General features: G+C 48.4%; 1 protein-coding gene across 1 annotated transcript; it reads right to left on the reverse strand.

Moving 5' to 3' along the window:
* Positions 1–5,436: 5,436 nt before the first annotated feature.
* LOC144497681 (netrin-G1-like) lies at positions 5,437–58,519 on the reverse strand. Its single transcript, XM_078219122.1, has 5 exons — positions 58,277–58,519; positions 31,630–32,273; positions 11,880–12,052; positions 7,869–7,895; positions 5,437–5,666 (listed from the first exon to the last, which is right to left on the reverse strand). The coding sequence occupies exons 1-5, from the start codon at positions 58,517–58,519 to the stop codon at positions 5,437–5,439; spliced, it is 1,317 nt and encodes a 438-aa protein (XP_078075248.1).
* Between the last annotated feature and the right edge of the window lie 13,570 nt (positions 58,520–72,089).

Consider the following 72,089-nt stretch of genomic DNA (forward strand, 5'->3'; position numbering starts at 1 on the left):
CCCTACCCTTCTGGGAACCATATCCCTCTATTCCCATCCTATTCATGTATTTGTCACTATCGGATCTGTTTCCACTACCTTCCCCAGCAGCAAGTTCCAGGCACCCACCACCCTCTGTGTAAAAAGACTTGCCTCGTACATCTCCTTTAAACCTTGCCCCTCGCACCTTAACCCTATGCCCCTGAGTAGTTGACTCTCCCACCTGGGAAAAAGCTTCTGACTATCCACTCTGTCCATGCCCCTCATAATCTTGTAGACTTCTATCAGGTCACCCCTCAACCTCTGTCGTTCCAGTGAGAACAAACCAAGTTTAGAAAAACTACAGCACAAACAGGTCCTTCGGCCCACAAGTTGTGCCGAACACATCCCTACCTTCTAGACCTACCTATAACCCTCCATCCTATTAAGCTCCATGTACTCATCCAGGAGTCTCTTAAAAGACCCTATCGAGTTCGCCTCGACCACCACTGACGGCAGCCGATTCCACTCGCCCACCACCCTCTGTGTGAAAAACTTACCCCTAACATTTCCCCTGTACCTACCCCCCAGCACCTTAAACCTGTGTCCTCTCGTAGCAGACATTTCCTCCCTGTGAAAAAGCCTCTGAGAGTCCACCCGATCTATGCCTCTCAACATCTTATACACCTCTATTAGGTCTCCTCTCATCCTTCATCTCTCCAAGGAGAAAAGACCGAGCTCCCTCAGCCTATCCTCATAAGGCATGCCACTCAATCCAGGCAACATCCTTGTAAATCTCCTTTGCACCCTTTCAATCTTTTCCACATTCTTCCTATAGTGAGGTGACCAGAACTCAGCACAGTACTCCAAGTGGGGTCTGACGAGGGTCTTATATAGCTGCATCATTATCCCCAGACTCCTAAACTCAATCCCTCGATTGATAAAGGCCAGCACACCATACGCCTTCTTAACCACCTCCTCCACCTGCGGGGCCAATTTCAGAGTCCTATGGACCCGGACCCCAAGGTCCTTCTGATCCTCTACAGTACTCTAAACGTTTACTATTATTTTTTGTTACTTGGCAGGAGGGATCGCGTTTACTTTGATGTGAGCTTTTTGGCTTTTTAAGAGTGTACAGTCTGTAATTGTGCTTTAAGCTAAACCCTCCTGTACACATCTTGCTGGTGCCAGTACAGAGTGAGACTGCGGATAGTTGGGAACCTGTCTCGGGGGCAGGGAATTCATATGGTGTTCGTGGAAGTGGAAATGACTAGGGTTGGGAAGCATTTTCCGATCGGGGCCATTGTGATCTCCTGGACTCGTTTCGATCGCCTCAGGGGGTCGGAGAGGAATTTCCCAGATTTTTTTTCCCCATATTGGCCCTGGGGTTTTTCACTCTGGGTTTTCGCCTCTCCCTGGAGATCACATGGTCTGGAATGGGGGGGTGGGGGTAAGTTAATAGGCTGTAATGAACAAAGCATCGTAGCTGTGAGGGACAGCTCGGTGGATAGGATATTGGTATGTAGATAGGCTGGAAAATTGGGCGGGGATCCTGGATTCAGGATTCAATCCTGGACCGGGGAGCGGCGCGGGCTTGGAGGGCCGAAGGGCCTGTTCCTGTGCTGTATTGTTCTTTGTTCTTTGTTCTTTGTACTAAGAGTCTTTCCCTTTATATTGTACTCCTTCATCCCATTTGACCTACCAAAATGGACCATGACGCATTTATCTGGGTTGAAGTCCATCTGCCACTTGTCCGCCCAGTCTTGCATCCTATCTATGTCCCTCTGTAACTTCTGACATCCCTCCAGACTATCCACAACCTCACCAACCTTCGTGTCGTCGGCAAACTTACCAACCCATCCCTCCGCTTCCTCATCCAAGTTTCTCCAATCTCCCCTCATAGCAAATGCCCTCTATACCAGGCAACATCCTCGTAAATCTTTTCTGTACCCTCTCCAAAGCCTCCACATCCTTCTGGTAGTGTGGCAACCAGAATTGAACACTATATTCCTAGTGTGGCCTAACTAAGGTTCTATAAAGCTGCAACATGACTTGCCAATTTTTAAACTCAATGTCCCGGCCAGGCGGAACGTGCAAACTCCACACTGACAAACATTTATGGCTGGAATTGAACCCGGATCCCTGGAGCTGTGAGGCAGCAGTGCTAACCACTCTGCCACCTTCCAACTTACATAAACTCCAGCCATCCCAAACACTACTGACCATAAATAAACCAAGTCTTATTCCCCTCCGCCCACTGCGATGACCAGTCCGGAACCATTCCAGATGTACCAGTTCCAGAGGGCAATCAGTTCCCAATTCCAGGGCAGCAGGCTGGGAGCAGAGTCTCAGGAAAATGGTGTGGGAGTCACGTCGGGTCAGTTACCCGACACAGTGACACCACTGGGGAGGATTCCCAGGGGTGAGAATGGATGCACATTTTCTGCGCATGAATGGTGGCAAACAATTAAAATTCAGGTGCCATTAAGGGTTCGGTACCTTGGGGCCACTCTGATATTTTGCCATGAGCAGAGTGGTTCCAATGTCCTGTAGCTAGGCCGCGTGTTTCATCGAGGTAGTGCATTTGTGTCCATCCAGAGGCACTACTGCACTGGAAGCTCCATAGCCCAAAGAGGGGGGCTAAGGGCAGGGCCCACACTTAGCAATGAGCCATCTGATCTGCTGAAACATCCCAGAACTGCAATTTAAGTTCTCCCTCTGAATCACCCACCACCCCGGGTGATGTTGCCGAGCTTCCAGAACGACTGACCCACTGATTGGGCCACAGCGCCCAGTACCCTTCCGCCATGAGTAATTGAGTGGTGATCTCAGATGCAGACAGTGAAGAGGCAGCCTTCAGTATAATTGATGAGCTGTTCCAGTTTCTAACAAGTTCTGTCTCGAGATTTACATTTCACCCCCAACAAGGGGGTCCTGAATCCCACCCAATGTCTCAGTGGGCCGCTCCTTCACCAACTCCACCCAAACTTGCCACCCCCAACCAGTTGGCCGGACAAGAGCCAGAAACAACAGGGAAATAAAGTCCCCAAAACACCGGGTGGAATTCTCTGCACGCCGTTCCCTCTCCACCCTCCAGCAGTGGGTTTTCCCATGGTGGAGGCAGCTCCCCATTGCCCACCGATGGGATCCTCCAGTCATTCCTCACACTTGCCTCGGTTGGGAAGCACTAAGTGGGAGTCAACTTCGGCTGGACTGGAAGATCCCATTTGTGAGAAGGGCTGGAGAATTCCGCCCACTGGGCCAATCAAAGTACAAGATCCCAATCAACAAATATTGACAGATCGTAAACAGCAATGATGTAAAGTAATATGAGGCAAGTCTGTGAAAAAGGCATCAGAATCATAGAATCCCTACAGTGATTTGGCCCATCAAGTCTGCACTGACCCTTTGAAAGAGCATCTTACACAGGCCCATCCCCCTGCCCTATCCCCATGCATTTATCACCTAATCCACCTAACCTGCACATCGTTGCACACTGAGGGGTAATTTACCATGACCAATCCATCTAAACTGCAGATCTTTGGATTATGGGAGGAAACCGGAACACCCAGCTGAGACCCACGCAGACACGGGGAGAATGTGCAAACTCCACACACTCACCCAATTTTGGAATTGAACCCGGGTCCCTGGCACTGTGAGGCAGCGGTGCTAACCGTTATGCCATCTCGTCACCCTAAGTGAATGACCAGCTATGATGAAACTGAATGATGGACCAGGTTGAATGGGCTGAATGGCCTACTCCTGCCACAATTATCCTATGAAAGTGAAAATAATTTTTTTATTATTACCAGCAACACGCAAATGTTAATTCTGTCCATAAATCTTTAAACAATCTGTTGACTAAGTGTGGAGTGTTCAACTGTGGTAAGGTGCCCAGTGGAGACATTCAGAACCTGTTCACTGGTTTTACAAAATGTAATTATCTGAAATGTCAGATCAAGGAGCTGTGATGGTAATTCTTCCAAACCAGAAATATTCCACAGGAGTTCCCGATACAGATTAGGAAGTGATTCCGCTGAACAAGAAATCAATGATGACTAATGCCCCCGTCTGGTACACAATCGACTGAAATTTTTGCAGGGCACAATATCTCTTCCATTTTATTGCAGCTAAAGCTTTGACTCCTCTGTGTAAAATAAACTCAGGACAAAGTAATGCAGACAGATGGAAAACTGCCTCACCAGCAATAAAACACTTCACAAGTGCAGTCCCTGTTGTCACGTAGGAGACACAGTGGCTAATTTATGGACAGCAGGATCTCACAGACAATAATGATTTGTCAACATTGCTGTCCCTTCCCCGTCTTGTCCGGGTTCTGAGCCTTTTCTCCTCCGCATTGAATTGTGGAGTGGATGTCTCTGTCCAGTTGGCTCCCAGAGTACAAAAAATACAGGGAAAACTCTCCTGGAAGAGTTCCATGTCACAGAGGACCCATAATGGCAAGCACCCTTGTTCCACCTCATCCCTATGGTGCCCAATCATTCACAGGGAGGCAAAGAGGGAGAAATAGGGGGAAGGGGGAGAGGGAAGTGTGGGCTGGAGAAGGGAAAGAGGGGGAGAGCTATGAAGACAGGGAGGGGAAGAGAATGGGAAAATAGAAAGAGGGACAAGAGTTGGGGGTATGTGTTGCAATATAGGACCTCTCGGTTTTTAGAAGAAATATTAACACTCTGCCCTCTCAGTTGGGTTGTTAGGAACCTGGTGTTGTTAAACTTCTTACTGTGTTCTCAGTTGAGTGTCAGATCCCAGTGTCACTAATGGAAGAAGAGAAAAATGTGAGGGAGGAAGAGAGGAAGTGAAGGAGACAGCTGGGAGGAGGGAGAGCAAGAGGGAAGGAGGGAAAGATGGATAGGCGATGGAGGAGGGGAAGGAAGAGAGAGAAAGTAAGGGCCATGTTACAAGAGATACAGTCTATCAATGAGACCTTAAACTGAAGCTCCTGTCAAATGGGGGTAAGGTCCCACAGTCACTAATTGAAAAGAAACAGAGGAGTCCTTCCAATGTGAATATTGATCCCTCCATCTCTATCACTGAAACAGATTATCTGGTTATTAACCCATTGCTGTTGATTGAACAAGTCCCTCATTGGCTGGAAGAGAGCTGTCCTGAGGCGGTGAAAGGTTCAGTAGAAATCCAAATCCTTTCTTTGTCCCAAAGCTGGACATGGATTGAGTGAGTGGCGATTGGAGAATAAAGATGAGCAGTTGCCTGGGTCCCGCCGGGGAGGAGATTCAGAGAGTCCAGTTCCCCTGCACTGTCTGTCCATTCCTTCCAGTCTCTGAAATCCAGCCACCCTGGGTGGACTCGGGCCTCGGTTCCAGTTTATCATTCCCGGGAATGCGTGGGGAGCAGGAGGGGAGAGTGTTTTTTATTTTTTCAAACAGTGATTCAGTCAACGCCGGATTATCCTTCTGCTCCTCGCACCTTCCAGCGAGCGGCCAGTGCGCTGGGAGTGGATCAGAGCCGGGGGTGGCTGTTAGCAGCAGTGAGCAGCACAGTCAGTGACAGCAGCGCCCGGTGTAAGGTGGGGAGCGGAGGGGATTGAGATGCACATCCTGCCACTCCCTTCGCGCACTGGACTTTCTCACACAGGAGGCCGGTGTAGGGAGCAGGGCAGAGACACCTCCCGTTGTCCTCACACACTCCTCCATTCTCACACCGTGTCAGCAGGTTATCACACACGCCCACTGTGAGAGAGCAGAGAAATAGAAAGGTCAGCTCATTAAATAAACTCCCCACTTCACAGATTGTTTCAACTGCCCCACTCTCAGTTTTACAACAAGATTTTAAACAGAGGAAAAAAAATCAGAAACCAAGAATATTGTAATGATTAATCAGTTCAGATTCCCAAGGGAATACCACAGAACCATAAAAAAGAGGCCATTCAGTCCATCATGTCTGCACTGGAAGAAAAATAAATATAAATTAATACTTGCTGCTCATTCTAATCCTGCCTCCCAGTGGTAGCCTTGAAGGTTACTGCAGTCTAAGTGCGGATCCAGGTACATTTTTAAATGAGTTTGAGGGTATCTGTCTTCACTAACAAACCAGGCATAAGGAGCAGAATAGGCCATTCATCCCATCGAGTCTGCTCTGCCATTCAATCATGGCTGATATGATTCTCTTCCCCATTCTCCTGCTTTCTCCTCATAACCCTTCATCTCCTTATTCATCAAAAACCCATCTATCTCTGTCTTAAAGACACTCAATGACCTGGCCTCCACAGCCTTCTGTGGCAATGAGTTCCACAGATTCACCACCCTCTGGCTGAAGAAATTCCTTCACATCTCAGTTTTAAAGGAATGTCCCTTCACTCTGAGGTTATGCCCTCGAGTTCTAGTCTCTCTCACTGGTGGAAATACCCTCTCCACGTCGATTCCACCTGGACCTCTCAGTATTCTCTAAGTTTCAATTAGATCTTCCCTCATCCTTCTAAACTCCAATGAGTATAGACCCAGACTCCTCAACTGCTCCTCATATGACAAACCCTTCATTCCAGGCAGCGAATCCCAAATACCCCACCACCCTCTGGGTGAAGAAATTGTATGAAAAATAGTTCAGGAAAAAATGAATAAACAATGAGGAGAATGCAGCGATACCGTGGGAAATAAATAAACACAGGAAGTAAAATTGAGACCTAAAATATTCAACAAGAAATTTAATTAACCCTTGGCTGATCAGGGCAGGGAAAGTGTCGCGAAGAGGAGGTGGTAGAGAAGTGGCAGAAATATTAAATTACTTTGTCTCAGCAATTCCCAGGAAGAATAACAAGAAGGAGGTGACAATAGGAGAATAGATCAAAAACAGACATGAATTAAGGGAAGATATCATTGATAAATGAATCAAACTTAGAGAGGATAACACCCCTGGTCTAGATGGATTGTATGTATGGATATTTAAAGTTGTTAGGAAAAGGTAGCAGAGGCATTAGCACAGAGATAGCAAGATTAAGTAGGAAAGGGAATATTGCCAGAGGACAGATGGACAGTTGATGTGATTCCAAGGTTACTGCAGTCTAAGTGCAGATCCAGGTACCTTTTAAATGAGTTTGAGGGTATCTGTCTTCACTAACAAACCAGGCATAAGGAGTAGAATAGGCCATGGTGGCACAGTGGTTAGCACTGCTGTCTCACAGCGCCAGGGACCCGGGTTCAATTCCGGCCTCGGGTGACTATCTGTGTGGAGTCTGCACATTCTTCCTGTGTCAGCGTGGGTTTCCTCTGGGTGCTCCAGTTTTCGCCCACAGTCCAAAGATGTGTGGGTTAGGTTGATTGGCCATGTTAAATTGCCCCTTAGTGTCAGGGGGATTAGAAGGGTAAATATTTGGGGTTACAGGGAAAGGACTTGAGTGGGATTGTTGTTGATGTAGGCTCGATAGGCCAAATGGCCTCATTCTGCACTCCTACACCTGTTCCTCACTCACTCCCTGCTCACTCCTACACCTGTTCCACACTCACTCCCTGCTCACTCCTACACCTGTTCCACACTCATTCCCTGCTCACTCCTACACCTGTTCCACACTCACTCCCTGCTCACTCCTACACCTGTTCCACACTCACTCCCTGCTCACTCCTACACCTGTTCCACACTCATTCCCTGCTCACTCCTACACCTGTTCCACACTCACTCCCTGCTCACTCCTACACCTGTTCCACACTCACTCCCTGCTCACTCCTACACCTGTTCCACACTCACTCCCTGCTCACTCCTACACCTGTTCCACACTCATTCCCTGCTCACTCCGACACCTGTTCCACACTCACTACCTGCTCACTCCTACACCTGTTCCTCAGTCAGTTAGGAATGAGGGAGGTTTGAGTGGAGCGTTTTTTTCAGAAATGCACTCTGTGTTAGTAGATCTTAGATCAGGGAGCATTGGTCATACTTACAGCCCCTGGTGACAATGTCCGGGAGGCCTGGAGAGGGAAAGAGAAACACAAAGTTAGAGAGAAGTGTGATGAACGGTCTTTATCAATAAACATACCAATACAACTCCACTCAATCAGTGATAATGAGGCCGACCTCACTATAACTCAGCAACATAGGTCTCTCAATGAACTATGGATAACATGCTGCATCATCTGACTGCTCACAGCAGCCCTGAGCGAGATGAGGTTGAGTTGCTCAATAAGGTGCGTCTGAGGTTAATGGATAAATTGATTTCCACAATGTGTGGCTCACGTGTAAGGAGGCAGGGTTAACATACTGACAGGGGGTCAGTAATCACATCAAACTTGTGACCATTCAGCTCACTATCTGCTCACTAATCTGGAGACATTTCACACACAATGACCGCAGATATCCCTCCCAAAATTCACCTGCTGTTCTGTTTCACCATCTTCCAGCAGTTCCCCAGATGTTCATCCAGGTATTAACATTCCACTTGTGCATCAGTCTTCACCTCACAGCTGCCTGTGTGTGCTTCTTTGAGTAACCAAATAAACTAAGTCAACAAATCGAGGGATCAATTAAAATGCAGCTCGATCAAAGGAAACCGCATCAAAGGGAACAGAATCTCAAAGTAAACTTTAAAGAAATCAAAACAAAGTGTGATTAAAGGGTTGATAAATAAACTTGTCTCCCGTCTTGCCGAGATTAAGTTTTTTTTCACTTGAGTTCAGACGAATGAGGGGGAATCTCTTAGAGACTTATAAAAGGGCGGGTGTGAAGGGCGGCACGGTAGTACAGTGGTTAGCACTGCTGCTTCACAGCTCCAGGGTCCCGGGTTCGATTCCCGGCTCGGGTCACTGTCTGTGTGGAGTTTGCACATTCTCCTCGTGTCTGCGTGGGTTTCCTCCGGGTGCTCCGGTTTCCTCCCACAGTCCAAAGATGTGCGGGTTAGGTTGATTGGCCAGGTTAAAAATTGCCCCTTAGAGTCCTGAGATGCGTAGGTTAGAGGGATTAGCGGGTAAATATGTGGGGGTAGGGCATGGGTGGGATTGTGGTCGGTGCAGACTCGATGGGCCGAATGGCCTCCTTCTGCACTGTAGGGTTTCTATGATTTCTATGATTTCTATGAAAATTCTAACAGGACTGGACAGGGTAGATGCAGTAAGGATGTTCCCGATGGTGGGGAGTCCAGAACCAGGGGTCGCAGTCTAAGGAATCTGGGTGGACCATTTAGGACGGAGGTGAGGAGACATTTCTTCACCCAAAGGGTGGTGAGTCTGTGGAATTCATTACCACAGGAAGTAGTTGATGTCAAAACATTGAATGTATTCAAGAGGCGGCTGGATATAGCACTTGGGGCGAATGGGATCAAAGGTTATGGGGAAAAAGCAGGATTAGGCTATTGAGTTGGATGATCAGCCATGATCATAATGAATGGTGGAGCAGGTTTGAAGGGCCAAATGGCCTCCTCCTGCCCTCTTTTTTTTTACATATCATCAATGTTTCTATATCCACCAGACATGATTATGCTGGTGGGCACTTCGTGCCTTCCTAGTGACACCCAACAATGAACATAGCCATATGGTGGGGCTGACAGACTAGATGGGCTAAGTGGCTTTTTCCTGTGCTGTATACCTTGTTAGGGACAAGTTCAGAAACTCCAAAGTATATTATGAAGTTAGTTCTTTTTTTTTTTATTTTGACATTAGTGCGAGCAGAAGGTGATTTGCCCCAAGTAAGATTCACTTGATCCACCCAGAAGCTGTTGTTAAAACAAATTTTATTTAATACAATTCGAATATAGCAAAAAGAATTAATAAAACTTTTTACCAATTAAAATGCTGAAACATCACAGAGTATCATTCTTAACAGCTAGCTATTTCTATTGTTCCAATTTAATCAGAATCTCCGTGGACATAAATTGTTTCATTGACTCAGCACAAGAACAGTTATATCCGCATGGATGCTAGATTTCCAGCCTTTTAACACCTCTGGACAGAGATCCAGACAGACACTTGCCTTCTGACCTCCAGAGAAAGATCCATGCCCAAACAGCAGAATCTCAGAGAAACAGGTATATTTCTTGGAAGGTCCCAGTCTCAAAATTTTCCACAGAGGAAAAAGGAGACACTGCGCTCGAACAACTCCAAGCAGCATCTTAATTTGATTTCTCTCTGTAAGCCTTATCTCCACCCAGTCACATGATTTTCTGTCAATCAATCTAATCAAGTCCTACTCTGCAAAACCCCAGGGCAACACTAAAATAACCGAACAGAATTCGTCCAGATTAAAATAAAAATTCTAGCATTTAGAAGCAATCATGAAGCTGCAGTAACAACAGAGGCTGCCAGTTACAGAGCCAGCGGCACCTGTGTTAGAACAGTGGCACGGTTGCACAGTGGTTAGCACTGCTGCCTCACAACACCAGAGACTCAGATTCGATTCCCGGCTTGGGTGACTTTGTGTGGAGTTTGCACGTTCACCCCGTGTCTGCCTGGGTTTCCTCTGGGTGCTCCGGTTTCCTCACACAGTCCAAAGATGTGCAGGCTACGTTGATTGGCCATGCTAAATTGACCCTAGTTTTGGGGGGGATTAGCAGGGTAAATATGTGGCGTTACGGGGATAGGGTGGGATTGTTGTCAGTGCAGACTAAATGGGCAGAATGGCCTCCTTCTGTACTTTAGGGATTCTATGAACACTGTTTATATATGACTCAAGTATATTTCTTGAAGGCACAATATCAGCACAAATTCTATGTCTCTACAAGAAGAGGGTGGAGCCCCCACCTCGATCACCCACTGCCTGGACATGTTAATGGACAGCTTGGCCCATGAATAGATTGTGTGTGTGTATGTGTGCGCGTACTGAGATTTCCTCACATTTATTCTAACAGACTATTAAAACCTCACCCTCTACAGAATGCCATTAATTCCACCTTGCCCATTGAGTCTGTCCTTCCACTCACAGAGGGGTTCAAAAATCAGGGAAGGTTTCTGATAGAGAAAATAAGGAGAAAGTGTTTTCAAGTGGCAGGAGGCTAGGTAACCAGAGGAGACATAGAACATAGAAAAAATACAGCACAAACAGGCCCTTTGGCCCACAAGTTGCGCCGGTCATGTCCCTACCTACTTAGGCTTATATATAGGCTTACCTATAACCCTCAATCCTATTAAGTCCCATGTACTCATCCAGAAGTCTCTTCAAAGACCCTATCGAGTTTGCCTCCACCACCACTGACGGCAGCCGATTCCACTCACCCACCACCCTCTGAGTGAAAAACGTACCCTTGACATCTCCTCTGTACCTACTCCCCACCCCTTAAACCTGTGTCCTCTCGTAGCAGCCATTTCAGCCCAGGGAAAAAGCCTCCGAGAATCCACCCGATCTATACCTCTCAACATCTTGTACACCTCTATCAGGTCACCTCTCATCCTTCGTCTCTCCAAGGAGAAAAGACCGAGCTCCCTCAACCTATCCTCATAAGGTATGCCAACCAATCCAGGTAACATCCTTGTAAATCTTCTCTGCACCCTTTCAATAATTTCCACATCCTTCCTGTAATGAGGCGACCAGAACTGAGCACAGCACTGAGACAGACTGAAGATAACTGGGACATGAGCCAGAGAGGGAGATGGGGAAATATCTTTAACTTCACAGGTTGTTGTGACTGGAAATTTGGGGAGTGCAAGATCAGTTGGAGCAATTTCATCAGTCACTTTCAACAGGAAACTGGAGCAATGTTTGATAAAGGAGAGATTTGCAGGGCTATGGGGTACGGGCAGGGGGTGTGGGACTATTGTCTTTGTTCTTGTTTGAAAGAGCTAGCACGGGAAGGTCGGCCCGAAGGGCAGCCTCTCCCCATGCTGTTTGTTTCTCCGTCTCATCGCCAGTTGTGTGCGTCTCAGTTTGCAATGAAGAAAGTCACAGACATCCACAGAGTTGGACAATGGAGAAGCTGATGGGAGTGGAAGATGAAATCTGGGGGTGAATCTCTCCGCCCGTTTACTCACAGATATTGGCCGTCCCTTTGGGGATTGGGAGGTAGGAGCCAGCTCTCCACCGCCGCCCTTGAAAGCCTTTCCGGCATCTCCCGCAGTCCGGCCCCGTCGTGTTGTGCTCACACACGCAGCTCAGCCTGTCCCGCTTCATGATGCAGTTGTTGGCGTGAAGATTGCACTTACACCTGGAAAAGAAAGGAGAGCGGGAGATTGCTCAGCACGGATTAGAACCCAGGATTCTCCACTTCCCCCTCTCACCCTTCATCAAGCTTCACCCTGGAGGGACACAGCCACATTTCTCAATGCAGGGGCAGCAGGACAGTTCTACTGATGTTTCTGCCCATTGATTCCGAGCAGCAGCAAGTTAGGGGGGAGTTTGTAATCAACTCACCTAAACCCTGCAAAGAAAAAACTTGGATTCTTATAGCACCTGTCCCCTCCTCAAGACCTCCACTGATTGTAAAACTCTCACAATCTGAGGTTGTGAAAATGTACTGGCGAAATTGCAGAATCTTCCTTTCTTAATAACAACAATATGACCAGTACAATTTCATTTCTCTAGCGCCTTTCAACGTAGCTTAACAAAACCCATCCCAAACTGTTTAGACAGGAGTTTTATTTTTAAATCAGTATGCATTGTCCCTAATGTGCTGCACGATGGCACAGTGGTTAGCACTGCTGCCTTACAGCACGAGGGAGTTTGTACATTCTCCATGTGTCTGCATGGATTTCTCCGTGTGCTCCGGTTTCCTCCCACACTCCAAAGATGTACAGGTTAGATTGGTGGGCAATGGTAAAATGCCCCTTAGTGTCAGGGGGATCAACAGGGTAAATCCGTGAGGTTACAGGGATAGGACCTGGTGGGATTGTTGTCAGTGCAGGTGCGATGGGCCGAATGGTCTCCATTCTGCACTGCAGGGATTTTATGATTCTATGAATTCTGAGAATCAGCCACATTGCTGTGGATCTGGAGTCACATTTCGGTCAGAACTTGCCAGTGGGTCTCTGGATTTCTAGTCCAGTGGAAATACAACTGCCTGAGTGTTATCAAATCAAATATGACCATTGGTGTCCGTGCCCTCAGCGGCCTGGGCCCTCAGCCCTGGAATTCACTACCTTAAACCTTTCCCAATCTATCCTCCTCTAACAGTTAAACCTCCCTCTTCACCCGTTCTAATATCTCCTCATGCGACTTGATGTTCCACTCTGTATGATTTACTCTCCTGTGAAGCATTTTGGGACATTTACCTATTTCTAAGGCGCCATATAAATGCAAGTTGTTGTTGTTCAGTGAAGACAATTTGGAAAAGTCCAAGCACAAAGGGTCACCCTGACCCGAAACGTTGGCTCTATTCCCTCTCCACAGAAGCTATCAGACCTGCTGAGATTTTCCAGCATTTTCTGTTGTTGTTGTGTTGGGACCGCTCAGATTGGAGGAGGAGGGTGTCAGTCTCTGCAGTGAATTTTGAGAACGTGGCTCTCGGTGACTCTGTGTTAGCAGCTTTGAGCCGCTGTTTCACTCTCTGCTGAAGAAAAGCTTCAAAATCTGCAGTTTGCTCATTTTGCACAAATCCCCAGTCCTGCCAACTTTTTATTTTATTAAATTCAGCAAAACCCAGATTGTTCCTGGGAGACGGCTGAAAGGCAGCGTAAACATTTTCCAGCTCCTGTTCTTTAATTAGTGTCTGAAAATTCTCCAGGATTAAGAACTCTGGTGAGTCTCCCGGAAGCCTGAGTGAAGGGGAATGAAGCCCAGAATCCCGGAGATTGTGCGATGGGCAAATGGGAACACGCTGATACAGACTGAATGGACATTGGACAGGAAGGAAATCTTCAGTCAGAATCATTCATTAAATCATGGACAGCTTTGATTTGATCTGATTTGATTTATTATTGTCACATGTATTAACATACAGTGAACAGTATTGTTTCTTGCCCGCTATACAGACAAAACATACCATTCATAGAGAAGGAAACAAGAGAGTGCAGAATGTAGTGTTACAGTCATAGTTAGAGTGTAGAGAAAGATCAACTTAATGCAAGGTCGGTCCATTCAAAAGTCTGACAGCAGCAGAGAAGAAGCTGTTCTTGAGTCGGTTGGTACATGACCTCAGACTTTTGTATCTTCTTCCCGACGGAAGAAGGTGGAAGAGAGAATGTCCGGGGTGTGTGGGGTCCTTAATTATGCTGGCTGCTTTGCTAAGGCAGCGGGAAGTGTAGACAGAGTCAATGGATGGGAGGCTGGTTTGCGTGATGGATTGGGCTACATTCACGACCCTTTGTAGTTCCTTGCGGTCTTAGGCAGAGCAGGAGCCATACCAAGCTGTGATACAACCAGAAAGAATGCTTTCTATGGTGCATCTGTAAAAGCTGGTGAGAATCTTAGCTGACATGCCAAATTTCTTTAGTCTTCTGAGATAGTAGAGGTGTTGGTTGGCTTTCTTAACTATAGTGTCAGCTTAGAGGAACCAGGACAGGTTGTTGGTGATCTGGACACCTAAAAGCTTGAAGCTTTCAACCATTTCTACTTCGTCCCCGTTGATGTAGACAGGGGCATGTTCTCCTCTACGCTTTCTGAAGTCGATGACGATCTCCTTCGTTTTGTTGACATTGAGGGAGAGATTATTGTTGCCGCACCAGTTCACCAGATTCTCTATCTCATTCCTGTACTCTGTCTCGTCATTGTTTGAGATCCGACCCACTACGGTGGTGTCGTCAGCAAACTTGAAAATTGAATTGGAGTTTTGATAGAGTTGTTGTGAAGTTGCATCTGTAAAGTTAAAAATGTGGTGTCTGACAAATGTGAATAGTGAAAAGAAGTGCTAAAACAAAAAGAAATCATATAGCACTGTCTCTTATAAAGCAGTGTGCATGGATTTTAAGTTGCAGGCTGCAGAAGCAGGTCTTTGCAATATTGTATCAAAGCCTAGGAGTCAGTGCTCCAACCTAACCAAAAACAGGCTTTTGAATTGGACCAATAAATTTAAAGCAAGCTTGCAAAAACATAGAACCAATGGTTGTTGACAGCCTCGAGCCAAGCAGATCACAGGAATACTGTGAGGTAATTCCAGGGATATAAACTCGGACAAGAGGGGGTGACTGTTAGAGTATGCTTGCCATCTCTTGAGTCAGGAGGAGGGAAGGTGAGGCTCTCATGTAAATCCTGCAGTTTCATAAAATGTCTTCATAAAATCACTATCTAAATAGAGAGTGAGAGACCAACTCAGGAAGCATTCCAGATGGGAGCATCATCGGAGAAAGTTCATACTTCCAAAAGATGCCTGCTTGTATAATAGTTGGGAGTGACTGAATTCTGTAATGATTTATTTCATTATTCCTGAAGGAGTTTTGTAATATTTGAACAGCATTCTACTCTGATTTTATTCAGTTTGTTAACTGTATTAATAAGGCTGTCACCAGTTTAAAAATAAAGATCTGTTAATTGTTCATAAAAGAGAATGTCAGATCCTGCTTTAATTTACAAACAATAAAGAAAATTACAGAACAGGAACAGACCCTTCGGCCCTCCAAGCCTGCACCGACCATGCTGCCCGAATGAACTAAAGACTCCTACACCTCCGGGGGCCGTATCCCTCTATTCCCATCCTATTCATGTATTTGTCAAGACGCCCCTTAAATGTCACTATCGTATCTGCTTCCACTACCTCCCCCGGCAGTGAGTTCCAGGCACCCACCACCCTCTGTGTAAAACTTGCCTTGTACATTCCTTCAAACCTTGCCCCTCGCACCTTAAACCTGTGCCCCCTAGTAATTGACTCTTCCACCCTGGGAAAAAGCTCCTGACTATCCACTCTGTCCATGTCCCTCATAATCTTGCAGACTTCTATCAGGCAGCCCCTCAACCTCCATCGTTCCAGTGAGAACAAACCAAGTTTCTCCAACCTCTCCTCATAGCTAATGCCCTCCATGCCAGGCAACATCCAGGTAAATCTTTTCTACACCATCTCCAAAGCCTCCACATCCTTCTGATAGTGTGGCGACCAGAATTGAACACTATATTCCAGGTGCGGACTAACTAAGGTTCTATAAAGCTGCAACATGACTTGTCAATTTTTAAACTCAAGCCCCGGCCGATGAATGCAAGCATGCCGTATGTCCTCTTGACTACCTTCTCCACCTGCATTGCCACTTTCAGTGACCTGTGTACCTGTACACCCAGATCCCTCTGCCTATCAATACTCTTAAGGGTTCTGCCATGTACCGTATATTTCCTCTTTGTATTAAACCCTCCAAAATGCATTACCTCACATTTGCCCGGATTAAACTTCTTCCATCATCTCTCCGCTCAAGTCTCCAACCGATCTATATGGCAGAACCCTTAGGAGCATTGACAGGCAAAGGGATCTGGGAGTACAGGTACACAGGTCACTGAAAGTGACAATGCAGGTGGAGAAGGTAGTCAAGAAGGCATGCGGCATGCTTGCCTTCATCGGCTGGGGTATTGAGTTTAAAAATTGGCAAGTCATGTTGTAGCTTTATAGAACCGTAGTTAGGCCGCACTTGGAATATAGTGTTCAATTCTGGTCGCCACACTACCAGAAGGATGTGGAGGCTTTGGAGAGGGTACAGAAAAGATTTACCAGGATGTTGCCTGGTATGGAGGGCATTAGCTATGAGGAGAGTTTGGAGAAACTTGGTTTGTTCTCACTGGAGCAACGGAGGTTGAGGGGAGACCTGATAGAAGTCTGCAAGATTATGAGAGGCATGGACAGAGTGGATAGTCAGAAGCTTTTTCCCAGCGTGGAAGAGTCAATTACTAGGGGGCATAGGTTTAAGGTGTGAGGGGCAAGTTTTAAAAGAGATATACGAGGCAGATATTTTACACAGAGAATGGTGTGTGCCTGGAACTCGTTGCTGGGGGAGGTAGTGGAAGCGGGGACAGTAGTGACTTTTAAGGGCCATCTTGACAAGTACATGAATGAGATGAGAATAGAGGGATATGGTCCCCGGAAGGTAGGGGGTTTTAGTTAAGTCAGGCAGCATGGTCGGTGCAGGCTTGGAGGGCCGAAGGGCCTGTTCCTGTGCTGTAATTTTCTTTGTTCTTTGTTCTATATCTTGCTGTATCCTCTGATGGCCCTCATTGTTATCCGCAAATTCACCAACCTTTGTGTCATCCGCAAACTTACCAATCAATCCAGTTACATTTTCCTCCAAATCATTTCTATATATTACAAACAGCAAAGGTCCCAGCACTGATCCCTGAGGAACATCACTCATCACAGCCCTCCATTCAGAAACGCACCCTTCCACTGCTAACCTCTGTCATCTATGATCGAGCTAGTTCTGTATCCACCTTTCCAGTTCACCTCTGATCCCATGCGACTTCACCTTCTGCACCAGTCTGTCATGAGGGACCTTGTCAAAGGCCTTACTGAAGTCCATGTAGACAACATTCATTGCCCTACCCTCATCAATCATCTTTGTCACTTCCTCAAAAAACTCGATCAAATTAGTGAGACACGACCTTCGCTTCACAAAACCATGTTGCCTCTCGCTAATACGTCCACTTCTTTCCAAGTGGGAGTAAATCCTGTCTCAAAGAATCCTCTCCAATAATTTCCCGACCACTGACCAAATCCAATAACTTTGTACGACCTCACACACACTCGTATAAGATTATGAGGTGAGGTATATCCCTGTGAGCGGTTCCAAAATCGAGCAGAGGAAAAATCACCTCCGTGTCGCAGCAGAGTAAATAAGCAGAAACTATTCTCAGTGACAGGAGGGTAAGTACCAGGAGGAAGTAATTGGAAAAGAACCAAAGGGGGAGATGAGGAGATTTGCTTTTTACACAGAGTGTTGTGATCTGGAAGTCACTGTCTGAAAAGTCAGTGGAATCAGGTTGAAAAATAATTGGGGAATATTAAGAGGGTGATGGGGAAACAGTGAGGGGCTGTGTATAATTGGATAGCTCTTTCACAGAGCTAGCAAAGGTATCAATGGGCTGAATGGCTTCTTTCTCTACCCTCTGATGAGACTGGAGGTGGGCGGTGTTGAGAGTGAAGGAATAGGTTTTGTTCACTTGCTGCTACTAGATTGGCTGAAGAGTGAACGGGAAATTATTCCCTCAGTGTGAGCCAGCCAGCAGAGCACAGAACTCACCAACAAGCCCATCACCAGAGGCAGGGGGAGGCTGTCACGATGTTGGTGTGTACGGACCGTCACAATGCTGGTGTGTACGCACCGTCACAATGTTGGTGTGTACGCACCGTCACAATGTTGGTGTGTACGCACCGTCACAATGTTGGTGTGTACGCAGCGTCACAATGTTGGTGTGTACGCACCGTCACAATGTTGGTGTGTACACACTGTCACAATGCTGGTGTGTACGCACCGTCACAATGTTGGTGTGTACACACTGTCACAATGCTGGTGTGTACGCACCGTCACAATGTTGGTGTGTACACACCGTCACAATGCTGGGGTGTACGCACCGTCACAATGTTGGTGTGTACGCACCGTCACAATGCTGGAGTGTACGCACTGTCACAATGCTGGTGTGTACGCACCGTCACAATGTTGGTGTGTACGCACCGTCACAATGCTGGTGTGTACGCACCGTCACAATGTTGGTGTGTACACACTGTCACAATGCTGGAGTGTACGCACTGTCACAATGCTGGGGTGTACGCACCGTCACAATGCTGGTGGTACACACTGTCACAATGCTGGTGTGTACACACTGTCACAATGCTGGTGTGTACGCACCGTCACAATGCTGGAGTGTACGCACCGTCACAATGCTGGAGTGCACGCACCGTCACAATGCTGGAGTGTACGCACCGTCACAATGTTGGTGTGTACGCACCGTCACAATGTTGGTGTGTACGCACCGTCACAATGTTGGTGTGTACACACCGTCACAATGCTGGGGTGTACGCACCGTCACAATGCTGGGGTGTACGCACCGTCACAATGTTGGTGTGTACGCACCGTCACAATGCTGGGGTGTACGCACCGTCACAATGTTGGTGTGTACACACTGTCACAATGTTGGTGTGTACGCACCGTCACAATGCTGGGGTGTACGCACCGTCACAATGCTGGAGTGTACGCACCGTCACAATGTTGGTGTGTACGCACCATCACAATGCTGGGGTGTACGCACCGTCACAATGCTGGAGTGTACGCACCGTCACAATGTTGGTGTGTACGCACCGTCACAATGTTGGTGTGTACGCACCGTCACAATGTTGGTGTGTACGCACCGTCACAATGTTGGTGTGTACGCACCGTCACAATGTTGGTGTGTACGCACCGTCACAATGTTGGTGTGTACGCACCGTCACAATGTTGGTGTGTACGCACCGTCACAATGTTGGTGTGTACGCACCGTCACAATGTTGGTGTGTACGCACCGTCACAATGCTGGGGTGTACGCACCGTCACAATGTTGGTGTGTACACACTGTCACAATGCTGGTGTGTACGCACCGTCACAATGCTGGTGTGTACGCACCGTCACAATGTTGATGTGTACACACTGTCACAATGCTCGAGTGTACGCACTGTCACAATGCTGGGGTGTACGCACTGTCACAATGCTGGTGTGTACACACTGTCACAATGCTGGTGTGTACGCACCGTCACAATGCTGGGGTGTACGCACTGTCACAATGCTGGTGTGTACACACTGTCACAATGCTGGGGTGTACGCACCGTCACAATGTTGGTGTGTACACACTGTCACAATGCTGGTGTGTACGCACCGTCACAATGCTGGGGTGTACGCACTGTCACAATGCTGGTGTGTACACACTGTCACAATGCTGGGGTGTACGCACTGTCACAATGCTGGTGTGTACACACTGTCACAATGCTGGTGTGTACGCACCGTCACAATGCTGGTGTGTACGCACTGTCACAATGCTGGTGTGTACACACTGTCACAATGCTGGTGTGTACGCACTGTCACAATGCTGGTGTGTACACACTGTCACAATGCTGGAGTGTACACACTGTCACAATGCTGGTGTGTACACACTGTCACAATGCTGGTGTGTACACACTGTCACAATGCTGGTGTGTACGCACTGTCACAATGCTGGTGTGTACACACTGTCACAATGCTGGTGTGTACACACTGTCACAATGCTGGTGTGTACGCACTGTCACAATGCTGGTGTGTACACACTGTCACAATGCTGGTGTGTACACACTGTCACAATGCTGGTGTGTACACACTGTCACAATGCTGGTGTGTACGCACTGTCACAATGTTGGTGTGTACACACTGTCACAATGCTGGTGGTACACACTGTCACAATGCTGGTGTGTACGCACCGTCACAATGCTGGGGTGTACGCACTGTCACAATGCTGGTGTGTACACACTGTCACAATGCTGGTGTGTACACACTGTCACAATGCTGGTGTGTACGCACTGTCACAATGCTGCGGTGTACACACTGTCACAATGCTGGAGTGTACACACTGTCACAATGCTGGAGTGTACACACCGTCACAATGCTGGGGTGTACACACTGTCACAATGCTGGTGTGTACGCACCGTCACAATGCTGGTGTGTATGCACCGTCACAATGTTGGTGTGTACACACTGTCACAATGCTGGTGTGTACGCACCGTCACAATGTTGGTGTGTACACACTGTCACAATGCTGGGGTGTACACACTGTCACAATGCTGGTGTGTACACACTGTCACAATGCTGGGGTGTACGCAACGTCACAATGCTGGAGTGTACGCACTGTCACAATGCTGGTGTGTACACACTGTCACAATGCTGGTGTGTACACACTGTCACAATGTTGGTGTGTACGCACTGTCACAATGCTGGTGTGTACACACTGTCACAATGCTGGTGTGTACACACTGTCACAATGCTGGAGTGTACACACCGTCACAATGCTGGGGTGTACACACTGTCACAATGCTGGTGTGTACGCACCGTCACAATGCTGGTGTGTATGCACCGTCACAATGTTGGTGTGTACACACTGTCACAATGCTGGTGTGTACGCACCGTCACAATGTTGGTGTGTACGCACCGTCACAATGTTGGTGTGTACGCACCGTCACAATGCTGGGGTGTACGCACCGTCACAATGCTGGGGTGTACGCACCGTCACAATGCTGGAGTGTACGCACCGTCACAATGCTGGTGTGTACGCACTGTTACAATGCTGGGGTGTACGCACTGTCACAATGCTGGTGTGTACACACTGTCACAATGCTGGTGTGTACACACTGTCACAATGCTGGTGGTACACACTGTCACAATGCTGGTGTGTACGCACTGTCACAATGCTGGTGGTACACACTGTCACAATGCTGGTGTGTACGCACCGTCACAATGCTGGGGTGTACGCACTGTCACAATGCTGGTGTGTACACACTGTCACAATGCTGGTGTGTACGCACCGTCACAATGCTGGGGTGTACGCACTGTCACAATGCTGGTGTGTACACACTGTCACAATGCTGGTGTGTACACACTGTCACAATGCTGGTGGTACACACTGTCACAATGCTGGTGTGTACACACTGTCACAATGCTGGAGTGTACACAACGTCACAATGCTGGGGTGTAGGCTCTGTCACAATGCTGGTGTGTACACACTGTCACAATGCTGGTGTGTACACACTGTCACAATGCTGGTGTGTACGCACTGTCACAATGCTGGTGCGTACACACTGTCACAATGCTGGAGTGTACGCACTGTCACAATGCTGGTGTGTACCCACTGTCACAATGCTGGTGTGTACGCACTGTCACAATGCTGGTGTGTACACACTGTCACAATGCTGGAGTGTACGCACTGTCACAATGCTGGAGTGCACGCACTGTCACAATGTTGGTGTGTACACACTGTCACAATGCTGGTGGTACACACTGTCACAATGCTGGTGTGTACGCACCGTCACAATGCTGGGGTGTACGCACTGTCACAATGCTGGTGTGTACGCACTGTCACAATGCTGGTGTGTACACACTGTCACAATGCTGGAGTGTACGCACTGTCACAATGCTGGTGTGTACACACTGTCACAATGCTGGGGTGTACGCAACGTCACAATGCTGGAGTGTACGCACTGTCACAATGCTGGTGGTACACACTGTCACAATGCTGGTGTGTACACACTGTCACAATGTTGGTGTGTACGCACTGTCACAATGCTGGTGTGTACACACTGTCACAATGCTGGTGTGTACACACTGTCACAATGCTGGAGTGTACACACCGTCACAATGCTGGGGTGTACACACTGTCACAATGCTGGTGTGTACGCACCGTCACAATGCTGGTGTGTACACACCGTCACAATGTTGGTGTGTACACACTGTCACAATGCTGGTGTGTACGCACCGTCACAATGTTGGTGTGTACGCACCGTCACAATGTTGGTGTGTACGCACCGTCACAATGCTGGGGTGTACGCACCGTCACAATGCTGGGGTGTACGCACCGTCACAATGCTGGAGTGTACGCACCGTCACAATGCTGGTGTGTACGCACTGTTACAATGCTGGGGTGTACGCACTGTCACAATGCTGGTGTGTACACACTGTCACAATGCTGGTGTGTACACACTGTCACAATGCTGGTGTGTACGCACTGTCACAATGCTGGTGCGTACGCACTGTCACAATGCTGGTGTGTACACACTGTCACAATGCTGGTGTGTACACAATGTCACAATGCTGGTGTGTACGCACCGTCACAATGCTGGTGTGTACGCACTGTCACAATGCTGGTGCGTACACACTGTCACAATGCTGGAGTGTACGCACTGTCACAATGCTGGTGTGTACCCACTGTCACAATGCTGGTGTGTACGCACTGTCACAATGCTGGTGTGTACACACTGTCACAATGCTGGAGTGTACGCACTGTCACAATGCTGGAGTGCACGCACTGTCACAATGCTGGTGTGTACACACTGTCACAATGCTGGTGGTACACACTGTCACAATGCTGGTGTGTACACACTTTCACAATGCTGGTGTGTACACACTGTCACAATGCTGGTGTGTACACACTGTCACAATGTTGGTGTGTACGCACTGTCACAATGCTGGTGTGTACACACTGTCACAATGCTGGTATGTACACACTGTCACAATGCTGGAGTGTACACACCATCACAATGCTGGGGTGTACGCACCGTCACAATGTTGGTGAGTACGCACCGTCACAATGTTGGTGTGTACGCACCGTCACAATGCTGGAGTGTACGCACTGTCACAATGCTGGAGTGTACACACTGTCACAATGCTGGGGTGTACGCACCGTCACAATGCTGGAGTGTACGCACCGTCACAATGTTGGAGTGTACGCACCGTCACAATGCTGGGGTGTACGCACCGTCACAATGCTGGGGTGTACACACTGTCACAATGCTGGGGTGTACGCACCGTCACAATGCTGGTGTGTACGCACCGTCACAATGCTGGAGTGTACGCACCGTCACAATGTTGGTGTGTACGCACCGTCACAATGCTGGAGTGTACGCACCGTCACAATGCTGGGGTGTACGCACCGTCACAATGTTGGTGTGTACGCACCGTCACAATGTTGGTGTGTACGCACCGTCACAATGTTGGTGTGTACGCACCGTCACAATGTTGGTGTGTACGCACCGTCACAATGTTGGTGTGTACGCACCGTCACAATGTTGGTGTGTACGCACCGTCACAATGCTGGGGTGTACGCACCGTCACAATGTTGGTGTGTACGCACCGTCACAATGCTGGTGTGTACACACTGTCACAATGCTGGTGTGTACGCACCGTCACAATGCTGGGGTGTACGCACCGTCACAATGTTGGTGTGTACGCACCGTCACAATGCTGGGGTGTACGCACCGTCACAATGCTGGGGTGTACGCACCGTCACAATGCTGGTGTGTACACACTGTCACAATGCTTGTGTGTACGCAATGTCACAATGCTGGGGTGTACGCACCGTCACAATGCTGGTGTGTACGCACTGTCACAATGCTGGTGTGTACGCACCGTCACAATGTTGGTATGTACACACCGTCACAATGCTGGAGTGTACGCACCGTCACAATGCTGGGGTGTACGCACCGTCACAATGCTGGGGTGTACGCACCGTCACAATGCTGGGGTGTACACACTGTCACAATGCTGGGGTGTACGCACCGTCACAATGCTGGGGTGTACGCACCGTCACAATGCTGGGGTGTACGTACCGTCACAATGCTGGTGTGTACGTACCGTCACAATGCTGGTGTGTACACACCGTCACAATGCTGGTGTGTACGCACCGTCACAATGCTGGGGTGTACGCACCGTCACAATGCTGGGGTGTACGCACTGTCACAATGCTGGTGTGTACACACTGTCACAATGCTGGTGTGTACGCACCGTCACAATGCTGGTGTGTACACACTGTCACATTGCTGGTGTGTACGCACCGTCACAATGCTGGGGTGTACGCACTCTCACAATGCTGGTGTGTACACACTGTCACAATGCTGGTGTGTACACACTGTCACAATGCTGGTGGTACACACTGTCACATTGCTGGTGTGTACGCACCGTCACAATGCTGGGGTGTACGCACTGTCACAATGCTGGTGTGTACACACTGTCACAATGCTGGTGTGTACACACTGTCACAATGCTGGTGTGTACGCACTGTCACAATGCTGGTGTGTACGCACTGTCACAATGCTGGTGTGTACGCACTGTCACAATGCTGGTGTGTACACACTGTCACAATGCTGGAGTGTACGCACTGTCACAATGCTGGTGTGTACGCACTGTCACAATGCTGGAGTGTACACACTGTCACAATGCTGGAGTGTACACACTGTCACAATGCTGGTGAGTACGCACTGTCACAATGCTGGTGTGTACACACTGTCACAATGCTGGAGTGTACGCACTGTCACAATGCTGGTGTGTACGCACTGTCACAATGCTGGAGTGTACACACTGTCACAATGCTGGAGTGTACACACTGTCACAATGCTGGTGAGTACGCACTGTCACAATGCTGGTGTGTACACACTGTCACAATGCTGGTGTGTACGCACTGTCACAATGCTGGAGTGTACACACTGTCACAATGCTGGAGTGTACACACTGTCACAATGCTGGTGAGTACGCACTGTCACAATGCTGGTGTGTACACACTGTCAGAATGCTGGTGTGTACACACTGTCACAATGTTGGTGTGTACGCACCGTCACAATGCTGGGGTGTACACACTGTCACAATGCTGGGGTGTACGCACTGTCACAATGCTGGTGTGTACACACTGTCACAATGCTGGTGTGTACACACTGTCACAATGCTGGTGGTACACACTGTCACAATGCTGGTGTGTACGCACCGTCACAATGCTGGGGTGTACGCACTGTCACAATGCTGGTGTGTACACACTGTCACAATGCTGGTGTGTACACACTGTCACAATGCTGGTGTGTACACACTGTCACAATGCTGGTGTGTACACACTGTCACAATGCTGGTGTGTACACACTGTCACAATGCTGGTGTGTACGCACCGTCACAATGCTGGGGTGTACGCACTGTCACAATGCTGGTGTGTACACACTGTCACAATGCTGGTGTGTACACACTGTCACAATGCTGGTGGTACACACTGTCACAATGCTGGTGTGTACACACTGTCACAATGCTGGAGTGTACACAACGTCACAATGCTGGGGTGTACGCACTGTCACAATGCTGGTGTGTACACACTGTCACAATGCTGGTGTGTACACACTGTCACAATGCTGGTGTGTACACACTGTCACAATGCTGGTGTGTACACACTGTCACAATGCTGGTGTGTACACACTGTCACAATGCTGGTGTGTACGCACCGTCACAATGCTGGGGTGTACGCACTGTCACAATGCTGGTGTGTACACACTGTCACAATGCTGGTGTGTACACACTGTCACAATGCTGGTGGTACACACTGTCACAATGCTGGTGTGTACACACTGTCACAATGCTGGAGTGTACACAACGTCACAATGCTGGTGTGTACGCACCGTCACAATGCTGGTGTGTATGCACTGTCACAATGCTGGTGCGTACACACTGTCACAATGCTGGAGTGTACGCACTGTCACAATGCTGGTGTGTACGCACTGTCACAATGCTGGTGTGTACACACTGTCACAATGCTGGAGTGTACGCACTGTCACAATGCTGGAGTGTACGCACTGTCACAATGCTGGTGTGTACACACTGTCACAATGCTGGTGGTACACACTGTCACAATGCTGGTGTGTACACACTTTCACAATGCTGGTGTGTACACACTGTCACAATGCTGGTGTGTACACACTGTCACAATGTTGGTGTGTACACACTGTCACAATGCTGGTGCGTACACACTGTCACAATGCTGGTGTGTACACACTGTCACAATGCTGGAGTGTACACACCGTCACAATGCTGGGGTGTACGCAACGTCACAATGCTGGGGTGTACACACTGTCACAATGCTGGGGTGTACACACTGTCACAATGCTGGTGGTACACACTGTCACAATGCTGGTGTGTACGCACTGTCACAATGCTGGTGTGTACACACTGTCACAATGCTGGTGGTACACACTGTCACAATGCTGGTGTGTACGCACTGTCACAATGCTGGAGTGTACACACTGTCACAATGTTGGTGTGTACGCACTGTCACAATGCTGGAGTGTACGCACCGTCACAATGTTGGTGTGTACGCACCGTCACAATGTTGGTGTGTACGCACCGTCACAATGTTGGTGTGTACGCATCGTCACAATGCTGGGGTGTACGCACCGTCACAATGTTGGTGTGTACGCACCGTCACAATGTTGGTGTGTACTCACCGTCACAATGTTGGTGTGTACGCACCGTCACAATGTTGGTGTGTACGCACCGTCACAATGTTGGTGTGTACGCACCGTCACAATGTTGGTGTGTACGCACCGTCACAATGCTGGGGTGTACGCACCGTCACAATGTTGGTGTGTACGCACCGTCACAATGCTGGTGTGTACACACTGTCACAATGCTGGTGTGTACGCACCGTCACAATGCTGGGGTGTACGCACCGTCACAATGTTGGTGTGTACGCACCGTCACAATGCTGGGGTGTACGCACCGTCACAATGCTGGGGTGTACGCACCGTCACAATGCTGGTGTGTACACACTGTCACAATGCTGGTGTGTACGCACTGTCACAATGCTGGGGTGTACGCACCGTCACAATGCTGGGGTGTACGCACCGTCACAATGTTGGTATGTACACACCGTCACAATGCTGGAGTGTACGCACCGTCACAATGCTGGGGTGTACGCACCGTCGCAACGCTGGGGTGTACGCTACGTCGCAATGCTGGGGTGTACGCACCGTCACAATGCTGGGGTGTACGCACCGTCACAATGCTGGGGTGTACGCACCGTCACAATGCTGGGGTGTACGCACTGTCACAATGCTGGTGTGTACACACTGTCACAATGCTGGTGTGTACGCACCGTCACAATGCTGGTGTGTACACACTGTCACATTGCTGGTGTGTACGCACCGTCACAATGCTGGGGTGTACGCACTCTCACAATGCTGGTGTGTACACACTGTCACAATGCTGGTGTGTACACACTGTCACAATGCTGGTGGTACACACTGTCACATTGCTGGTGTGTACGCACCGTCACAATGCTGGGGTGTACGCACTGTCACAATGCTGGTGTGTACACACTGTCACAATGCTGGTGTGTACACACTGTCACAATGCTGGTGTGTACGCACTGTCACAATGCTGGTGTGTACACACTGTCACAATGCTGGAGTGTACGCACTGTCACAATGCTGGTGTGTACGCACTGTCACAATGCTGGAGTGTACACACTGTCACAATGCTGGAGTGTACACACTGTCACAATGCTGGTGAGTACGCACTGTCACAATGCTGGTGTGTACACACTGTCACAATGCTGGTGTGTACGCACTGTCACAATGCTGGAGTGTACACACTGTCACAATGCTGGAGTGTACACACTGTCACAATGCTGGTGAGTACGCACTGTCACAATGCTGGTGTGTACACACTGTCAGAATGCTGGTGTGTACACACTGTCACAATGTTGGTGTGTACGCACTGTCGCAATGCTGGAGTGTACGCACTGTCACAATGCTGGTGTGTACACACTGTCACAATGCTGGAGTGTACACACCGTCACAATGCTGGGGTGTACACACTGTCACAATGCTGGTGTGTACGCACCGTCACAATGCTGGGGTGTACACACTGTCACAATGCTGGGGTGTACGCACTGTCACAATGCTGGTGTGTACACACTGTCACAATGCTGGTGTGTACACACTGTCACAATGCTGGTGGTACACACTGTCACAATGCTGGTGTGTACGCAACGTCACAATGCTGGGGTGTACGCACTGTCACAATGCTGGTGTGTACACACTGTCACAATGCTGGTGTGTACACACTGTCACAATGCTGGTGTGTACACACTGTCACAATGCTGGTGTGTACACACTGTCACAATGCTGGTGTGTACACACTGTCACAATGCTGGTGTGTACGCACCGTCACAATGCTGGGGTGTACGCACTGTCACAATGCTGGTGTGTACACACTGTCACAATGCTGGTGTGTACACACTGTCACAATGCTGGTGGTACACACTGTCACAATGCTGGTGTGTACACACTGTCACAATGCTGGAGTGTACACAACGTCACAATGCTGGTGTGTACACACTGTCACAATGCTGGAGTGTACGCACTGTCACAATGCTGGTGTGTACACACTGTCACAATGCTGGTGTGTACGCACTGTCACAATGCTGGTGCGTACACACTGTCACAATGCTGGAGTGTACGCACTGTCACAATGCTGGTGTGTACGCACTGTCACAATGCTGGTGTGTACGCACTGTCACAATGCTGGTGTGTACACACTGTCACAATGCTGGAGTGTACGCACTGTCACAATGCTGGAGTGTACGCACTGTCACAATGCTGGTGTGTACACACTGTCACAATGCTGGTGGTACACACTGTCACAATGCTGGTGTGTACACACTTTCACAATGCTGGTGTGTACACACTGTCACAATGCTGGTGTGTACACACTGTCACAATGTTGGTGTGTACACACTGTCACAATGCTGGTGTGTACACACTGTCACAATGCTGGTGTGTACACACTGTCACAATGCTGGAGTGTACACACCGTCACAATGCTGGTGTGTACACACTGTCACAATGCTGGGGTGTACACACTTTCACAATGCTGGTGGTACACACTGTCACAATGCTGGTGTGTACGCACTGTCACAATGCTGGTGTGTACACACTGTCACAATGCTGGTGGTACACACTGTCACAATGCTGGTGTGTACGCACTGTCACAATGCTGGAGTGTACACACTGTCACAATGTTGGTGTGTACGCACTGTCACAATGCTGGTGTGTACACACTGTCACAATGCTGGTGTGTACACACTGTCACAATGCTGGAGTGTACACACCGTCACAATGCTGGGGTGTACGCAACGTCACAATGCTGGGGTGTACACACTGTCACAATGCTGGGGTGTACACACTGTCACAATGCTGGTGGTACACACTGTCACAATGCTGGTGTGTACGCACTGTCACAATGCTGGAGTGCACACACTGTCACAATGCTGGTGGTACACACTGTCGCAATGCTGGTGTGTACACACTGTCACAATGCTGGTGTGTACACACTGTCACAATGCTGGTGTGTACACACTGTCACAATGCTGGTGTGTACACACTGTCACAATGCTGGAGTGTACACACTGTCACAATGCTGGTGTGTACACACTGTCACAATGCTGGAGTGTACACACTGTCACAATGCTGGTGTGTACACACTGTCACAATGCTGGTGGTACACACTGTCACAATGCTGGTGTGTACGCACTGTCACAATGCTGGAGTGTACACACTGTCACAATGCTGGTGTGTACACACTGTCACAATGCTGGTGTGTACACACTGTCACAATGCTGGAGTGTACACACTGTCACAATGCTGGTGTGTACACACTGTCACAATGCTGGTGGTACACACTGTCACAATGCTGGTGGTACACACTGTCACAATGCTGGTGTGTACGCACTGTCACAATGCTGGTGGTACACACTGTCACAATGCTGGTGTGTACGCACTGTCACAATGCTGGCGTGTACAGACTGTCACAATGCTGGTGGTACACACTGTCACAATGCTGGTGTGTACGCACTGTCACAATGCTGGAGTGTACACACTGTCACAATGCTGGTGGTACACACTGTCACAATGCTGGTGTGTACGCACTGTCACAATGCTGGTGGTACACACTGTCACAATGCTGGTGGTACACACTGTCACAATGCTGGTGTGTACGCACTGTCACAATGCTGGTGTGTACACACTGTCACAATGCTGGTGTGTACGCACTGTCACAATGCTGGAGTGTACACACTGTCACAATGCTGGTGTGTACACACTGTCACAATGCTGGTGTGTACACACTGTCACAATGCTGGTGTGTACACACTGTCACGATGCTGGTATGTACACACTGTCACGATGCTGGTGTGTACGCAATGTCACAACGCTGATGTGCACACACCGTCACAATGCTGGTGTGTACACAACGTCACAACATGGTGTGTACACAACGTCACAATGCTGGAGTGTACACACTGTCACAATGCTGGTGTGTACACACTGTCACAATGCTGGAGTGTACGCACTGTCACAATGCTGGAGTGTACACACTGTCACAATGCTGGAGTGTACACACTGTCACAATGCTGGTGTGTACACATTGTCACAATGCTGGAGTGTACACACTGTCACAATGCTGGTGGTACACACTGTCACACGCCCATTCAGTAAAGAATTCAGTGTCAGCACAGAGGCAGCAGATAGTGTTGAGTGGGCCGAGGTGGTGTGTGGGTAAGGAAGGGGGTGGGTGATCCCTATCTGTCACCAGTTACTGAGCGCTCACATCAGAGACTCTGAGCAGAAACAGTGAGGAGCTCTCACCCTCTGAATATCTCCTATAGAACTACTCCAGATGTGAGACCTGAGCGAATAACTCCAAATACTCAACATAGCAGAGTGACTCCAGATCTTAACTCAGATAGAGTGACTCCAAATATGAACTCTGATAAAGTGGCCCCTGAGAACCTGGTTCTAGTTATTAACTCTGATAGAGTGGCTCCCAGATGTTAATCCTGATAAGAGTGGCTCCAGAAGTTAGACCTGACAGAGTTACTCCAGATGTTAACCCTGATCATGAATAGAGTTGGCGACCCTGATAGAGTGAATCCAGATGTTAGCCAGAAAATAACTCTTTGTTAGCTCAGACAGAGTGATTTTGGATGTTCCACCCACTCTTGCTGCCCAGATGCTGATCCTGACCCAGTGCAGCCCCAAATATTTCTCCCCCTTGTGCTCTGCAGATGTTGAGGCTGACCTGGGGCTGGTGTTTCATCCAATCATGTCCCCAGATGTTCCCGCGGATCGTAGCCCCCAGGTGTTGACCCTGACCTGGTGTCACTCACATGCTCCCCCTGATGGTGCTTCCCAAATGTTGACCCTGATCCGGTGCCCCCCCCGCATAATCGACAATGTTGGTGCCCCCCCCCCCCCCCAGATGTTCCCTCTGCTGGTGCACCCCAGATGTTGAGCCTGGCCCTTTGCTCCCTGGAGGTGAAGTCTGGTCTCAGTGACTCTGCCCAGAAAGGTTGGGGAGCTCTCACCTGCCGCGGATGTCCAGGTTGGAGATGGCGTAGAAGTACTTGGACAGGTTGAGTGGGTCGACACTGGTGGGTCCAGTGGCCGGCCGGAGCAGCCTGAGCCGCAGGTCGGTCAGGGTGAAGAAGTCCCTCAGCTTCTTGGTGGTGTCCAGCTGGCCGTACAGTGAGGCCATGTCACCGAGGCGCGGACCCCCGAACTGGGACAAACGTTCCTGGATCTCGAAGCGAACCATTTTGTCCACCTTCCACACGTATCCCCTGGAGTACTCCTCCGTGCAGATGATGTCCAGCACCGAGGCCGGCCTCAGATCCCTGGCCCTCCTCGCCTCCATCCCAAAGGAGTTGAGGCAATCGGCTGCATAGAACTGGTAAGGCTGCCACGTCCGGCCGTGGTCCAGAGACTTCTCCAGGACCATCTGCTCCGGCCGGCCCGACTCGAAGGTGATGACGATGTCCTCGGTCAGCTCGATACTCTTGCCCCAGGACAGAGTGATGTTGACCAGGAGGGGCTTCGGAAAATTCCTCCAGGAAACACTTTGCCAAAAGGTGTTGGGAATCCGTCCCTCATCATCCAACATCAGCTCAGGTGGGTGTGCGAGCTCGGGCGTGCGAGCGTCACACTCATTGTTGCACATGTACGGATTCTCCTGGAAATAGAGACGGGAGTAACACAGGTTAGATACAGAGTAAAACTTCCTCTACATTCTCCCCATCAAACACTCCCAGGACAGGTACAGCAGGGGGTTATATACAGAGTAAAGCTCCCTCCACACTGTCCCCATCAAACATTCCCAGGACAGGTTCAGCACGGGGTTAGATACGGAGTAAAGCTCCCTCTACACTGTCCCCATCAAACACTCCCAGGACAGGTACAGCACGGGGTTAGATACAGAGTAAAGCTCCCTCTACACTGCCCCATCAAACACTCCCAGGACAGATACAGCACGGGGTTAGATACAGAGTGAAGCTTCTTCTACACTGTCCCCATCAAACACTCCCAGGACAGGTACAGCAGGGGGTTAGATACAGAGTAAAGCTCCCTCCACACTGTCCCATCAAACTCTCCCAGGACACGTAGAGCACGGGGTTAGATCCAGAGTAAAGCTCCCTCTACACTGTCCCCATCAAACACTCCCAGGACAGGGACAGCACAGGGTTAGATACAGAGTAAAGCTCCCTCCACACTGTCCCGATCAAACACTCCCAGGACAGGTACAGCACGGGGTTAGATACAGAGTAAAGCTCCCTCTACACTGTCCCTATCAAACACTCCCAGGACAGGTACAGCATGGGGTTCAATACAGAATAAAGCTCCCACTACACTGTTTCCGTCACACACTCAAGACGGCAGGTAGAGCACAGGTTAGAAAAACACAAAAGCTTCTTCCACACTATCTTGGAAACATGGAATATTTACACACTCTCATTATCTCAGGGAGATGTCTTCATAAATCTGTCGGTGCTACATCATGCTGCACTCTGTACTGGACAGCTCGACAGCTAGGTACAGTAATTATTATCACTGTTGTGTCGAAGAATGATGTTCACTGTCTAACTAAAAATAGCTTCCCACCACTAAAATATTTACAGACACGAGTTATAGAATATCACAGGATTTGAAAACAAGTGTTGTTCCCCGTGACCTTGGCAGGGCAATGGAAATGGCAGGGGACTAATTGGAGCATACTTTTCAAAGACATGATGGACTGAATGACCTGATACTGCCATGCCTTTTTATGATTCTATGATTCTAAATCAGGGTGGTGTTTAGCTCTGGGGAACCTGGAGGCAATGCTGTTCCCATGTATCTGCTGTCCTTATATTCCTGGGTGGTGGAGCGAGTGGATTTAGGGGGTGCTGTTGATGGAGACTTGGTGAGTTGCTACATTGAATCCTGTCGATGGTCCACACTGAGCCATGGTGCAGCGATGGTGGAGGGAGCGGGTAAGGGAGATACTGTTGATGGAGCCTTGTGAGTTGCTGCTCTGAATCCTGTAAATGGTAGACACTGCAGCCATGGTGCACTGGTGGTGGTGGAGGGAATGGTTTGGGAAGTGCTCTTCAGGGAGCGTTGGTGAGTTGTTACAGTGAATCTTGAAGACGGTACACACTGCAATCAGGGTGCACTGTTAGTGGAGGGAATGGGTATGGGAGATACTGTTGATGGAGACTTGGCGAGTTGCTGCAGTGAATCTTGTAGATGGCACACACTGCAGTCAGAGTGCACTGTTGGTTCAGGGAGTGGGTTTTGGACAGGCTATTGATGGCACCTTGGCGAGTTGCTGCAGTGAATCTTGTAGATGGCACACACTGCAGTCAGAGTGCACTGTTGGTTCAGGGAGTGGGTTTTGGACAGGCTATTGATGGCACCTTGGCGAGTTGCTGCAGTGAATCCTGTAGATGGTACGCACTGCAGTCAGGGTCCACTATCCAGGATAGAGTGGGTTTTGGAGGTGCTGTTGAAGGATCTTTGTTGAGTGGCTGCAGTGAATCCTGATGATCTCACAGACATCTGCACTCCCTGAAATCAGCAACACTGAATCAGCCTAAACTCCTTCCCTAAGTGATTACGCAGCTCACCCTGTTAGAGCAGTAACTGTATGAAGTGTCAGTTTACAGCAAGCTATCAAACTAATGTGTGTGTTAAAGATGGAGAGTGTGGTAACAAACAGAGAATCAAGATTAATTAATCTACAATTGTCACAGCATCGACTCAAGTCATTAACTGAAGCTGCATGTTGGAATCAAATATTTTTAATTCTCAATGTTAATCGGATCCGGTGAATATTAGTAACAGGATCCTAAAGCTGTGTAAATGATGAATGAATAATTGAACAGTACAGATGTTAAGTGTTCCTGGATCACTGTCTCCTCGGGACATCATTAACTGCTCCGTGTCCCAGTGCTGCAACTGATGTTTCAATGAAATGATGCTGTTTAAACAGTGAGGTCTCTGGATAGCTAATTGCTAGTGGGAGTTCAGTGGAAACCAGAGGGAGTAACTCTCTCCAAAGAGGGTTGGAGAGAGTGTCTCACTCCATCGTTCCCTCGATCTCTCTCTGTCTTCTCAATCCCTAACCAGCACATGGTTTCTGGTTTGCCGTTCTATTGCTCCAATCCATTCCCTTTACACCTCTAGACTTGGCCGTTCCAAATCTCTCCTTCCTGGTCTCCCACCTCAACTTGCTTAAGTTCTTTGAGGACATTACCAGCAAAGTGGATAATGGGGAACCTGTGGATGTTGTATATTGAGACTTCAGAGTTTGACAAGGTGCCGCATAAAAGCCTGTTCCAGGAGGTGAGATCGCAGGGGATTGGGGGTAGAGAACTGGATTAGATTGAGGATTGGCTGACTGACAGAAAGCAGGTCAGGCTATATGGGTCCTTCTCTGGCTGGCGAAATGCAACTAGCAGGGTGCTGCAGGGGGTCAGTCCTCGGATCTCAACTGTTGACAATCTATATAAATGATCTGCAAGCAGGGACAGAGTGTAACATAGCAAAATTTGTAGAGAATGGTAAAATGGGTGGGGAAAGCAGGCAGTGAAGAGATGAAGATTTTACAGACGGATATAGATAGACGAGGAGAGTAGGACAACATTTGGCAGATGGAGTTTAATGTGGATAATTGAGGTTATACATTTTGGCAGAAAAAATAGAAAGGTAAATTATTATTTAAAAGGAAAGCAGAATCAAAATGCATCCGGGCGGAGGGATCTGGGCGTCTTTGTTCATGAATCACAGAAAGTTGATGTGCAGGAGCAGCATGTAATAAAAAAGGGAAATGGGATGTTGGCATTTATTGCAAAAGGACTGGAGTATAGAAGTAGCGAAGTGTAGCAATTGTATAGGGTGTTGGTGAGATCATTTCTGGAGCATTCTGTCCAGATATAGTCCCCTTATTTGAAGAAGGATGTGGTGGCATTGGAGGCAGTTCAGAGGAGATTCACCAGATGGATTCCGGGGATGAAAGGGTTGACGTATGAGGAGAGATTAAACAGTTTGGGTTTATACTCACTGGAGTTTAGAATGAGGAGAGGGGATCTGATAGAGCTTTATAAGATTGATAAACTAAATATCGACCAAATGTTTCCTCTCATGGGGTAATCGAGAACAAGAGGTCACAGGTATAGGTCGAGAGGTGGTAGATTTAAAACTGAGATGAGGAGGAACTACTTCTCCCAGAGGGTGGTGAATTTGTGGAACTTACTGTCCCATAGCACGGTGGAGTCTGAATTGTTCAATGGCTTCAGGAAGGAGATAGATATTTTTGATTTCAAAAACGGGATAAAAAGAGATAGGGAACAAGTGGATTTGAGACCAGGAAGTGATCAGCCATGATCTTTGATTGATTGGTGGAGCAGGCTCAAAGGGCTAAATTGCCAATTTCTGCTCCTAATTGCGATGTTCCTATCTCCCAAACGCTGTAAACTTCAACTCATCTACAACACTGCTGTCCGTTCTGTAACCAAGTCTTATTAACCGATTGCCCCCTCTGCTGCCTCACAGCACCAGGCACCTGGGTTCAGTTTCAGCCTGGGGCGACTGTCTGTGTGGAGTTCGCCCACTCTGCCTGGGTTTCCTTCGGGTGCTCCGGTTTCCTCCCACAGTCCGAAAGATGTGCAGGTTAGTGGATTTTCGATGGCAAATTTTCCCTTCATGTCTCAGGATGTGTAGGTTAAGGGGATTAGCGGGGTAAATATGTGGGGCTATGGGGATAGGACAGGGGAGAACGCCTGGGTAAGATCCTCTGTTAGAGAGTCAGCGCAGACTCGATGGGCCAAATGGCCTCCTTCGACACTGCAGGGATTCTATAATTCTACAAATTCTCTCCGTAAACTTTTCTGATTTCGCTGCCTCCCTCTCTCCCCTTCAGACACTCATTGAAACCTGTGCCTTTTGACAGAGACTTTAATGAAATTCCGAATATCTCCTGGCATGATTTTTGTTTTGCTCGATTTACTCTCCGATGAAGCACGTTGTGTTGTTTCTCTCTGTTAAAGGTGGTATATAAACACAGGTTGTTGTTGTTGAAACAGTCATTGCACATCACCACCCAGCCCAGGCAGAGAGAGCGAGAGAGAGAGAGACAGCAGCTTCCTGCTGTGTGTGTGGCAGCATCAACAAGGGAAGGGAAGAGATTCCTATATCACCATCATATATTCCTATACATTCCAGAAACTCTTCCCGACACACGGGAGTGCAAACGCAGCACCTTATGAATCAGTGTTACCTCGACAAATCCACTCACCATTTGACATTCATTTCAGAGCTTTTAACGTGATGTTATCTTGCATTTACAATGTGACGCGTGACTAAGATCCTGTCGGTCTCACCAATTATAAACCACTCACTATCAGCAGGTTCAGTTCCCTAGTTAATGATGTTCACGAATGGGTTATTAAGGATAAATGTTAATGGCTTCATAAAAGGCCGAGCCCACAGATTCCTGTTGCTGCCCAACAGCCAGTAATCAGGCCCTTTGTTTGTGTGAGTTTATGTAGCACCTTTGACATAAAAATATGTCCCAAGGTGCGTCACAGGAATGTAAATCACACAGTGATTGGCATCGAGCCACATAGAGATGCTAAAAGTGGTGAACAGCAGATTGGTTAAAGAGAGAAGTTAAAGAAGGCGGGGGGGGGGGTACGGGGGGGGGGGGGGGGGGGGAGGGGGGGGGAGGGGGTGTGTGGAGGGAAGAGGAGGGGAAGGGACCAAGACTTAATGACTATGTCCCATCCTGAGGTGATGTCGTACTGTAGAATTGCAGCATTTTTCTTTCTCAGCCGCTGTTTTACTCACAAGCTTAATTGTTGTTAAAGGAACAACTTGGTCACAAGACACTTGGTCGTTTTGAAATGTACATAGAATTAGAACAGGGCAGCGTGGTGGCACAGTGGAGGGCGGCACGGTGCCACAGTGGTTAGCACTGCTGCCTCACAGCGCCAGGGACCCGTGTTCAATTCCCGGCTGGATTTATTATGGATGATATTATATCGACCATCTGTAATTCTTGAGAGCCTGCCAACTGGGAATATATTCTCCCTGTCAAAGCCCTTCACAATATCATAGCCTCTGTTAGAGCTGCCTTACAGTGCCAGGGACCAGGGTTCGATTCCCGGCTTGGGTCACTGTGTGTGTGGACTCTACACATTCTCCCCATGTCTGCGTGGGTTTCCTCCGGGTTCTTCAGTTTCCTCCCACAGTCCGAAAGACGTGCTGGCTAGGTGCTAAATTCTCCCTCAGTGTACCCAGAGTGTGGCGACTAGAGGATTTTCACAGTAACTTCATTGCAATGTTAATGTAAGCCAACTTGTGCCTCGAATAAATAAACTTTAAACTTTAGAATTACATTGAGCTTACAGAATGAGACAGGCCATTCGGCCCTACTGGTCCATGCTAGTGTTGATGCTCCACATGAGCCTCCTCTCATGCTCTCCATCACACGACATCAGTGAATCTGTCAGAATCATACAACACAGAAAGAGGCCCTTTGGCCCATCATGTCTGTGCCATCCATCAAACACCTATCTATTCTAATCCCATTTTCCAGTGCTTGCTCCATAGCCTTGTACACGATGGCGTTTCAAGTGCTCCTCTAAATGCTAGTTCAATGTTGTCGGGGTTCCTTCCAGGCAGTGAGTTCCAGATTCCTTCTAGTTGGAAACATTTTTCCTCAAATCACCTATGAATCTATTGCCCCTTACCTTAAATCTAATACCTGCTTGTTATTGACTCTTCTACTAAGGAGAAAGATAGGGTAGCTGGGAAGAAACCTTCGTGCTTCATAAGTTTGTGTACCTCAATCAAGTCCCCCTTCAGTCCCCTCTGACCTGAGGAAAACAATCCCTGCCGATCGAGCCTCTCTTCATAGCTGAATCACTCCAACCCAGGCAACATCCTGGTGAATCTCCTCCACACACTTTCTAGTGTCATCACATCCTTCCTATAGTGTGGCGACCAGAACTGCACACAATACTCTAGCTGTGGCTGAATGAGTGTTTTATACAACTCCATCATAACCTCCCTGCTCTCATATTCCATGCCTTGGCTTATAAAGGCAAGTATCCCATATCAAGAGAGAAAATGCTGGAACATCTCAGCAGGTCTGGCAGCATCTGTTAGGAGAGAAAAGAGCTGATGTTTCAAGTCCAGATGACCCTTTGTCAAAGCTATCCCATATCCCGTCTTAATCACTTTATCGACCTGTCCTGCTGCCTTCAGGGATCTGTGGACATGCATCCCAGGGTCCCTCTGTTCCTCTGCGCTTCCTATCATTCATTATGTATTTCTTTTCCTGATGAGTTCTCCCTCACACTTCACAGGGTTAACTTCCATTTGCCACTGTTCCACCTAACCAGCCCATCTATATCTTCCTGTAATAAATGCTTTGCTCCTCACTATTTACCACACCATCAATGTTTGTGTAATCTGCAAACTTACTTATCACACCTCCTACATTCACATCCAGATTATTAATGTACACCACAAACAAAAAGGGACCCAGCGCCAATCCCTGTGATACCCCACTGGATAAAGTCTTCCAGTCACAAAAACAACCTTCAACCATCACCCTCTGCCTCCTGCCACGAAGCCAATGAGGATCTAATTTGTCAAATTGCTCTGCATCCCATGAGCTCTTACCTCCTTGATTAGTCTCCCATGTTGGACCTTGTCAAAAGCCTTAATGAAGTCCATGTAGTCTTACTGCCATCCATGCGTATGGGCGGCATGGTGGTACAGTGATTCGCACTGCTGCCTCACAGCTCCAGGGACCTGGGTTCGATTCCCAGCTTGAATCACTGTCTGTGTGGAGTTTACACGTTCTCCCCATGTCAGCGTGTTTTCGCCGGGTGCTCCGGTTTCCTCCCACAATCCAAAGATGCGTGGGTTAGGTTGATTGGTTATGCTAAATTGCCCCTTAGTGTCCAGGATGCGTAGGTTAGAGGGATTAGCAAGATAAATATGCGGGGATCGGGCCTGGGTGGGATCGTTGTCGGGGCAGATTTAATGGGCCGAATGGCCTTCTTCTGCACTGTTGGGATTCTATGAAGTCTGCATCAACTGCACTGCTCTCATCTACACATCCAGTTACCTCCTTGCAAAACTCAATCAAATTTGTTAGACATGATCTTCCCCTGACAAAGCCATGCTGATTATCCTTGATTAACTCTTGCCTCTCCAGGTGGAAATTGATTCCGTCCTTCAGATTTTTTCGAATAGATTTCCGACCATTGATGTTAAACTCATTGCCTGTAACTACCTGGTGTTTCCCTACTTCTCTTATTTAATAATGGTATCTCGTTAGATGTCCTCCAGTTCTCTGGCACCTCTCCTGTGTAGAGAGAGGATTTGAAAATTAACGTCGGAGCCCCTGCAATCTTTTCTCTTGCCTCACACAGCAGCTTAGGATCCATCTCACCTGAGCCTGGGGATTTATCCAATTTAATCCCACTAACATCTCCTTCTTCTTGATGCTAATAGAATAGATTCATAGAATCATGCCGTGCAGAAGGCGGCCATTTGGCCCATCGGGTCAACCACAATACCACCCAGGCCCTATTCCTGTAACCCACATATTTGCTCTGCTACCCCCTCCCCTCTGCAGCCCCCACCCCCCCCCCCCCCCCCCCCTCCGACACTAGGGTCAATTTAGCACAGCCATCAAACTAACCCGCACATCTTTGGACTGTGGGAGGAAACCGGAGCACCCGGAGGAAACCCACGTAGACACGGGGAGAACGTGCAAACTCCACACAGACAGGGACCCGAGGCCGGTTCTCATGAACATCAATGCAAAATACTCACTTTATGATATTCTAATACCTCACCTAGATCTTTCAGCTCCACATACAGGTCCCTAATGGGCCCAACTCTTTCTCTGTTTAACCTCTTTCCCTTAATATACTTATAAAACACCGTGGGAATTTCCTTTACTTTGCCCTTCAGTGTCATGCCCCCTCTTTGCTCACCTAATTTATTTTTGGAGTACCCCCCCCTGCACTTTCTTCTCGGGCATCCATTGTTTTCAGCCCCCTGTATCTGCCATACACCTTCCTTTTTTTCCTCATGACTGTCTAGCTTCCTCTTATTATTCGCCTCCACCACTCCCTCTGGTAGCGAGTTCCGCACTCTCACTACACTCTGAAAAGTATTTTTCCCTACTTCCCTGTTGGATTTATTTGTGACTATCTCATGTGATCCTAATTTGGATCTCAACCACGCAAATGGAAACATCTCCGCTACATCTAACTGATCAAACCCCCCTGTGGGTATAAAACGCTCCGTCAGGTCCCCTCTTTGAGGGAAAAAGAAGCTTGAGTCTGCCACAGATCCATTGTGCTGGGTTCAAGTCAATGTAAAGCAGCCGGATACAGCAGAATAGGGAGTGCAGTGCAGAGGTTGTTAGTGGATTAATAATCCAGAGATTGCGAATTCAAATCACACCCTCTGCAGTTTCAGAAATTGATATCAGTTTAAAAACTCCAAGGATCAGAAGTGTCGGATCACTGAGGAATCCCAGCTGGTTTCAGTAATATCCTTTCGGGAAGGATACCTGTTTTTGGTTTCCCAGGTAACAGACAGGACCTTCAGTCTGACCTTCCCTCTCTGTCTGTGGCCTGACTCTCATTGATGGGAATGTGATCTAGTGGCATATTATTGACAGGATCCTGTGTAGATCAGTCCTGATCGATCGCAATCACATCTCATTCGTGACTGAACTTCCGAATTTACACCCCATCCCTGCTGTGGGAGTCTCTGTGACTCCAATCCCATGCCAGCATCCTCTGAAGTGGCAGAATGAGCCACTCAGTCACATCAAGGCTGCCAGTAACTCAAGCCAGAGTCCCGGCTCCTCCTTCTGGGGGTAAATAGGGATGGGCAATAAACCCACATCCCGAGAATTAATTTAATGAAGGAAACGGCGGAGGATTTATGACAACATCTTGTGAGGGAGCTCAGTGGGATTATAAGTGTTGGAGTTTAATTATGAAGAATCTGAGTTGAAAGAAATGACCATCTGTCCAAGTTAATGAATCCCAGAACTCTGCAGCTGGCTTTGGCATTTCAGGAATGAGAAGGCAAAGGGAAGGTTCCAGAAAATGGAAAGCAGACTGGAGAAAGAATCTACAATAAACATTGGTGTAAATCCCACATTATTGACAGGGCCCTGTTGTAAATCACTCCTTGTTTCGCAGTCACCCTGTCGTAGAATCATAGAATTGTAGGATCCCTACAGTGCAGAAGGAGGCCATTCGGCCCATCGAGTCTGCACCAACTCTCCGACAAAGCACCTTTACTCAGGCCCTACCCCCATAATCCCACGTATTTACTCCTCTAATCACCCTGACCTACGCATCTTGGGACACTAAAGGACAATTTAGCATGGCCAATCCACCTAACCTATGTATCTTGGGACACGAACGAGCAATTTAACGTGGCCAGTTGACCTAACCTGCACACCCTTGGACTATGGGAGGAAACCAGAGCACCCGGATGAAACCCACACAGACACGGGGAGAATGTGTAAACTCCATACAGACAGTGACCCAAGGCTGGAATCGAACCTGGGTCCCTGGCGCTGAGACAGCAATGCTAACTATCGTGTCGCTTTCATTAAATCCATTAATCCCAACTTGAATCCCTCCTTCTCCAGTGCCTGACCTCCTTCTAATGAGAGGTCTCTGATGAAGGGATGTCTCCTCAAATTGATCTTTTCCCCCCAGTGGCCCAGTTTCACTGAAAGATAGGGCTGTGAGCAGAAGTCCGGGTAACCCACTGACTGTCTGTGAAACCAGGTTCAAACAAACACTTCGATCCCAGCCTCATTGCTGCTCCATCAATGAGCAGGTCGCTGGGGGCAGTGGGAAATAAGGCAGGAACTTACAGCAAGAACTAAAGGGGGGCATTAGCACAGTGGTTAGCACTGCTACCTTACAACACCAGGGGCAAGAGTTCGATTCCGGCCTTGGGTGGCTGTCTGTGTGGAGTTTGCACATTCTCTCCGTGTCTGCGTGGGTTTCCTCCGGGTGCTCTGGATTCCTCCCACAGTCCAAAGATGTGCAGGTTAGGTCAACTGGCCACGTTAAGTTGCTCCTTTGTGTCCCAAGATGCATAGGTTAGGTGGATTGGCCATGCTAAATTGCCCTTTAGTGACTCAGAATGTGTAGATTAGGTAATAAATGTGCAGGGTTATGGAGATAAGGCAGAGGATATGGTGAGCCTAGCTAAGATGTTCTTTCAGAGAGTTAGTGCAGATTCGATGGACCGAATGGCCTCCTTCTGCACCATAGAGATTCTATGGATTCTGTGGTTCTAAACCCATCAAAAGAAAACGTGAGGTGGAAGATCAGCGAGGTGGAGAGATTTTGATTTGATTTATTATTGTCACATGTATTACAGTGAAAAGTATTGTTTCTTGCACGCTATACAGACAAAGCATACTGTTCATAGAGAAGGAACGGAGAGAGTGCAGAATATAGTGCTCCAGTCATAGCTACGGTGTAGAGAAAGATCAACTTAATGCAAGTAGGTCCATTCAAAAGTCTGACAGCAGCAGGGAACAAGCTGTTCTTGAGTCGGTTAATATGTGATCTCGGAAGAAGGTGGAAGAGAGAATGTCCGGGGTGCGTGAGGTCCTTAATTATACTGGCTGCTTTGCTGAGGCAGCGGGAAGCATAGACGGGGTCACTGGATGGGAGATACAATACAGGTTTCAATCTCAGCAAATCCCAAAGCCCTTTCCAGATGACCAAATATTTTTTTTTTATGTATTTACTGCTGTCTTGTAGAAAGTGCAGAAGCCAATTTGGGCACAGCAGGATCTCACAGAGAGCAAGGTGATTATGATCGGAGAAACTGTGTTTACTGATCTTGATTGAAGGATAAATATTGGTCCAGGGACACTGGGAGAGGACTCAGCAGTAGAAATGTCAGCCTGGATTATACAGCAGTCCCCAGGTGGGATGTGATCCCTTGCCTATCTGTCTGTGTCTGTGTTTATAATTAAATTTGCATGTGGATATGAGAGAGAATGGGGAGAGAGAGAGAGAGAGAGAATTGAGAGAGAGAGAGAGAAAGAGAATGGAGAGAGAGAAAGAGAATGGAGAGAGAGAATGGAGAGAGAGAGAGAATGGAGAGAGAGAGAGAATGGAGAGAGAGAGAGAGAATGGAGAGAGAGAGAGAATGGAGAGAGAGAGAGAATGGAGAGAGAGAGAGAAAGAGAATGGAGAGAGAGAATGGAGAGAGAGAGAGAGAATGGAGAGAGAGAGAGAGAGAGAGAATGGAGAGAGAGAGAGAGAGAATGGAGAGAAAGAGAGAAAGAGAATGGAGAGAGAGAGAATGGAGAGAGAGAGGGGGAGAGAGAGAGAATGGAGAGAGAGAGAGAATTAGCACTTCTGCAGGCAAGCCAGTTCTGGATCCACAAGGCAACAGCCCCTTGGATCCCATGCCCTCTCACTTTCTCAAGAAGTCTTGCATGGGGGACCTTATCGAATGCCTTGCTGAAGTCCACGTAAACCACATCTACCGCTTTTCCTTCGTCAATGTGTTTAGTCACATTTTCAAAGAACTCCACCAGGCTCGTAAGGCACGATTTGCCTTTGACAAAGCCGTGCTGACTACTTTTGAGCATACTAAACTTCCCTAAATGTTCATAAATCCTGTCCTTCAAGATCTTCTCCATCAATTTACCAACCACTGAGGTTACACTCACCGGTCGTTGGAGAGAGAGAGAGAATGGAGAGAGAGAGAGAGAGAGAGAATGGAGAGAGAGAAAGAGAGAGAATGGAGAGAGACAGAGAGAATGGAGAGAGAGAGAGAGAGAATGGAGAGGGAGAGAAAGAGAACGGAGAGAGAGAGAGAGAGAGAATGGAGAGAGAGAGAGAATGGAGAGAGAATGGAGAGAGAGAGAGAGAATGGAGAGAGAGAGAGAATGGAGAGAGAGAGAGAGAGAGAAACAGAATGGAGAGAGAGAGAGAGAGAATGGAGAGAGAGAGAGAGAGAGAATGGAGAGAGAGAGAGAAAGAGAATGGAGAGAGAGAGAATGGAGAGAGAGAGGGGGAGAGAGAGAGAATGGAGAGAGAGAGAGAGAGAAAGGGGGGGGAGAGAGAGAAAATGGAGACAGAGAGAAGATGGAGAGAGAGAGAGAAAAAATGGAGAGAGGGGAGAGAGAGAGAGAGAGAGCAACAGGAGATGGGAACTGAGACTCTTTATCATTGTAAATTGCTCGACAGAAAAATCTATCCCCTGACAACAGGGTCAGGGGTCAGTCAATCAGCCATCTCCACAGCAACAATATTCTCCTCTCTCAGCAGAAAAAGTGAGCAGAACATTTTCAGAGACAACAGAGCAGTTCGGGTGTTCTGATCCAGGAATAAAGAGACTCGCAAAAAGTTTAATGAGATGTTGGTCTGGGTGAGGATTAGTGGGGATGAAGTCTGCAGCCTCACGTTTAATCCACTCTCTCTCAGACCCTCCATTTCTCTCTCTCAGCTTTAGTCACCGAAGCAATAGAATGGATTGAAGTTAAAGTCAAATTTTTAAAGTTTATTTATTAGTCACAAGTAAGGCTTACATTAACACTGCAATGAAGTTACTGTGAAAATCCCCTAGCTGCCACACTCCAGTGCCTGTTCGGGTCAATGCACCTAACCAGCACGTCTTTCACTGTGGAACGAAACCGGAGCACCCGGAGGAAACCCACGCAGTCACAGGGAGAACATGCAAACTCCACACAGACAGTGAACAAAGCCAGGAATCGAACCCGGGTCCCTGGCGCTGTGAGGCAGCAGTGCTAATTACCACTGTGCCATTGTGCCGACCCTGCGGTATTGTAGAGCAAATGCTGGAGGCTTGTTCAGACTGAAACCCTGCCTGCCCTTCCAAACTTGCTTAAAATAAACTCCCTCAAACCAGAGGACCATATCGGAGAATAATACAGGACAGAAGGAGAATATTCACCCCCATCGTATCTGTGCTAGCTCTCTGGAGAGATATCCAAACCTACGTAAACTAAACGCACTTAAAAAAGAGAAATGATGTGCCTGAGAATGGAAAATAACTTGCTGGGCGAAGGGGAAAGAGTAGGGCAGTGTGCTTTCGAAGAGCTTGCAGTGGCACTGTGGGTCGAATGGGCTCCTCCTGTGCTGTGAGACTATTGCAACGGATGAAGGAATGGCTACTGATACAGACAAGTCTGAAAGCATCTGGTTATTATCTAGTCTGTTTCAGGGTGCCTGATGTGGGCATCAATGTAAAGGCCAGCATTTGTTGCCCATTCCTAATTGCCCCTTGAACTGAGTGACCATTTCCGAAGGCAGTTAAGATTCTTAGAATCATCGAATCCCTACAGAACAGAAGGAGGCCATTTGGCCCATCAATTCTGGATCGACTCACTGAATTAGTATCTTACCCACGCCCACTCTACACCCTATCCCCATAACCCACACATGGCTAATCCTCCTAATCTACATATGTCAGGATCTTAAGGGGCAATTCAGCATGACTAATCCATCAAACCAGCACATCTTTAGACTGTGGGAGGAAACTGGAGCACCCGGGAAACCCACGTGGACACGGGGGGAATGTGCAGACTCCACACAGACAGTGACCCGAGGCTGGAATTGAATGTGGCTCCCTGTCACTGTGAGACATATTGCTGTGGATCTAGAATCAGACACAGGCCAGACCAGATAAGGATGGCAGATTTCCTTCACTAAAGGGAATTAGTCAACCAGATGGGCTTCTCCCCGACAATCACTTTCAATTCCAGATTTTATTAACTGAATTTAAATTCCACCAGCTGCTGCAGTGGGTTTCAAACCCAAGACCCCAGAGCATAATAGAACATAGAACATAGAAAAAATACAGCACAAACAGGCCCTTCTGCCCACAAGTTGCACTGGTCATGTCCGTACCTACCTAGGCTTATATATATAGGCTTACCTATAACCCTCAATCCTATTAAGTCCCATGTACTCATCCAGAAGTCTCTTCAAAGACCCTTTTGAGTTTGCCTCCACCACCACTGACGGCAGCCGATTCCACTCACCCACCACCCTCTGAGTGAAAAACTTACCCCTGACATCTCCTCTGTACCTACTCCCCAGCACCTTAAACCTGTATCCTCTCGTAGCAGCCATTTCAACCCAGGGAAAAAGCCTCCGAGAATCCACCCGATCTATACCTCTCAACATCTTGAACACCTCTATCAGGTCACCTCTCATCCTTCGTCTCTCCAAGGAGAAAAGACCGAGCTCCCTCAACCTATCCTCATAAGGCATGCCAAACAATCCAGGCAACATCCTTGTAAATCTTCTCTGCACCCTTTCAATCATTTCCACATCCCTCCTGTAATGAAGCGACCAGAACTGAGCACAGTACTCCAAGTGGGGTCTGACGAGCGTCTTATAAAGCTGTATCATTATCTCCCGACTCCTAAACTCAATCCCTCGATTGATGAAGGCCAGCACACCATACGCCTTCTTAACCACCTCCTCTACCTGCGAGGCCGATTTTAAGAGTCCTATGGATCGGACCCCAAGGTCCTTCTGATCCTCTACACTGCTAAGAGTTCTACCCTTGATATCATACTCCTTCATCCCATTTGACCTGCCAAAATGGACCACTACACATTTATCCGGGTTGAAGTCCATCTGCTACTTCTTCGCCCAGTCTTGCATCCTATCTATGTCACGCTGCAGCTTCTGACATCCCTCCAAACTATCCACAACACCACCAACCTTCGTGTCGTCGGCAAACTTACCAACCCATCCCTCCACTTCCTCATCCAGGTCATTTATGAAAATGACAAACAGCAAGGGTCCCAGAACAGATCCCTGGGGCACTCCACTGGTGACCGACCTCCATTCAGTAAAAGACCCATCAACAACCACTCTCTGCCTTCTGCAGGCAAGCCAGTTCTGGATCCACAAGGCAACAGCCCCTTGGATCCCATGCCCTCTCACTTTCTCAAGAAGTCTTGCATGGGGGACCTTATCGAACGCCTTGCTGAAGTCCACGTAAACCACATCTACCGTTTTTCCTTCGTCAATGTGTTTAGTCACATTTTCAAAGAACTCCACCGGCTCGTAAGGCACGATTTGCCTTTGACAAAGCCGTGCTGACTACTTTTGAGCATACTAAACTTCCCTAAATGTTCATAAATCCTGTCCTTCAAGATCTTCTCCATCAATTTACCAACCACTGAGGTTACACTCACCGGTCGGTAATTTCCTGGGCTATGCCTATTCCCTTTCTTGAACATAGGAACCACATCTGCAATCCTCCAATCCTCCGGAACCTCTCCCGTCTCCATCGACGACGCAAAGATCATCGCCAGAGGCTCTGCAATCTCTTCCCTCACCTCCCACAGTAACCTGAGGTACATCCCATCCAGTCCTGGCGACTTATCTATCTTGATGCTATTCAAAATTTCCAACACATCCTCTTTCTTAATGTCCACATACTCAATCTTTTCAGTCCGCCTCAATCCTGTAGTACAACCACCCAGGTCTTTTTCCACCGTGAATACCGAGGTAAAATATTCATTGAACAACTCTGCTATTTCTTCCGGTTCTATACACACTTTCTCACCTTCACATTTTATAGGTCCTATTCCTTCACATCTTATCCTTTTACTCTTCACATATTTATAGAACACCTTCGGGTTCTCCTTAATCTTACCTGCCAAGGCCTTCTCGTGACCCCTTCTGGCTCTCCTAATTTCTTTCTTAAGTCCCTTCCTACAAGTCGTATACTCATCTGGATCCCTATCATCGCCTAGCTCTCTGAACCTTTTGTACGCTTTCCTTTTCTTTTTGACTAGGTTCAGTGCAGCTTTCGTGCACCACGGTTCCCGTAACCTACCAAAACTTCCCCGTCTCATCGGAACGTTGTCATGCAGAACTCCAGACAAACATTCCTTGAAAATCTGCCATCTTACTTTGGTACTTTTCCTCGAGAATACCTCCTTCCAATTTACGCCTCTAATCTCCTGCCTGATGGCTTCATATTTCCCCTTACTCCAGATAAACACTTTCCTAGCTTGCCTGATCCTATCTCTTTCCAATGCTAGCGTAAAGGAGATAGAGTTATGATCACTATCCCCAAGATGCTCCCCCACTGAGAGATCCGACACCTGTCCAGGCTCACTAGCCAGTACCAGATCGAGTACAGCCTCTCCTCTTGTAGGCTTATCCACATGCTGAGTCAGGAAACCCTCCTGAATGCACCTAACAAACTCCTCCCCATCCAAACCCCTTACCCTAGGGATATTCCAATCGATGTTTGGGAAATTAAAGTCTCCCATCATGACAACCCTGTTATTACTCCATCTCTGCAGGATCTGTTTCCCTATCTGCTCCTCAACATCCCTGTTACTATTGGGCGGCCTGTAGAAAACACCCAGCAAAGTTATCGACCCCTTCCCGCTCCGAACTTCCACCCACAGAGACTCCGTAGGCAATCCCTCCACGGCTTCCACCTTCTCCACAGCTGTGACACTATCCCTGATCAGCAGTGCCACTTCCCCACCCTCTTTTGACTCCCTCTCTGTCCTTTCTGAAACATCTGAAACCCGGCACCTGAAGTATCCAGTCCTGTCCCTGTCCCCAAGTCTCCGTAATGGCCACCACATCACACTTCCAAGCATCGATCCACACTCTAAGCTCATCCACTTTATTCACTACACTCCTGGCGTTAAAATAGACACATCTCAAACCTTTGGTCTGAGCTCTCCTCTTCTCCATCACCCGTCTATTCTCCCTCTTACTGTGTACAATCCTTCTCTAATTGCGGGCTAACCTCCTCGCTCTCAGTCACCTCATCACGATTCCCTCCCCCCAACCTTTCTAGTTTAGAGTCTCCCCAGTAGCCTTGGCCAACCTTCCTGCCAGGATATTGGTCCCCCTGGGGACCAATGTTGCTAGTCCAGTGACATTGCCACTGCACCATCATCACTGCTGCATCCCCACCCATCCATCATTCCAATGCTGAATTTGAAATGGCAGTGGGACATTTTAGGACTGTGAAAGGTTCTGTCGAGACGGCAATCTTTGCTTTAAAAATTAAACTCAAAAGCTCACCATTAATGTTCACCAGCTGGTCACCACTCGCTTGGAGTTTTTTTTTCTTTTAATTGCCACAGTTATTCAGAAATAATTGGTTGTCAGACTTTTAGCTGAGCAAGGCAAGAGATTATTTCTCTACAGAAGGAGCAATAATCCTCTGTTTTAAATCGAGCGAACCTCACAACACAGTGAACTCACTGAGACAAAGCTCAACCAATTCCATGGAAACAGAATCCCTGCAGTGCAGAAGGAGGTCATTCAGCCCATCCAGTCTGCACTGACTCTCTGAAAGAATATCTAGTTAATCCATCTAACCTACACGTCTTGGGACACTAATAGGCAATTTAGCATGGACAATCCGCCTAACCCGCACATCTTTGGAGTGTGGGAGGAAACCGGAGTACCCAGAGGAAACCCACGCAGACACGGGGAGAATGTGCAAACTCCACACAGACAGTGACCCAAGACCGGAATTGAACCCAGGTCCCTGGAGCTGTGAGGCAGCAGCGCTAACCACTGTGCCACCGTGCCGTGTCAACCGAACCCACAACACAGAATGAATTCACTGAGATAAGTCTCAAACAAGTCCCTCTGAAGATTTTCAACATTCTCCAGACCGTCTCGGGAAACGATTGTTGTAATAACCCATCTGGTTCACTAATGACCTTTCGGGAAGGAAATCTGCCGTCCTTACCTGGTCTGGCCTACATGTGACTCCAATACCACAGCAACGTGGTTGACTCTTAACTGCCCCTCTGATATTGCCCGAGCAAGACCCTTGGTTCAGGGGCAATTAGGGATAGACCACAAATGCTGGCCCAGCCAGCGACACCCACATCTTCATGAAAGAGTAAGGAAAGAAAAATGAAATAATTGTGTCAAAATCTGCAGACTACGCAAAAATGGGAGTTGCAGTGAAGGATGAATATAAAGCCAGATTAACTCAATGGGTGAAGAAATAGCAGTTTAATATAGGGACGTTTCAGGTCTGAGATTTGACAGAAGGAAAGTTGATGTGTAGGTTCTGTGCTAAATGGGAAATGCACTTACAATCACAGAAATCATAGAAACCCTACAGTGCAGAAGGAGGCCATTCGGCCCATCGAGTCTGCACTGACAACAATCCCACCCAGGTCCTATCCCTGTAGTCCCACATATTTACCCCGCTAATTCCTCTAACCTACACATCCCAGGACACTAAGGGACAATTGAGCATGGCCAATCCACCTCACCCGCACATCTTTGGACTGTGTGAGGATGTCAGGCCAGGAGAGAGATCTCGGAGTTTCAGTGGACAAGTCATTAAATCCATCAGCACCATATCCCCAAACAAGCAAACCGAATGTTGCCAGATATTACGCAGGGTGGAAGAGATCAAGTAAGAAGTTTAACAACACCAGGTTAAAGTTTAAACACCAGGTTAAACACCACTTTAACCTGGTGTTGTTAAACTTCTTACTGTGTTTACCCCAGTCCAACGCCGGCATCTCCACATCAGGAAGAGATCAAGCCAGGAATGTCATTTTGAACAGTGCTGAACCCTGGTGAGATCACAGAAACCACCAGCAGAAAATAAGATCGTTCAGCCCATTATATCTGTACTAGCTCTTTGAAAATGATCTCATTAGTACCACTTCACTGATCCTCCCCCTTGCACTACAATTTCTTTTATTTCTCAGGTATTTATTTGACCCGTTGTGGAAGGTAAAATTGAATCTGTTTCCATTGCCCTTTCAGGCAGGTTCCAGATGATAAGTATTCACTCTGCAAAAGATGTACCATCTCTCTAATCCATGGTAGCTCATCCCAGTCACACTGCCTCTCTGTATCCAGCGCCCCATATCCCTGACTCCCCGTCTCTCCCTCCCCACCTCTCCCTCCCCGCCTCTCTCTCCGTAGTCTGTACCCATCTCTCTCTGGGTCACACTGTTTCTCCAGTACCCAGTGCACCATCTCTATCTGGGTCTCACTCCTCTCACTGTACACAGTGTCCAATCTCTTTCTCTCTCTCTCTCAATGGGTCACACTGTCTCCTGTATCCCGCATCCCATCTCTCTTCTCCAGTGAGGAATCCAATCTGCTTGCAGAGTCCCTGATGTGGCTGAGCTATTGTTTTGGGCAAAGTCAGTAGGAGTTCTGTTCCGTCGCCTGAGAAACACTCAAATCAACGACGCAAATTGACATTAAAGTGGAATTAGATGTGAACACTTTGAACGGATGTCAGCAATTAATCAAATGGGGGATTATAGAGTCACCAGAATATTCCATTTACAACACCGAGATCGATGAGAATTAAATGATGTTTTTTAGTCTGGAAGAGTCGAGAAAATAAACATCTCAGCTCCAGCACCAAAAAGCAGCGACTTCCACCTGTGTAACATGGTGTGGTTCAATCCCTGCCTCATCCCATCTGCTGATGAAATCCTCAACATAAACTCTATTCAGACTTAACTATTCCAGCACTGTGCTGGCCAGCCTCTTAGATCATCCAAAACTGCTGTCCGCATCTATCCCCGTCCCAAGTCCCATTCACTCCTCAGCTCTGTGCTTCAAGACATACATTGGGCAAACCTCAATATTAATATTTTCATGAGGCCTGTAATCTCTGTAATTTCCCACGGCCGCACAAACCTCTTAATATTTCGGAGATTCCTCAGTTCAGCGCATTCCCAGTTTTAATCCCTGGGGGGCAGTAGTGGCCGTATATCCGGTTGCCTTTGCCCTAAACTCTGGATTTCCCTCCGTAAGCCTCTCCAACTCTCCAACTCCCTATTCTCCTGCCAGACCTTCCATTAGACCTATCCACAAACCATCCCTTCATTAAGGCAGCTCGTTGGCACAGTGGTTAGCACTGCTGCCTCACAACGCCAGAGACTTGGGTTCAATTCCTGCCTTGGGTCACTGTCTGGGTGGAGTTTGCACATTCTCCCAGTGTCTGCTCTGGTCCAAAGAGATGTAGGTTAGGTTGATTAGCCATGCAAAATTGTCCCTCAGTGTCAGGGGAACTAGCAGGGTAAATACGCAGGATTATGGGGATAGGGCCTGGGTGGGATTGCTGTCGGTATAGGCTCAAGGGGCTAAATTGCCTCCTTCTGCATTGTATGGATTCTATGATCTATGATTAAACTCATTTGTAAACCATATTACCCATCCCTAATTCCACTTGGGAAGTTGGTAGTGGGTCACCTTCTTAATCACTGAGTGTCTCATTTGGCCATTTCAGAGTCAACCATGTTGCTGTGTGTCTGGAGTCGGAAAGGGGAAGGATGACAGATTGCCTTCCCTTACAAGAGCTTCTTGATCCAGATACTTTTCTTTTAAAACGACAATCCAGTCGCTTTGTGCTGACAATTACTTAGAGCAGCTTTTAATTCCCAATGTACCTAACTGAATTTAAATGCTTCATCTGCCCTGCTGGGATTCGAACTCGTGCCTTCAGATCATTAGGTCGCTGGATTCCGTGTCCCATATTGCTGCCACTGCAGATATTGAATTTACATTTACATTTCGTCTAATTTACAGTTTAAATAAAATCCATTGAAATGTAAAGTAGATTAAATTCATCCCATTTCATGTTGACTCAGATATTCAATTGATGAATTAATCCGATTGAGGTTTCGCTGCATTTGTGAAGAGCTGGGATTCTGAATCACTCTTTCCTCTGATCTCCTTTGTCAAGCTGTTTTAGTGACTGTCTGAGCTCCTGGGTGTCTGTGTGTGCGCGTGTGTGCACGTGTGTGCACTTGCGTGCGTGTGTGTGTGGATGCATGCGTGTGTGCATGTGCATGGATGTGTGTGCATGTGCGTTGAAGGGGAGAAGAGTTAGAAACAGGGTCATAGATCGGTGACTTGGGGGAATCTTATCAAAAGAACAATACTCTTTTTGCCAGATCTTACGACACTCTGCCCAAAATAATCAAGAGGGTGTGTTTGACACCATCATGCAGGGAGGCCAGGCCTCAACATTCCAGCAAAAACCCAGCTGCACTGAGACGGGGGCACCGCGTTTAAAGGGCGCCGGATTAAAAACATGAATAAATCTAACTCCCCACTCTCCCTCTCCTCCCACTTCCCCCTGGTCATCGGCCCTGACTGATGCGGCAATCCAGAGAACATCAGCTCCAATCCCTCAGTGGGGTTTGAGAATGGGCTGAGGGAAATACTGACAGCACCTTTCAACATTTTCCCTGACTCCTCTCACAATAGTACCGGCAGGAGGAGTTCAAAGATCCAGGGGGCAATATAGAGCCCACACTCTCTGTCTGCGGGAATGGCAGCACAGATCCAGAAAGCGCGAGTCGCGCTGGCGAGTCTCCGAGTTCTGATCTTCCCTGTCCCTCGCTGGCAGAGTGGCGTGAAACATGCCCATCGATGGGCTGAAGGGCCTTTTCTGCACTGTGCGACTCTATGACTACGACTATGCCCCCCTTTCCCCCGATAATCGGCCCCTCCCCTCCCCACAGTCGAAGCTGGGACTGCTTCCTCCCCCCTCCCGCACCACCCCACCCAGTAACTCTTCCATCTGATCCCAACCACAAACAATTCCAAATGAATACCCCATCCCCAGTGTGGCTCCCACTTGGGCCCGCTCGTTGGTACAGGTTGGCAATGCCAGGTTGGCATGGTGCAAAACTGGCAATGCCTACCTGTGTGAAGAGTCAGTGAGAAGTCTCTCAACACCAGGTTAAAATCCAACAGGTTTATTTGGTAGCAAAAGCCACCAGCTTTCGGAGCGCTGCTCCTTCATCAGGTAAGTGGGAGTTCTCCCACTTACCTGACGAACTTACAGAACTCCCACTTACCTGACGAAGGAGCAGCGCTCCGAAAGCTGGTGGCTTTTGCTACCAAATAAACCTGTTGGACTTTAACCTGGTGTTGTGAGACTTTTTACTGTGTTTACCCCAGTCCAACGCCGGCATCTCCACATCATGAAGAGTCAGTGCCAGAGGGCATTGCCAGGTCACTTTGAACTCCTCCTACCAGTACTATTATGGGAAGAGTCAGGGTTTCTGTTGAAAAGTGCTGTCAGTATCTCCCTCAGCCCATTCTCAAACCCCACTGCGGGGACTGGCACTGCCCTTCTCTGGATTGCTGCTTCAGTAATGTAGCCCCAACACCACCCATACCCCCGGGGTATTATATCACCACAGCATCTGTGTAGGAATAAATGTCTTTCCACCAACGTCAGAGCCACAGGCTGAACACATTCTCACCCTGGAGTCTTTCCGTCTCCTTCACCCACTCACACCGAATACAGAATCAGAAAGCAGAAATTCAGGAGACGGAGCAGATTGGGAAAGGGGGAATGAAGGCATGTGTCAAAAAAAAAACACAGCTACAGAATCAAAAATATAAAGTACGAGTTAAAGGCTTCCAGAGTCACACACGTTTTTCAGGCTTTAACTGGGCTAACCTGGTGGACAAGAAGCCAATATTTATCCTTCCACCAACATCACCGAACCAGATGATCTGATCATTACCATATTGCTCTCTTTCTCTGGAATCTTGCTGTGCACAGATTGACTGGTGTGTTTCCTACATTACAACTGTGGCTACACTTTGAAGAAAAGTAGGTGGCCGTCTAGGAGTGTGTGGGATAGAGGTGGATGGGGGGGGGGGGGGGGGGGGGGGGGGGTGGGGGTGGTTGAGGGGCGTGGAATCCAGGAAGGCGAGAGCTGTTTGGAGGGCCCTGTCCAGAGTGGGTCATAGGAGGGTAGGAGGGTTCAAAAGGAGATGTTAAGTCTGGGTCTCCTCATGGAAGAGGTCAGCAATAACCTGTGGGTCGATTAGTCAGGATGTGGGTGTTACGGAGTACGAGGGGTGTCCAGTGTGAGGTTCGGTCTGGGTGTCCAGATCATCAACAACCTCTCCTGGTCCCCCCATGTCGACACTATAGTTAAGAAAGCTCACCAATGCCTCTACTTTCTCAGAAGACTAAGGAAATTTGGCATGTTAGCTACGACTCTCACCAACCTTTACAGATGCACCATAGAAAGCATTCTTTCTGGTTGTATCACAGCTTGGTTTGGCTCCTGCTCTGCCCAAGACCACAAGAAACTACACAGAGTTGTGAATGAAGCCCAGTCCATCACTCAAACCAGCCTCCCATCCATTGACTCTGTCTACACTTCCCACTGCCTCAGCAAAGCAGCCAGCATAATTAAGGACCCCATGCACCCCGGACATTCTCTCTTCCACCTTCTTCAATCAGGAAAAAGATACAAAAGTCTGAGGTCACGTTCCAACCTACTCAAGAACAGCTTCTTCGCTGCTGCCATCAGTGTTTTTAATGGACCTCCTCGCACTAAGTTGATCTTTCTCTACACCCTAGCTATGACTGCAACACCACATTCTGCAATCTCTCCTTTCCATCTCTATGAACGGTACGCTTTCTCTTTATAGTGCGCAAGAAACAATACTTTTCACTGTATAATAATACATGTGATAATAATAAATCAAATCAAATCAGTACGCTAAGGTGAGAAGTGGTTTTATTTCTTCCAACACTTTTTGATATCGCTGAATAAAACTGGAAGAACAAACTGAAGCTTGCAATCTAAATCACTTTGTCGAATGGTTCTTAGCTCAGTTGTCCAGGGGAAGTTAATGATGCATAAAACCTTACGTGGGAACTTCCGAGATGGATTCCCAAGAGCATCTTTGGGGTATCGTAGCCAAATCTGACGCTGGTGAGCCAGGAACGTACAAGACACCAAGTCTGGTCTCATTGGGTCCAGGCTGGTGTTTCATACGCAGTTCCGACAGTGCAACACGGAACAGTTGCAAGATTTACCCCAAGGACTGGTGGCATTTTGATAACAGCTTACTAATTGATCTTGAGAATAATTCCCTCTGATAAACGACATGTCTGTGATAAATTATACATTTTCAATTCTTGCTGAAACATATGGCTTGTTATTAAATCAGCAGTTCTCCTTCGAACAATGATGTAGGAAGTTGTTCTACCGAGGAGATGATTCATTTAGCCAGAAGACTATTAAGATTTAGAAATAACCCTGAATTTACATCTCAATGACTTCATTGTCAGACAGCTCATGTCGGACTGAAAGCCAGTCAGGTCAGATTGTCAGGCACAGTGCGATTCCAACAATATTCACCGGAATCCAGTCTGGAATGCTCCAGGTAAACACCAGACCAACAGAAAATGAGAGGTCTCCCAGCAGCCCCGGAGAAACTGTACATTGTCGATATCAGTGACTGGAAAAAGCATTGGACAGAATCAGAATCACAACATTGTTACAGCGCAGAAGGAGGCCATTCAGCCCACTGTATCTGCACCGACTGTCCGAATAAGGATGAACAATTCACCCAAGTGAATTGCTTTGCCCCTTAACCTGCACATCAGAAACCAAACTCAATACTTTCCCAATGGCAATATTGGACAAGTCAGAAATTCAGTTGGACATATTCCCCAGAGGGACAAAGTCCATATAGTCCTCACTGGAGATACTGAACAGAGTCCATATACCTCACTGGATATACTGGACAGAGTCCATATATCTCACTGGAGATACTGGACAGAATCCATATACCTCACTGGAGATACTGGACAGAGTCCATATACCTCACTGGAGATACTGGACAGAGTCCATATACCTCACTGGATATACTGGACAGAGTCCATATACCTCACTGGATATACTGGACAGAGTCCATATACCTCACTGGAGATACTGGACAGAATCCATATACCTCACTGGAGATATTGGATTGAGTCCATATACCTCACTGGAGATACTGGATAGAGGCCATATACCTCACTGGAGATACTGGACAGAATCCATATACCTCACTGGAGATACTGGACAGAGTCCATATACCTCACTGGATATACTGGACAGAGTCCATATACCTCACTGGAGATACTGGACAGAATCCATATACCTCACTGGAGATACTGGATTGAGTCCATATACCTCACTGGAGATACTGGATAGAGGCCATATACCTCACTGGAGATACTGGACAGAATCCATATACCTCACTGGAGATACTGGACAGAGTCCATATACCTCACTGGAGATACTGGACAGAGTCCATATACCTCACTGGAGATACTGGACAGAGTCCATATACCTCACTGGAGATACTGGACAGAGTCCATACATCTCACTGGAGATACTGGACAGAGTCCATATACCTCACTGGAGATACTGGACAGAGTCCATATACCCTATTGGAGATTAAGGACAGAGTTGGGAACATAATTGGACATATTCCCCAGAGCAGGTACAATCCCAGCTTCTCCAGTCTCTCCACATCAATTGAAGCCCCCCATTCCTGCAACCATTCTGCTAAATCTCCTCTGCAACTGCTTCCCAGACACTGCCATCCTTCCCAAAGTGTAATGTCCAGAATTTAAACATGATACCCCCAGCAGCGATCTAACCAGTGATTTATAAATGTTTCCCATATCTTCCCTGTGTTTGAACTCAATGTCCATGTTAATAAATCTAATGTGGGAGTTTGGATAGAATTCACTTTGGTAAAGGCAGTTCAGTGAGTGTCCAGTCACAACGTGACTCACAACAGAAGCTGGTTCAGAAAGGTTTCTACTCACCAGTGTGCAGTACATCTCAGGGCTCTGTCCACATGTACTGTTGGGGGGATCCAAGCTGATCTTCAGGAACCTGGTGAGCAGGCTGGCCTCGGGCTGGCAGGCCATGTAATCCCAGCTCATCCCCTGGTCCCAGTAAAGCCGAGTCTTACACAGGTCATAGTGACCCCAGGACGGGAAGTGCTGTGCGGCCAGAGACAGAGTCACACAAAGGGTCTGAATGGGCAACAGACTGGACAGACACATCACTCCAACTGGATCCCACTGGGAGAGGGGGAATCTCAGTGTGTCTGGGGATGATTCAGGAGGGTCTCCACTCTGACTGGATCCCACTGGGAGGAGAAGTAATCTGTCAGGGATGATTTAAGCAGGAGGTCTCCACTCTAACTGGACCCTCACTCAGCGAGGAAGGATCTCAGTGCTGGCAAATGTTCCAAGTATCAGGATCGAGATGTTTTCCCAGTTCTGGTGCTGAGATTCCAGGTGGAAGGATTCCAGCTGTCTTCCCAGTGTTGGCACTGATATTCCAGATGTTAGAATTACAGCTGTTTTTCCCAGTGTTGGTGCTGATATTCCAGGTGTCAATATTCCAGCTGTTTTTCCCAGCTGCTCACTGGGCAGTTTCTGATTGGCCGATCAGTCAGTACTGGGAGCCAGTGTGGTGACTGTGTCCTGACCAGAGTCCGTTTCCCCTCGATCATCTCTTCCTCTGGAATCAACCCCCTGTTCAGAAAGAAAACAAACCAATAGGTTTCAGAACAGGATCTGCTCCGGACCTTCGACCTTTCACCCCTAACCTCAGCCTCTGCCTTCCATTCACTGCAATTTAACAGAAATAATGACACTCTGTGAATAACAGCAGACAATTGGGGAAATATAAATGCGCAAGGATAGGTCCCAAATGAGACAAATGGCCAATTAGTCTGTTTATTTTGTGATATTGATTGAGAGATAAACATTGCCAAGGACAGTTGGGAGAATCTCACTGTCACTCTGAGAAAGAGTGGCTGTATGGCCTTTCAGATAAATATGGGAGGGCAGAAGGACACTGGGAACAGTAAGAAAGATCACGAATTCAACAGCGCAATGCTCCCTCAGCACTGACCCTCAGACAATGCGGCACTCCCTCAGTACTGACCCTCAGACAATGCGGCACTCCCTCAGTACTGACCCTCTGACGGTGCAGCACTCCCTCAGTACTGACCCTCTGACGGTACAGCACTCCCTCAGTACTGACCCTCTGACAGTGCAGCACTCCCTCAGTACTGACCCTCTGACAGTACAGCACTCCCTCAGTACTGACCCTCTGACAGTGCGGCACTCCCTCAGTACTGACCCTCTGACAGTGCGGCACTCCCTCAGTACTGACCCTCTGACAGTGCGGCACTCCCTTGGCACAGACCCTCTGACAGTGCAGCACTCCCTCAGAACTGACCCTCTGACAGTACGGCACTCCCTCAGCACTGACCCGCTAAAAGTGTGGCACTCCCTCAGCACTGACCCGCTGACAGTGCGGCACTCCCTCAGCACTGACCCGCTGACTGTGCGGCACTCCCTCAGCACTGATCCGCTGACAGTGCGCCACTCCCTCAGCACTGACTTGCTGACAGTGCAGCACTCCCTCGGCACTGACCCGCTGACAGTGCAGCACTCCCTCAGTACTGACCCTCTGACAGTGCAGCACTCCCTCAGCACTGACCCTCTGACAGTGCAGCACTCACTCAGCACTGACCCTCTGACAGTGCGGCACTCCCTCAGTACTGACCCTCTGACAGTGCAGCACTCCCTCAGCACTGACCCTCTGACAGTGCAGCACTCCCTCAGCACTGACCCTCTGACAGTGCAGCACTCCCTCAGTACTGACCCTCTGACAGTGCAGTGCTCCCTCAGTACTGACCCTCTGACAGTGCAGCACTCCCTCAGTACTGACCCTCTGACTGTGCAGCACTCCCTCAGTACTGACCCTGTGACAGTGCAGCACTCCCTCAGTACTGACCCTCTGACAATGCAGCACTCCCTCAGTACTGACCCTCTGACAATGCAGCACTCCCTCAGTACTGACCCTCTGATAATGCAGCACTCCCTCAGTACTGACCCTGTGACAATGCAGCACTCCCTCAGTACTGACCCTCTGACAGTGCAGCACTCCCTCAGTACTGACCCTCTGACAGTGCAGCACTCCCTCAGCACTGACCCTCTGACAGTGCTGCACTCCCTCAGCACTGACCCTCTGACAGTGCAGCACTCCCTCAGCACTGACCCTCTGACAGTGCAGCACTCCCTCAGCACTGACCCTCTGACAGTGCAGCGCTCCCTCAGTACTGACCCTCTGACAGTGCAGCACTCCCTCAGTACTGACCCTCTGATAGTGCAGCACTCCCTCAGTACTGACCCTGTGACAATGCAGCACTCCCTCAGTCCTGACCCTGTGACAATGCAGCACTCCCTCAGTACTGACCCTGTGACAGTGCGGCACTCCCTCAGTACTGACCCTGTGACAGTGCGGCACTCCCTCAGTACTGACCCTGTGACAGTGCGGCACTCCCTCAGTACTGACCCTGTGACAGTGCGGCACTCCCTCAGTACAGCCTGGATTATGGTGCTGAGTTTCCGGACTGGGTTGGAATCAGCACCTTCTGACTTCGGAATAAAATTTTTAAATAACAAATAAATCTATTCCCACTGCTCTGTCATCCCAAACCGGTGTTGAATCACTTCGTTCCAGAGATTTCAGGTAGAACAGCAAAATCAAAAACTGATTACCCTCCATCTATATTGTCCTGTCAATCGCAGCAGCATATCACACTGTAACAGCAAAATGTTCTTCTGTCTGATCTCCCCCTTTAAGCACTTTCATTTAGAGCACTGCTGACCCATCCCACTGTCTATTTTACAGCACCAAGTGTTACTCTGAGCTGTGACATACCCAAAATAATAACTGGGATTATATATAACTTATTCACGAGAATAAATACTACGTACTTCTCTAACCTGCTCCAGTGTGAGCAGAAATAGTCTTTAAAATTCTCACTACCTCCCACATAAAGCTGTGCCGCGTCTGCACCAACGTCACAAATCAGTGTCACGGCTAGAATTCAGTGCTCAAACCTCCCGAGACACACTCAGAATATTCTATATAAACCCCCTCAACACACCCACCATCTCCAATCACAACTCAACACACACACTCACCAACTGATATCACAACCCCCAACACACACTCACCATCTCCAATCAAATTCCGCCAACACACACTCACCATCTCCAATCAAACCCCCCCAACACACACTCACCATCTCCAATCAAACCGCCAACACACACTCACCATCTCCAATCAAACCGCCAACACACACTCACCATCTCCAATCAAATTCCGCCAACACACACTCACCATCTCCAATCAAACCGCCCGAACACACACTCACCATCTCCAATCAAACTCACCATCTCCAGTCAGCCCCCCAAACACACCCTCACCGTCTCCAATCAAACCACCCGAACACACACTCACCATCTCCATTCAAACCCCCCAACACACACTCATCATCACCAATCAAACCCCCAACAAACACTCACCATCTCCAATCAAATCCCCCCAACACACACTCACCATCTCCAATCAAACCCCCCCAACACACACTCACCATCTCCAATCACCCCCCAACACACACTCACCATCTCCAATCAAACCCCCAACACACACTCACCATTCCCAATCAACCACCCCCCCCAACACACACTCACCATCCCCAATCAACCCCCCCCAACACACACTCACCATCTCCAATCAAACCCCTCCAAACACACACTCACCATCTCCAATCAAACCCCCCAACACACTCACCATCTCCAATCAAATCCCCCCAACACACACTCACCATCTCCAATCAAACCCCCCCAACACACACTCACCATCTCCAATCACCCCCAACACACACTCACCATCTCCAATCAAACCCCCAACACACACTCACCATCCCCAATCAACCACCCCCCCCCAACACACACTCACCATCCCCAATCAACCCCCCCCGCAACACACACTCACCATCTCCAATCAAACCCCTCCAAACACACACTCACCATCTCCAATCAAACCCCCAACAAACACTCACCATCTCCAATCAAACCCCCCAACACACTCACCATCTCCAATCAAATCCCCCAACACACACTCACCATCGCCAATCAAACCCACCAACACACACTCACTATCTCCAATCAAACGCCCCCAACAGACACTCACCATCTCCAATCACAACCCCCAACACACACGCACTATCTCCAATCAAACGCCCCCAACAGACACTCACCATCTCCAATCAAATCCCCCAACACACACTCACCATCGCCAATCAAACCCACCAACACACACTCACTATCTCCAATCAAACGCCCCCAACAGACACTCACCATCTCCAATCACAACCCCCAACAGACACTCACCATCTCCTAATTTCCTTCTTTAGTCCCTAAAGGGGCTAAAGAAGGAAATTAGGAGAGCCAGAAGGGTTCACGAGAAGGCCCTGGCAGGTAGGATTAAGGAGAACCCTAAGGCGTTTTATAAATATGTGAAGAGTAAAAGGATGAGACGTGGCAGAATAGGGCCTATAAAAGGTGAAGGCGGGAAAGTCTGTATGGAACCAGTAGAAATGGCAGAGGTGCTCAATGAGTATTTTGCCTCGGTTTTCACAGAGGAGAAGGACCTGGGTGGATGTACTGCGGGCGTGCGGTGGACTGAAAGGATTGAGTATGTGGACTTTAAGAAAGAGGTTGTGCTGGAATCTTTGAATGGCATCAAGATAGATAAGTCGCCGGGTCCAGATGGGGTGTACCCCAGGTTACTGTGGGAGGCGAGGGAAGAGATTGCAGAGCCTCTGGTGATGATCTTTTTGTCGTCGATGGAGACGGGAGAGGTGCCGGAGGATTGGAGGATTGCGGATGTGGTTCCTGTTTTCAAGAAGGGGAATAGAGATAGCCCAGGTAATTACCGACCGGTGAGTCTAACCTCAGTGGTTGGTAAACTGATGGAGAAGATCCTGAGGGACAGAATATATGAGCATTTAGAGAGGTTTAGTATGCTCAAGAATACTCAGCATGGCTTTGTCAAGGGCAGATCGTGCCTTACGAGCCTGGTGGAGTTCTTCGAAAATGTGACTAAACACATTGACGAAAGGAAGGCGGTAGATGTGGTTTATATGGATTTTAGCAAGGCGTTCGATAAGGTCCCCCATGCAAGGCTTCTAAAAAAAGTGAGAGGGCATGGGATCCAAGGGGCTGCTGCCCAGTGGATCCAGAACTGGCTTGCCCAAATGAGGCAGAGAGTGGGTATAGATGGGTCTTTTTCTAAATGGAGGCCGGTCACCAGTGGTGTGCCCCAGGGATCTGTTCTGGGACCCTTGCTGTTTGTCATTTTCATAAATGACCTGGATGAGGAAGCAAAGGGATGGGTTGGTAAGTTTGCCGACGACACGAAGGTTGGTGAGGTTGTGGATAGTCTGGAGGGATGTCAGAAGTTACAGAGGGACATAGATAGGATGCAAGACTGGGCGGACAAGTGGCAGATGGACTTCAACCCAGATAAATGCGTCGTGGTCCATTTTGGTAGGTCAAATGGGATGAAGGAGTACAATATAAAGGGAAAGACTCTTAGTACTGGAGAGGATCAGAAGGAACTTGGGGTCTGGGTCCTTAAATCGGCCCCGCAGGTGGAGGAGGTGGTTCAGAAGGCGTACGGTGTGCTGGCCTTTATCAATCGAGGGATTGATTTTGGAGTCCGGGGATAATGATGCAGCTATATAAGACCCTCATCAGACCCCACTTGGAGTACTGTGCTCAGTTCTGGTCACCTCACTATAGGAAGGATGTGGAAAAGATTGAAAGGGTGCAGAGGAGATTTACAAGGATGTTGCCTGGATTGAGTGGCATGTCTTATGAGGATAGGCTGAGGGAGCTCGGTTTTTTCTCCTTGGAGAGACGAAGGATGAGAGGAGACCTAATAGAGGTGTATAAGATGTTGAGAGGCATAGATCAGGTGGACTCTCAGAGGCTTTTTCCCAGGGTGGAAATGTCTGCTACGAGAGGACACAGGTTTAGGGTGCTGGGGGGTAGGTACAGGGGAGATGTTAGGGGTAAGTTTTTCACACAGAGGGTGGTGGGCGAGTGGAATCGGCAGCCGTCAGTGGTGGTGGAGGCGAACTCAATAGGGTCTTTTAAGAGACTCCTGGATGAGTACATGGAACGTAATAGGATGGAGGGTTACACGTAGGTCTAGAAGGTAGCGATGTGTTCGGCACAACTTGTGGGCCGAAGGGCCTGTTTGTGCTGTAGTTTTTCTATGTTTTCTATCTCCAATCAAATAATCAAACCACCAACACACACTCACCATCTCCAATCAAACCCCCAACACACACTCACCATCTCCAATCAAACCCCTAACACACACTCACCATCTCCAATCAAACCCCTAACACACACTCACCATCTCCAATCAAACCCCTAACACACACTCACCATCGCCAATCACCCCCCCCCACAACACACACTCACCATCTCCAATTAAACCCCCAACACACATTCACCATCTCCATTCAAACCCCCTCAACACACACTCATCATCTCCTTTCAAATCCCCCAACACACACTCACCATCTCCCATCACGCCCCCCCCAACACACACTCACCATCTCCAATCTAACCCCCAACACACACTCACCATCTTCAATCAAACCCCCCAACACACACTCACCATCTCCCATCACGCCCCCCCCCCCCCAACACACACTCACCATCACCAATCTAACCCCCAACACACACTCACCATCTCCAATCAAACCCCCCAACACACACTCACCATCTCCCATCACGCCCCCCCCAACACACACTCACCATCACCAATCTAACCCCCAACACACACTCACCATCTCCAACCAAACGCCTCCAAACACACACTCACCATCTCCAACCAAACCCCCCAACACACACTCACCATCTCCAATCAAACCCCCCGAAACACACTCACTACCTCCAATCGACCCCCCCAACAGACACTCAACATCTCCAATCAAACCCCTCCAAAGCTCGGCACAACATCGTGGGCCGAAGGGCCTGTTCTGTGCTGTACTGTTCTATGTTCTAACACACACTCACCATCTCCATTCAGACCCCCTCAACACACACTCACCATCTCCAATCTAACCCCCCAACACACACTCACCATTTCCAATCACACCCCCCAACACACACTCACCATCTCCAATCAAACCCCCAACGTGCATTCACCGTCTCCATTCAGAACCCCTCAACAAACACTCAGCATCTCCTCTCAAACCCCCCCAACACACACTCACCATCTCCAATCAAACCCCCTCAACACACACTCATCATCTCCTATCAAACCCCCCAACACACATTCACCATCTCGAATCACCCCCCACCCCCCCAACACACACTCACTATCTCCAACCAAATCCCCCAACACACACTCACCATCTCCAGTCAAACACCCCCACCAGCCCCCACCCCCCCCCCCCCCCCCCCTGCCCGCCAATCCCGCTCCCCACGACACACACTCACCATCTCCAGGTCACAGAAATACTGAGTGATATACGGACTGGGCAGGTTTCTGACGACAGGCAGCTGTCTGGACCAGGGGCAGTTATAGACCCAGGGTGGATACTAGCGGCTGCAGAGTTTACAGATTTGGAATGGTGTAGGTTGCTGGATGAGGATACACAGATAAGGAGATGTGTAGGGGCTGGTTGAGGTTACAATTATGGGAAGGTGTCAGAGCTGGAGGCGGCTCCAGCAATAGGAACAGAGTGTAGTGAGTGGGAACTTACCTACTGAGGGAGGGTTATATCATAGAGTCATAGAGTCATCGAGGTTTACAGCATGGAAACAGGCCCTTTGGCCCAACTTGTCCATGCCGCCCATTTTATTTTTCAACCCCGAAGCCAGTGGTTCCCAAACCTTTTTCACTGGGCCGCACTTTCGGAATAAAAATTTGCTCGTGTCACACCGAATTTTTTATTGATAAGAAATACATTCAAAAACAAAAAAACTCAACTCCTAGCAGTGCTTGATTCATAACATAGAACACAACTCCTTTATAATATGATCATGGGACATCCAGAAAGTATAAAACAATGCTTGTTTAAACCATGTTTAAATGTTTCTTTGATTGTCCTTGAATCTTCCCGCCACACTTGCCATCCTCTCTCGCCGCACCAGTGTGGCGCGCCGCACCCTTCGGGAACCACTGCCCTAAGCTAATCCCAATTGCCCGCATTTGGCCCATATCCCTCTATACCCATTGTACCCACGTAACTATCTAAAATAGAGTCATATCAGCTGGAGGTTTCAGAGATCCCAACCCGTGAAAATGCTGGAGGAGTTTACAGAGCTAAGGAGGGGTGTAGGATCTGGTGGTGATTACAGAAGTAGGGATGGGTGTAATGGCTGCAAGAGATTACAGAGATAGGGAGGGGTATAGGGGCAGGAGATCACACAGAGAGGGTGGTGTGTAGGGGCTGAAGGCGGTTATGGAGATAGGGAGGAGTGTTGGCACTGAACAAACTACAGGGGAGACACAAGGTGGGTGTAGATACTGGAGGAGGTTATTAAGACACAAGATAGGTGTAGAGACTGGAGGCTTTCACAGAGAAGGGGAGGGAGGTAGGTGCTGGAAAGAGTTACAGACATAAGGAGAAGTGTAGGCTCTTGAGGTTACAGAAACAGGGAGAGACGTAGATGCTGGAGGAGGTTACAGAGATAGGAGCCTTGTAGAGACTGGAGGAGGTTACAGAGGTAGGAGCAGTGTATGGACTTGAGGAGGTAAAAGAAACAGAGATAGGTGTAGAGACTGGAGGAGTGAAGATAGGTGTAGAGATAGGTGTAGAGACTGGAGGGAAAGGGTGTGTCGATAGTTTGAGTCATGTTGAGATCAAAAAGGAGGAGGTATTGGGGTTCTTGAGAAACATTAAGGGAGACAAGTCTCCATGGGCCTGATGGAATATACCCCAGAATACTGAGAGAGGCAAGGGAGGAAATTGCTGGGGCCTTGAGAGAAATCTTTGTATCCTCACTGGCGACAGGGGAGGTACAGTAAGAAATCTTACAACACCAGGTTAAAGTCCAACAGGTTTATTTGATAGCACAAGCCACAAGCTTTCAGAGCGCTGCTCCTTCATCATGTGAGTGGGAGTTGTGTTCGCAAACAGGGCATATAAAGACACAAACTCAATTTACAAGATAATGGTTGGAATGCGAGTCTTTACAGGTAATCAAGTCTTAAAGGTACAGACAATGTGAGTGGAGAGAGGGTTCAGCACAGGTTAAAGAGATGTGTATTGTCTCCAGCCAGGACAGTTAATGAGATTTTGCAAGCCCAGGCAAGTCGTGGGGGTTACAGATAGTGTGACATGAACCCAAGATCCTGGTTGAGGCCGTCCTCATGTGTGCGGAACTTGGCTATCAGTTTCTGTTCAGCGATTCTGTGTTGTCGTGTGTCGTGAAGGCCGCCTTGGAGAACACTTACCCAAAGATCAGAGGCTGAATGCCCGTGACTGCTGAAGTGTTCCCCAACAGAAAGAGAACACTCCTGCCTGGTGATTGTCGAGTGGTGTTCATTCATTCGTTGTCATAGCGTCTGCATGGTCTCCCTAATGTACCATGCCTCGGGACATCCTTTCCTGCAGCGTATCAGGTGGACAATGTTGGCCGAGTTGCAAGAGTATGTATCGTGTACCTGGTCGATGGTGTTCTCATTTGAGATGATGGCATCCGCGTCGATGATCCAGCACGTCTTGCAGAGGTTGCTGTGGCAGGGTTGTGTGGTGTCGTGATCACTGTTCTGCTGAAGGCTGAGTAGTTTGCTGCGGACAATGGTCTGTTTGAGGTTATGCGGTTGTTTGAAGGCAAGAAGTGGGGGTGTGGGGATGGCCTTGGCGAGATGTTCGTCTTCATTGATGACATGTTGAAGGCTCCAGAGAAGATGTTGTAGCTTCTCTGCTCTATTATCTTGTAAATTGAGTTTGTGTCTTTAAATGCGCTGTTTGTGAACACGACTCCCACTCACCTGATGAAGGAGCAGTGCTCCGAAAGCTTGTGGTTTGTGCTACCAAATAAACCTGTTGGACTTTAACCTGGTGTTGTGAGACTTCTTACTATGCTTACCCCAGTCCAACGCCGGCATCTCCACTACAGGGGAGGTCCCAGAGGATTGGAGAATAGCCAATGTTGTTCCTTTGTTTAAGAAGGGTCGCAAGAATAATCCAATTAATTACAGGCTGGTGAGCCTTATATCAGTGATAGGGAAATTATTGGAGAGGATTCTTTGAGACAGGATTTATTCCCATTTGGAAATAACTGGACGTATTAGTGAGAGGCAACATGGTTTTGTGAAGGGGAGGTCGTGTCTCACGAACTTGATCGAGTTTTTCGAGGAAGTGACGAAGATGATTGATGAGGGTAGGGCAGTGAATGTTGTCTATATGGACTTCAATAAGGTCTTTGACAAGGCCCCTCATGGCAGACTAGTGCAGAAGGTGAAGTCACATGGGATCAGAGGTGAGCTGGCTACGTGGATACAAAATTGGCTCGGTCAAAGAAGACAGAGGGTAGCAATGGAAGGGTGCGTTTCTGAATGCAGGGCTGTGACGAGTGACATTTCTCAGGGATCAGTGCTGGGACCTTTGCTGTTTGTAATATACATAAATGATTTGGAGGAAAATGTAACGGGATTGATTAGTAAGTTTGCAGACGACACAAAGGTCGGTGGATTTGCGGATAGCGATGAGGACCATCAGAGGATACAGCAGGATATTGATCAGTTGGAGACTTGGTCGGAGAGATGGTGGATGGAGTTTAATCCGGACAAATGTGAGGTAATGCATTTTGGAAGGTCTAATACAAATAAGAAATATACAGTAAATGGCAGAACCCTTAGGAGTATTGATAGGCAAAGGGATCTGGGTGTCCAGGTACACAGGTCACTGAAAGTGGCAATGCAGGTGGAGAAGGTAGTCAAGAAGGCATACGGCATGCTTACCTTCATCGGTCGGGGCATTGAGTTTAAAATTTGGCAAGTCATGTTGCAGCTTTATAGAATCTTAGTTAGGCCGCATTTGGAATATAGTGTTCAATTCTGGTCACCACACTACCAGAAGGATGTGGAGGTTTTGGAGAGGGTATCGAAAAAATTTACCAGGATGTTGCCTGTTATGGAGGACATTAGCTATAAGGAGAGGTTGGAGAAACTTGGTTTGTTCTCACTGGAACGACGGAGGTTGAGGGGCGACCTGATAGAAGTCTACAAGATTATGAGAGGCATGAATAGAGTGGATAGTCAGTAGCTTTTTCCCAGGGTGGAAGAGCCAATTACTAGGGGGCACAGGTTTAAGGTGCGAGGGGCAAGGTTTAAAGGAGGTGTACGAGGCTGATGTTTTACACAGAGGGTGGTGGGTGCCTGGAACTCGTTGCCGGGGAGGTAGTGGAAGCGGATACGGTAGTGACTTTTAAGGGGCATCTTGACAAATACATGAATAGGATGGAAATAGAGGGATATGGTCCCCGGAAGGGTAGGGGGTTTAAGTTAAGTCGGGCAGAATGGTTGGTGCAGGCTTGGAGGGCCAAAGGGCCTGTTACTCTGCTGTAATTTTCTTTGTTCTTTATTCTTTGTTCTTTGAAGTTTCAGAGATAGGAGCCGTGGAGGGGATGGAGGAGGTTACAGAGGTAGGAGCAGTGTAGGGACTTGAGGTTACTGGAACAGAGATAGGTGTAGAGACTGGAGGAGGTTACAGAGATAGGAGCGGTGTAGGGACTTGAGGAGGTTACAGAAACAGAGATATGTGGAGAGACTGGAGGAGGTTACAGAGAAAGGAGCGGTGTAGGGACTAGAGGAGGTTACACAGGTAGGGGCGGTGTAGGGACTGGAGGAGGGTCCAGAGAAAGGAGCGGTGTAGGGACTAGAGGAGGTTACAGAGAAAGGAGTGATGTAGGGACTCGAGGTTACAGAGAAGGGATGGGTGTAGGGACTGGAGGAAGTTACAGAGATAGGAGCGGTGTGGAGACTGGAGGAGGTTACAGAGACAGGGATGGGTGTAGGGACTGGAGGAAGTTACAGAGAAAGGGGCGGTGTAGGGACTAGAGGAGGTTACAGAGAAAGGAGTGATGTAGGGACGCGAGGTTACAGAGACAGGGATGGGTGTAGGGACTGGAGGAAGTTACAGAGAAAGGAGCGGTGTAGGGACTAGAGGAGGTTACAGAGAAAGGAGTGATGTAGGGACGCGAGGTTACAGAGACAGGGATGGGTGTAGGGACTGGAGGAAGTTACAGAGATAGATAGATAGATAGATAGATAGATAGATAGATAGATAGATAGATAGATAGATAGATAGATAGATAGATAGATAGATAGATAGATAGATAGATAGATAGATAGATAGATACCCTACAGTGCAGGGAGAGGCCCTTCGGCCCATCGAGTCTGCACCGACCACAATCCCACCCAGGCCCTATCCCCCTATCCCTACATATTTTACCCACTAATCCTTCTAACCTACACATTTCATGACTCTAAGGGGCAATTTTAGCATGGCCAATCAACCTAACCCGCACATCTTTGGACTGTGGAGTGGGGCGGTATCTCTGTGGAGATAGGAGCGGCGTCGGGACTGTTGGAGGTTACAGAGACAGGGATAGGTGTAGAGACTGGAGGAGGTTCCAGAGACAGGGATGGATGTAGAGACTGGAGGAGGTTACAGAGAAGGGATGGATGTCGGGACTGGAGGAGGTTACAGAGACAGGGATGGGTGTAGAGACTGGAGGAGGTTACAGAGATAGGAGCGGCGTAGGAACTGAAGGAGGCTACAGAGAAGGGATGGGTGTAGGAACTGGGGGAGGTTACAGAGATAGGAGCGGTGTGGGGACTGGAGGAGGTTACAGAGACAGGGATGGGTGTAGGAACTGGAGGCAGTTACAGAGATAGGAGCGATGTGGAGATTGGAGGAGGTTACAGAGACAGGGATAGGTGTAGAGACTGGAGGAGGTTACAGAGACAGGGATGGGTGTAGGAACTGGAGGAGGTTACAGAGACAGGGATAGGTGTAGAGACTGGAGGAGGTTACAGAGACAGGGATGGGTGTAGAGACTGGAGGAGGTTACAGAGATAGGAGCGATGTGGAGATTGGAGGAGGTTACAGAGACAGGGATAGGTGTAGAGACTGGAGGAGGTTACAGAGACAGGGATAGGTGTAGAGACTGGAGGAGGTTACAGAGACAGGGATGGGTGTAGGAACTGGAGGCAGTTACAGAGACAGGAGCGATGTGGAGATTGGAGGAGGTTACAGAGATAGGAGCGATGTGGAGATTGGAGGAGGTTACAGAGATAGGAGCGATGTGGAGATTGGAGGAGGTTACGGAGATAGGAGCGATGTGGAGATTGGAGGAGGTTACAGAGACAGGGATAGGTGTAGAGACTGGAGGAGGTTACAGAGACAGGGATGGGTGTAGGAACTGGAGGAGGTTACAGAGATAGGAGCGATGTAGAGACTGGAGGAGGTTACAGAGACAGGGATGGGTGTAGAGACTGGAGGAGGTTACAGAGACAGGGATGGGTGTAGAGACTGGAGGAGGTTACAGAGACAGGGATGGGTGTAGGAACTGGAGGCAGTTACAGAGACAGGAGCGATGTGGAGATTGGAGGAGGTTACAGAAGCATCAGGCTGGATGCTCTCACTGTCAGACTTTGCTGGAGTTTGATGAGGTTGCGATATTTCCTGCTGTGTTTATTGGGGATTATTTTCACTTTCACTTT

The sequence above is a fragment of the Mustelus asterias genome, chromosome 8, assembly GCF_964213995.1.
Source record: "Mustelus asterias chromosome 8, sMusAst1.hap1.1, whole genome shotgun sequence".
In the NCBI taxonomy this organism is placed as follows: Eukaryota; Metazoa; Chordata; class Chondrichthyes; order Carcharhiniformes; family Triakidae; genus Mustelus; species Mustelus asterias.

Coding starts and splice junctions, on each gene's coding strand:
- LOC144497681 (XM_078219122.1), bottom strand. CDS start 58,519: ATGTGTCTGTCCAGTCTGTTGCCCATTCAGACCCTTTGTGTGACTCTG. Junction 7,896..11,879: donor CAAAGGGACGGCCAATATCT/GTGAGTAAACGG, acceptor TTCCCTCTCCAG/GCCTCCCGGACATTGTCACC. Junction 5,667..7,868: donor GGACATTGTCACCAGGGGCT/GTAAGTATGACC, acceptor GCTCTCTCACAG/TGGGCGTGTGTGATAACCTG.